This window comes from Brienomyrus brachyistius, unplaced genomic scaffold, assembly GCF_023856365.1.
Source record: "Brienomyrus brachyistius isolate T26 unplaced genomic scaffold, BBRACH_0.4 scaffold105, whole genome shotgun sequence".
In the NCBI taxonomy this organism is placed as follows: domain Eukaryota; kingdom Metazoa; phylum Chordata; class Actinopteri; order Osteoglossiformes; family Mormyridae; genus Brienomyrus; species Brienomyrus brachyistius.
In genome coordinates this window covers 379,793-440,740 of record NW_026042380.1, presented here as the reverse complement: position 1 = coordinate 440,740, position 60,948 = coordinate 379,793, and the positions used below count along the sequence as shown (strand labels likewise).

General features: G+C 47.0%; 2 protein-coding genes across 2 annotated transcripts; both read left to right on the top strand.

The window, feature by feature from the left end:
- The first annotated feature begins 263 nt into the window (after positions 1-263).
- On the top strand, positions 264-7,212 carry LOC125727638 (ubiquitin-conjugating enzyme E2 B). The gene is made up of 6 exons (XM_049004490.1): positions 264-443; positions 2,994-3,074; positions 3,753-3,778; positions 4,188-4,277; positions 4,743-4,831; positions 6,125-7,212. The coding sequence occupies exons 1-6, from the start codon at positions 400-402 to the stop codon at positions 6,251-6,253; spliced, it is 459 nt and encodes a 152-aa protein (XP_048860447.1). The 5' UTR covers positions 264-399; the 3' UTR covers positions 6,254-7,212.
- An 18,512-nt stretch (positions 7,213-25,724) lies between these two features.
- On the top strand, positions 25,725-34,501 carry LOC125727622 (RDS/peripherin-like protein xRDS35). The gene is made up of 5 exons (XM_049004468.1): positions 25,725-25,874; positions 28,241-28,671; positions 30,251-30,497; positions 31,460-31,624; positions 34,457-34,501. The coding sequence occupies exons 1-5, from the start codon at positions 25,725-25,727 to the stop codon at positions 34,499-34,501; spliced, it is 1,038 nt and encodes a 345-aa protein (XP_048860425.1).
- The last annotated feature ends 26,447 nt before the right edge of the window (positions 34,502-60,948 follow it).

The window sequence follows — 60,948 nt, the reverse complement described above, 5'->3', positions numbered from 1 at the left end:
ACAGTAGCAAGCGCAGCACCTTATTTTTGCTAAGATGGAACCATCTCTGCACTTCCGAGGGGAGTTCCGACATTTCGATCCCTGCCATGACACGTGCAATGCGTATCGACGAGCATAATTTTGTGAAATATCACGTATAAATGAAACCTGAGCCGGAGGAGTGAACGGGGTGGTGAGGGGGAGAGTGAGTTCCGACGGGTTTCCGTAAGTATCCGTCTTGCGATGGTCTCTTCCGATCGAATGCCACCCCTCCCCTCCCCAGCACCCCGCGCGTGAAGTGTATGACGTCACTGTGGTTGTTTGGGTGAAGGAGGTAAACGGGCGACCGTGTGGATTTTCGCAAAATACCGACTCGGGGGCGGTTTTATGGTGAAGCGTGACATTTCGGCGTCCTGAACGATGTCCACGCCGGCCAGAAGACGACTCATGAGGGACTTTAAAAGGTAGCAGTCGCGAGTGTTTTTACACTATTGTGTTCCCCCCCTCGCCCCAGCCGCTGTATTATTAGGCCTAAAGCTACTAAACTAGCTAACAAATAAGCGCTATTAAAGTTCCGGTGCTTCGCGACGTGATGAAAACCCTTTCTCTATATTTAGTTAATAAACTAACAAGTTACTTAACACATTTTAGACAGCGGTAAAAATAGAAAATACTGTCGTTCTTATTAACCGCCGTGTACCCTAGCTAGTGTATGTAGCATCTTTAAAATCTTTGTGTGTGTTTTTTGCAGGGTAGTTTCAGTCCTAATTTAAGCAGGTAGCTATGCGGTGTTTCCTGTGGATGGGGAGTAATTAATATCCGCCGAATTAAGTCTAACGACGAGGACGTGTCGGATTAAACGATCGCTTCGTCCCCGTCAGGGTGGTTAATATTATTTTTAGGTAGGTGAGCTGATTGGGTGCCAAAAAACATACATGTCATATATCTCCGTGCAGTACAAACCACAAACCTATGATGTCAGCTCTGTCTTTAGGGAAGTGTCGGCTTATAATAACGTATACTGCAAAGTAATACGTAAAAGACCTGTCGTGCTTGCTTGTTTTTAATTCTCCAAGTTGTATGCTATTGCAAAGTCGTTTATCCGACAGTAATTTTCTGTGAACTGTTTAATGCGGTGGATACTTTACTTTGTTTGGAAGATGTTGCGTGTATTAGTATAATGTCATAGAATATTTTCGCCTGTAAGTCAATATTTCCATGAATTAGCGCAACACGTAAATCTAAACGCAGCCCCTCGTTGTACTTGCATGCGAGAGGAATTCCACTCTTATTCTTTGTCGTTTGCATCTTTTGCTTTATTCGTTTAGCTGCAATATGCATATATTTTTATAACGAAACGTTTGTCAGTTAAAGATCAATGTGTTTACTGGCCGGTGTATCTACTCCTGTTAAATACATTATCTACTGTGGAACATGCCCTTCTGTCTCAGCAGAAACCTAGCTTATGACTTTCTTGGAAAAAAATGTTCTCGCTCTGTTTTCTGGTCTTATTTCACCTTCTGTAGTGTAGTCTAAGCCAGTGTTTACCAAACCAGTATTCAGGGCATGCTGGACGGATCCACATTTTTGCTTTATCCCAGTCCCTGGCACACCTGCAAGGTATTTAGCGCTTCTGATTGCTTGGGTCAGGTGTTCTGGGAACTGGGATAAAATGAAAATGTGGATCTGTCCAGTGTGCCCCGAGGACTGGTCTGGGAAACACTGGTCTGAAGTATTAGAATTAATATTAATATTGATTTTACCTTGATTTCCAGCCTCTGGGAAACTGTAGGACTTTCACAGAGTGTAAACTAAACACAGCATCAACAGGGAGTGTGATTTTCAAATGCTTTGTTTTATAAGCAAGGTCAATATCACCTTCCTTGTTTCATGTTCTAGATGAGCCCGGCCAAGACGAGATTCTTGGTGGTTGTTGTTTGTTGGGAGGTTTTCGTGGGGTGGGGGGAAGCTCGAGGTGAATTGGAGAATCCAGCCTGAGACAGATGGATAGGGGCTGTGTACTGTTGGCTAGCGGTGAACATTGGGTTGAGCCAGTCTCCGATCAGTTGCTTGCCATTTCCCTTCCCATCATAACACTCAGGGCCTCTTTTTGATCCCACTCCATTAGTTCTGTGCCACAGGTCCCTGCCTGTGTCCCCAGCCATTTAGGATTTGTCATGAGTCAGTAAACTTCAATACAGTTACAGACATGAGGAACTGACGAAGCTAAGAATACCACTGTCAGTTTCGAATGAGTGACCTTCTTTAAGATGCTTACATAGTGTTCCTGGTCTATCCTCAGGGAACCTGTCAGTCATCAGCTGACCCATCATATACATTATTATTTTATTTTTTGTAAGTCTCATATATCAATCAGGTAGATCAGAATGTACAGGGTTTGTATGGTCATGAAATTCCTGGAAAAAATCATGGAATAAAAAAAAATAATGTTTTCCGGGCTTGGGAAAAGTTGCAGAAAATAAAAAATATCAGGGTGTTCTCAAAAATCCCACGACTTTTTCAGAATTACATATATAGAATAGAATAGAATAGAATTGAATTCTTTATTGTCTGTTCCCCAAGGTTAACAGAAATTCTCCTTTTGACAGGCTCAGTGTCACACGCGCACACATGCATACATACAGACTGTTTGAAAGGTAGAAAAGTATGTGTGGTGTTTTTTTTTTTTTAATGAACATTTGCAGTATAATCCTGTATCTCTCGAGCTGGGACAGAAAACGAGAGAGATTATGCGTCTGTCATTTTCATTACCTCTAGACATGGTATTTTTCCCCCTCTATACGTCTCGACATGGCGCTTTTCCGACGGAGCATTGGCATTAAAATACGCATTTAAAAATCAGCGGTCGCGTGCATCTTCAGTTATTCTAATGGGCTTTACATGATGTGTCATTTATGCATTTTGCAGTACGATCCCAGTAATAGCTTAATGAAGTCTAGTTAAGGATTAAACCTGGGAAACGCTAAGAATGCATTTGTTATGTTTGTTTGCAGGCTGCAAGAAGACCCTCCCACTGGAGTGAGTGGCGCTCCGTCAGAAAATAACATCATGCTGTGGAATGCGGTTATTTTTGGGTGAGTGCTTAACCCGCCTTTGCCATTGCTCCGATATCATGATAGGGATGAGCTTTGAGCGCGGCACGTGATATCCACAAGCCCAGGTTTGCCATTAATTTGGAAAGAGGGATGCACTTCCATCTCTATCAGTCACAGTAATGTTACTGTCAAGTGGCAGCCTGAAAATGCAAACAAAATGCATGTGAGCCGCGCTGCATTGACACGCCCGTAAAATTGCTAAACAAACACAGATGGAAACCATGCCTTAATTGAGCAGCCCTCTCTGGACAGTAAAAGGGTGTCTCTCAGGGTCTGTAAATATCGTGGGGGTGTCGCATAGAGTCTTGATGACGGTTGAAGTCACCGTGGCTTCTGCGGGGCCAGTATCGAGACGGCGCATCGTCGGACGAGTCGCTCCAGGTTCCAGGGAGCGTTGTAGTCTGGTAGCACACAGCTGGGGTCCTGAATCGCCGTATCCATTACCCCCGTGCTGGAAAGCGTACACGTCCACGCTCGGGTAGTTTTACAAGCCATGCCGAAGTTGACCTAATAATTCAGCATCTTCCTTATTCAGCATTACTAAATTCTGTATGAATTTGATGGTACTACATCAATACGTAGTGTATTACGGGAGCGGGAGGTCCCTAGCTAAAGATGACGTACAGCTAACAGTGTATTCCTGTGTTTGTCTTGCAGGCCGATGGGGACTCCATTTGAAGATGGTGAGTGCGGTAACTCGGCCGAATGAATGGCCGCATTGATAGCGATAGCCCTAAGGAAACTGTCACACGGATTCAGTCGATTCTTCACTTCTAATCTCTCTCCCGTTGCGATTGATGCCCGAGTGCAAGAAGCCATGAAAACATTGGGGTTTGCTTCATTAATTAGCAATCAGGCCTCCATACTGTACCGAACGTACGTCCATAAAATCACGGCCCATAATGATGTCATAATTTTTTTTTACGCTGCAGAGTCGGCTGTAATACTTGTGCAGGTTTCGCACGTGTTATTAGCAAAGGGGATGAGTTTCGGTCTCAGTGAAGGACTGATTGTCTTTATATGGAAATGTTTGCTGTTTTTTTTTTTTTTTTACCATTATTTATAACCTTTTAATTGTGTTTCTCTCTACAGGAACATTTAAGCTTGTGATAGAGTTTTCAGAAGAGTATCCAAACAAGCCTCCCACAGTTCGATTCATCTCTAAAATGTTCCATCCAAATGGTAAGTAATTCTCATTAGTGTGATAGTGTTTTAACACCCCCTTTAAACATTCCCATTAATGGTAGTGTTTTTTTTTTTCTTATTTTGCCAGAAATAATTACGTGACTGATTTCAGATTGTATATCTCCAGTGGTGCACAGTTTCAGTAGTGTATGGAATATTGATTATTTTTTTTTTTAATAAAACATGTAGCATTTAGAATGATTACCTAACATATTAGTCTAAAAAGTCAGTCATCAGCTTTTTGGTAAAACTGTTTCAACTCCTCGCCTAGTAAAATAAAATACATGTTATGTTAGTTATAATACATGTTTCTTCCAATATTTTTAGTTTTTCGAAAATTTTTAAGCAACCACTGCCTTTGGGGGTCAATGTGACCCCAGGGTAGGCGTGAGAGTTAAATGCATTTGTGTCGAATAAGTCGGTTCAGAATGAACAGATAATGTACAATCCTTTGATCTGAAGTTTATGCAGATGGGAGTATATGTCTAGACATCCTCCAGAATCGATGGAGCCCCACGTACGATGTATCGTCTATCCTGACGTCCATCCAGGTCAGTCGCACTTCTGTCTCGATCCCAGGTCTCTCGGTCTGTGTGTAAGAGAGTCCATGTCCTCCCACTGGCGTCCCACGGAGCCTGATAGATGTCGGCTACGTAGAAGCATGCATAGATAGGATCCAGACGGGATATTTTTAAGTTGATCACTGACGACCAGAATTCACTTTATTGGCCAGTTTGTCTTGTATTGGTGCATGCATTCATAAACAGCAGAAATAATAATAAGAAATATGTACAGACGCTTCTCTACTTACGAACTTTCAACTTACGAACATTCAGACATACGAACGAAGAGGACTGTAAGTCCAAATTGGGTTCATTGGGCTCCCGTTTCCTGTCCGCAACATCAATTCTTTTTTCCTGCGCGCCAATTCCCCCTAGTACGACCTCTGGCCGCTACTCCCACCGCGCAGCAGCGTAGCGTGCGAACACCCAGCATCCTAGTTCTTTGCACTTGCGTATGCCCTTAAAATGAAGTTGAATTATGACTTACAAACATTTAAAGTTACGAACGGCCGTTCGGAACGTATCTTGTTTGTAAGCAGAGTAGCGCCTGTATAACTAAAATAGATTTATGTGTGATCGGTGGTGCAGATCAGTGCAGATTGCAGTCAGTAAATGGGTAATTTACAAAATGTGCGATGTGTCCAAGCCAGTGCAGACTGGATATTTTTCAAATCTCAAAATGTCATTGTTGGGCTCCTCTGTTTTTGAATATGATGGTTAGTCTTCGGATGCCGTTTAAATGCCGTCTCTGTGGCCTCACAGGCCATGTCACTAACCTCGCTAGTAAGGCCAAGGTGCAGACGATTAAATCCTCCCCTTGTGTGAGACAGTGGGTAGTATGTGCCTCAGCGGGTTACGACCCTGTGCTTGCAATCAGCAGGTCGCCAGTTCGCGTCCCGGCCTCGCCAGAATACTCACATGTTTTGTTAGGTCCTAGAGCAAGGCCCCCTAGAAATATTCCAGGGATGCCGGGTAAATGGCCTGACCCTGGGCCCACCCCCCTCCAAGCTTCACACTCACTCCTGTGCGTGTCTGTACGTCTCAAAGCAGAGCATTCTGGCGTTTGTAAAAATAAACGTGCAACCGAAGCTTCATTTTATCGTTGCATTTCCCTCTCGCGACATCGAGGGCTCTCATCCTAATCTGAGTGCGTGACAAAAGCTCGGACGCTGCACCAGCCCACAAGTACAGTTTTGTGCGGGGAAATTTCCGTGTCACCATGCGCTCTCTCTCTCTCCCTCTCCCTCCCTCTCTCTCTCTCTCTCTCTCTCTCTCTCTCAGTCCCTGTTGGATGAACCGAACCCTAACAGTCCAGCCAACAGCCAGGCTGCCCAGCTTTACCAGGAAAATAAGCGGGAGTACGAGAAGAGAGTGTCGGCCATCGTGGAGCAGAGCTGGAGTGACCCTTAACGCCCGAATAAGCAGAATTTAAAAAAAAAAAAACAACAAACCCATGTGCTTCTCATCACTGTTATCGAATCCAGTCTTTTATTTACCTCATCAAGAAAGGAAATCAATAACTGAAGAACTATTAAGTGCCACAAGTTTAAAAAAAAAATGTAGGGACTTTTTCTTGCTTGCCAACTTGTTTGAAGAAACCAACCTCTTGAGGTTCGTGTTAATTTTTTTTTATTGCATGATGTGAAATAAGTTATTGCTAACAGAATTTGTAATATATCTTTTTTTTTTTTTTTGTTGGTGGAGTTATGCTGTTAAAGTTCAGTTTCTAAGGAGCCTTTTTATGTTTAATTTTAATTTAATTTTTTTTTTCCTGGTTTTAACAATTTTTTTCAGTTCGGAGTACTTGTCCAGTTTATAGAATGGCAGAGGTATGCTTATTACTGAAAGAATGGCTATTTGCAGTTTTTAATTCCAAAAATATCAGTGCTGTATAGCTTGTGCAAATATGACATCATCTGCCACTGGTGATGGTAAGCCCCTGCAGCACTGGAATATCACTGGCAGCATTCCACTGCAGAGGGAGGGTGTGATTGGCCAGGGTATGCTGGATGGCTGGCTCCGTCAGCGCCCCCTGCAGGTCTGTCATGCACACACACGGTCTCAGCAGTTGAGCTTACAGCTCCTCCAGCTAGCATCTTTATAGGGGGTGGGGGGGCAATCTGATGGGCAGACTGTTCGGTGGGTGGGGGATTGCGTGCGTCATATGACGCAGACCCCTGGGAGCCTTGCAGGAAGCAGAGTATCCCTCAGGACAATGACAGTGAGGTTGTATTAGGTATTTAAAATTGGGGGATGAAATGAAAATGTAAAGCAGGTATCCACAATATCAAGCAGCATGCCTGGCATCCTATGTTGATTGTACTTTTGGAATAATTTTTTCCGTAATTAAAACTGGTGTATATAAATGACATTAACTCACACTGGTTTTTATGTATCTGTCCAGTGAGTGGAAATCGATACGAGCTTCTGCATGGACGCGTGAGGTTGCAGATGCGCAATTCAAATCGGGTATTCCACAATCTGCATCAAACACGGAGCCGAAGAGCAGATTTGTCCTCCCCTCATATTAACAAATGCTGCCATTCTTCCTGCGTCTGCTCTGAGCGATGCGTCACCTGTGAGCTTCCTACAAACGCTGTCATTTATATTAAGATAAATATGACAATTATGTGTATCCACAATAAGATTACTGAGGTTCTTCTGACTAAGCAATAAATGCCCTTCTTCACTAAGGTGGCAGGTAGACTTGTGAACACAAGACCGATTTGTTACATCCTAGTAATTCTTCACTAGTACTGAAGAGGACGGCGTGATGTTCTGTGTTTCTTATTCCGCATTCAGCGCTGCGTTGTAAAAGTGAGGGATGTTTGCAAACTGCTTCCTTGCCATTTTTTATGAAGACAATAACAAATTTGGCCAGACAATGAGCAGGAGAATAGTTGTGGTAGAGCGCACTTATGTCTGAAGTAGCCCGTTAACGTTACTATAGAGCAGAAGGCCACCTTTACGATCGAGAACGCAGGATCGACAATGCGGCTTATTAAACGTCAGCGATGCTAACGCAGGCCTGAGTGTCCTCATGGCAGGCGTGCGCAGAGGGTCTATGTCATAGTCTATGTAAGAATTAATTCACTCTTTGTATTTTTATATGCATGACCACTTATACCATGGTCACTACACATTTGGCCTGCAATTCATACCCAAAGACATTATTTTCACGTTTACAACCCAATTAGTAGAACTACTTTCTTCCGCCAAGTATTTCCAGTTAGCTTCTGTTAATTGTAAATTGTGTTCTATGTCTGGAATTTTAAGTAACTTTAGTTATAATTAGGATAATTAAATTTTTTATATGGTATTGATTTACTACTGTGATTTGCCTGGCTGGCACTAACGTGGTTATCAGATATTCTGACCAATCCGATTTGAGAGTTTTAACAGCACTGTGGCTTAAGTTCCTATTGCTGAGGGCCTGTTCAAACAGCTGTGGACTGTTAGATCTTGGGGGCACGGGGACCTTCTCCCGGCTGTCGAAGTGTCCAGTCTCTAATCCAGGTGGCTGAGAACACTAGCAAGACATTTTGTCTGGTCGAGACGAGTCAATTCCCGACCCCACTTAAAAAAATGGGCTCGCTTAGCGTCGCGTGTCTAGTAAAGCCACCGCTTTGACTGGCACCGGGGACCGCGAATCAGCTCCAGCCCATCGGCAGTCACTCATAATCACATCCGACTGCGTCCAAGTGGCCTGGCTAGTGGAGTGCCGTCCCGACCCTGTAATTTCAGTCGTTTGACAAAGTGCCGCCAAGAAGCTGAGCGCCATTCCGCGACTCTGTTCCGCCCGCCGCTGCCTCTAGTGCTGCTAGTATGTTGCACACATATGCTGAACTACCCTACTCTTCACCTCCCTCTGGCATGTATCTGATGCTGTAGTGCTGTTTTAATAGCTCCTCCAGGATGGCTTTCTATTAGCAAGTCTTTCGCAGGTTTTCCCACTCGCCGCGCCTCCACAGATGGTCTCGTAGGTCGTCTTGCGGCAGACGCAGGACGTGTCAGATTCCCATAACCTGAACCACGTGGGTATGAAATCGACTTGCCGTGATATCGAGGCCGTGGAAGGGTGTCTGCTTCCCGAAATGCGAAGTGGTTCTGATGGAGGGACCAGCAGAATCTATCACCACTCAAGCCACGCTTTTGTATGGAACCCCCAAGATTGGTAAGGGCCCCTTGTTGGCCACAAACAGTCACTAAATAAGTGTAGTTAGCTATTATCTTCTGACTTTTCTTGCTGGCTATTTATCTTGTTTTTTGAAATGTTGGGTGGGGGGGGGGTACTTTTTGGGTGGGGCCCTGAGATGGAGGACATCATACCTACTGAACCAGTAGGTCAGGGATCTCCAGTAACCCTCAGAATACAGTGGCAGTCTGTAAGGACAGCATATCTTCCTGGCAACGTAACTTGAGTTGATTTGCTCTTTACTCACATCATAACCCTAAATGTGGGTGTCCCATTTCATGTGCGTCATCTTAGAGGTGGAAAGTTCAGGTTCAGAAAGTACAAATCCAGGCCGAGATTTCATTTTAACCGACCAGTTCAATATTAAAAACTCATATTCACCGAGTGCTCAACTGGTTGGTTGAAACAAAATCTTGGCCTGGATTTTTACTTTCTGGACGTCTGCGTAATCTTTACTAATCCAATGAAGTTTCTGCTGGAGAACAAGGTAAGAGTGGTAAGAGACAAAAAAAGACAAGTAGCACCAATCAAGACCAGATTGATTCAATAATAAATTCATACCAGAGAGTCTAACCTTTATTTCTAGGAATTTGAGTTACATTAACTGTTAGATGAACTGTATCTCCGCCTTGATCCAGTCCGTCCCTGAAATCGACTTCTAAGCTCAGCTGAAGACACGGCATAATTAAACCCTGTTGTCTCATATCAAAGACCACAACAAGATGTGAATGAGCCGAGGCCGCTTAGGAATGAATCACAGTTACACTCCTGTTAAAACCAGCACAGGGCCGAACTGCTGCTGTTTTGGACATTTTTGCGTTGCCATAGCGTTTGATAGTCAGCCTAATACCGACACAAGTCAGAATTAGTGAAGCCTAGCTGGTTCTGATTGGTTTAATTACATCAGTAGAGATAAATACAGCCAACTGGCCAGCTTACGGAACAGCATGTGGATTTTTTAAATAGGGTGGGTGTTAAGGACTATGTGTACATGACATGGTCTGCATAGGCGTTCGTGGGAGATAAGTTTTAAATAGTTCCATCACTGCTCTTTGTGCTGCAGCTATTTAAGGCTGCTGTATTCTATTGATCCAAAAAAGTTTGCACCAGGAAGGAAAAAATGATAAGCTTACTTTAGTAGCTTAAAGAAGCAACCCACCAAATTATGTAACTGGACTTAAGGCTAATATACATAAGCGGCCTTCATTGTTTGGGTGAAATGTTGATTTCATAAGCCAGTTCAAATTTTAGCCTCTGTGCGTTAAACTCCATCCATTTTCCAAACCGCTTATCCTACTGGGTCGCAGGGGGTCCGGAGCCTATCCCAGAAGCAATGGGCACAACCCAGGATGGGGGGCCAGCCCATCGCAGGGCACACTCACATACCATTCACTCACACATGCACTCCTACGGGCAATTTAGCAACTCCAATTAGCTTCAGCATGTTTTTGGACTGTGGGGGGAAACCGGAGTACCCGGAGGAAACCCCACGACGACATGGGGAGAACATGCAAACTCCGCACACATGTGACCCAGGCGGAGAACCCAGGTCCCAGAGGTGTGAGGCAACCGTGCTAACCACTGCACCACCACGCCGCCCCCGTGTTAAACTCCAATAAATAATAAAATGCAGCAATAAAAAAAAAATAAAGACAATATTTCCAATCATAAGGTTTGTGGGAAAGAGATCTTGGGCTGTCAATCATTTCCTGGTTGAGTTTGTTTTTGCTGAGTTGAGCCTGAGGTCGTGGTATGGAAATGAAGGCTAATGAAGTAAGATTATCAGGTCAGCTCAGGCCAATGATCATGAAATTCATACAAACTGTGAAGGTTTTCAGTATTCAGACCAATAACTGTCACAGGGTCTTGTTAAAAGCCTCTCCTGACTTTGATCTAGACAGACTATACTTATTAAACCAACAGCTCTTCAGTCTGCAGACTCTAAAACTTGGTTTTGTTTGAGCATGAAACCATATTTGTCCGTATTTCATATCTTCTCCCATAATTCAGAATAGTGGTGCCTCGGTTTGAATCTTCAAGTTGTTCTCTGTGATTCCACAAGGGTGAGGCCTGCATCCCAATTAACCTTAAAGGAGAGTTGCATTTCATAATATCGTCCTGCAGAGGGTGCTGTTGCCCTGCAGGTTTCCCTTTGACGCTAATGGAAATTCCAGCAGGACTCTGGCTGACTTGCCCAGACTGGTGTGCTATTGATGCACTTGAGGACTCCTGGCTTCTGTCCTACTCACAGATCATCATGATGACTGAATCAACATCATTATTTTCCTGCCCATGGATAACCCCGGATCGAAGGCTCGGGATCGGGATATGGCAGCGAGCGAGAGGAAAGCGTGAGGGTCCCAGGTATAGAGAAAGCTAAAGATAGAACGGAAATTTCCCGATTGCATCAGCTGACGTGATGAAACTTAATGTCCGACCAGCAGATCAAGTCAAGGATTTTCTCCCACCCACTATATGTTTCTGTACATCTGCTCGATTCAACTAGCTTTACTAACGTTGCGCACACACAAACTGCTATGAATGATACTAAGCCAATCACTGGAGTTAAATGTAAAACGTGGAATGCAAAAACACACATTTTTACTATATTGGCGAACAGATATTAGGTAAGGTCCACTGCGATGGGCTGGCCCCCGGTCCTGGGTTGTTCCATGCCTCGTGCCCATAGCTTCCAGGGTAGGCTCCGGACCCCCGGCGACCCAGAAGGATAAGCGGTTTGGAAAAGGCATGGATGGATATTACGTAAGGATTATGCATTACACATTCTTAGATGCATGGCTGTTGATGCCAAGAACAACCATACATGCAGCGGTTGTAGAAAATTAACCAACACCAATAAGATTCAAGAATTCAGCAGCGCTGTGACATACGGCTTATTAATGAGTGTGAGTCTGTTATTGGTGTCTGTCAGCGTTCCTTTCGCATAGATATTGGTGCAAGACAATGGCACACTGTCACCTGCTTTGTAACTCAGCTCCTCATAACATTGTGTCAGATCCCGTTGACTGGGAATCGTAGCAAACGACATGTTTCTCTTTATATGGGCTACATGCACAAGGGCTCAACACGATAAACATCTAGGTAAAGAAATTTGAAGCGTCGTGCTACTTCCTACATAGAAATGACCTGGAATATTGGACAGTTCTAGAACAAGCGTGTTGAGATTGATACCAAAAAATCTGACAGCTGTGGTATGTAAATGTGGTTCTGGTCATTGTTCAATTGCGAAATTCAAATCTGCCGTTCGTTTTTGTTTGTGAAATCACTATGCTTCCCAGATATGCCTTGTCCTCTTTTTTTTCCTTGCTCCCTCATTTTAAGTGAATTTACAAGGCATGGATTTTCAAATATAAACCAAAAATAAGGTCTGAAAATAGAGAACTAACATACAAACAGTTCTGGTCCACTAAACAAAATGGCAGCTCGATTTTTCAGTTCGTGTTTTTTATTTATTTTATTTTGGGCAGGGATTAAGCTCAAGGAGAGGGATTATTTATAAAAGTTTGAATTAAAAAAATACTATCAACATAAGATCAGTTAGAGATGAATGTGGACAATTAAGTCACTTCCAAAGGCAGTTTTTGCGCCATATTCCCAGAGCGTTGAAGGACACGTCATTTCTCAATGTCTTCACTGAGTTTTACAGGGCGTAATGGTGTAACGGTCCCTTCGTCTGGTTGGAGGTTGCCCTCACGCTTTATTGACATTGCCCATCAATGGCGGCAGATCTCTTACATAAACGCGTATCGATTTGCTGGGAAGTTTGAAGAATGGGGACGAGAGGCCGACCATAGCTGCGACAGAATTTGTGTTTCGGTTTCGTTCCTGAACTTGTAGCCACGTCCTTCTTATGGTGTGTACATGTCAGCGACATGGACGCAAAGCTGACCTGTTCTGATCATAACAGACGGGGCTTTGAGCTTAATTAGGCTACAATCCGTGTACGTACGTGCTAGTGTGTATTCCGTGGCTCCTCATTGGAATTCAATGCGATCTGCAGTCACCATCTCCACTATGAATAATTGTAGATGCCGCTTTGACATAACAGGGACATCCGGATCAATAGGATACTAGAGTTCCTCTATAGCGGGCGTCAGCGAAAAAAAAATGAATGGGCGCATTGAAAATCCAAGCTGAGTTATTTGCAAAAATATATATAATTTGGTCATAACGCACAAACATTGGGAATCACTGATAGGAGATTTGCGTTCCCGCATGAGCAAAATTAATTTAATAATGAATAAAAAAAACAACCAAAAATCAACTTCGTTAAAGATGGAACTATTGTGAATCTCGGGTTTCGTATCTTTGGATGGGAGTTTTGAACAATTTGAGAAAATAAATTTTGACAAACAAAAATGTATTTGAATGCGGAATATAGCCTACGCAGACCATTTGTATTCCCCGAATTGTGTATATCTGTTGTGTATTTTAGCCTGTTACTTGTATATATTTAGGTTGGTATGGGAGTTTCTATTATAAATCTCGTTAAATTTCATTGTTGTTTGAATTAAGGGAGTCATTCCAACATAATATGCAGGATGCTTCCAAAACATGTTCTTTTTTCCATAGCGGAACCGTTAACAAAAGCAATAGCCTCTTTCATGCAACTAACAATAAACCATCGCTAAACTACATTCGGCATGAAAATATACTCAATAACAGGATGGCCGCAGCACATTTAATAATACCTTTATCTGGTGCAACCTTACATTCGGTTGGAGTGATTCTGCTGCGGGCAACCGGGCGCACGCATTGGAATTATTGACGTTTGGGGCACACACTGTCCCTGCTAGAGAAGGATAATTATCCCTATCAGAGAGACCCAGGAAGGGGGGGCAGCGAGGCAATAAAGAAAGTTGAGTAGTTTCCAGCTCCGTCTTTCCTTTGGGTCCGGCGAGAGAGGCAGCGCATCTGGAACCGACACTAAATCCGGGCGCGACACTGCAGGTTGTTCAGCTTACCGACCTAATTAGAATATATTTTGATTTCAGCTGTTACCTGGAATTTTACTGCATTTGCCTGTATGTCCTTAACTTCTACGTGGTATGTCAATTCTGAAACGATTTCTCATATCATCCATTGGCGTAAATGATTCGGACACAGCTGCTGAAAATGGGTATAATGTGTTTTATGTCATTGTTGAAAGGCTGGTGCGTTTCATTCAGTGATATTGTTGTGGCACATTGTGTGTGCGTGCTGATAAATGAGAAACAATTCAGTGCCAAGCTGATATCCGAAACTTCTAACATCCAAAAGGCCTATTCAAGGGTATATTCAGTATTCTGAAATATAGGCTATCTCAGTTGTGTTTGCCATAAATTAACAATACCGTAAATCAACTTAAATACTTTTTTAAATGCGGCATTTGAAAGGGTTTAATTATAATAAATGTAAGTTTTAAAGACAGAGCTGTCTTTATTTTCGTAATGTTGACTGGATGATGCCAGACAGGTTTGCTCAGATTCCCCTGAGCAACAATGACTCCCACGGGGCACGGCAAGACCGTCTTCCGGAGACCCCCGCGACGCCAGGTGCCCGTCAGCAAGGACTGCAGCCCGGTGCCGGTAGCGGAACCCCGGCGTGCGGTCGGCTGTGACGCGTCTCCGCAGGAAGATGTGGCCCGGGGGTCTCCGCAGCCGCCTCCGCCCGGAAGCGGCGCCTGGGAGAAGCCCACTGATGCGGTCGTGGACGAGCTGCCTCCGGGGAAGCAGCAGCTGATGGAGAAGTTCTTCAGCCCAGTGCAGAGTGCCGGAGGAGGCATGGGCAAGAGGGGTTCAGAAGGAAAGCCAGCAGAGAAGGATGCTCATCAGCGCCACCGTCAGCAAAGGGAGCACCAGCAGCCACACCATTACCACCAGCAGGGGGCGCAGTGGATAAAGAATAAGCAAAATCATAGGTAGGTTCACCGAGCAGAAATTGTATAGGGTTCAGAAGCTGCAACCTGTCTACGTCTTTACCCATCTACCTGTCAGATGTGCAGAACGGGTGATTCAGAAGACGGAGAATGCTGCAGTCACTTCAAGAATAAGCCATTTATATGTGTTTAGAAACTCTGGTATATCTTCTGGTAGGACAGTATATTCTTATTGTACTCAATTTCCAGTAAAATACTTTGACTTTGGGTACAGTTCCCAGGAGGTACTGTGCTTTTCCAAGACGATCAATGTTCGCATACCTTTTTATAGAGTACAATAAATTATTTTTAATCCTCATTAACATCAATCAATAGTCCATATGTATTTTTCACTAGTGTCCGTATTCCACTGCATTTTTGCCAGGATAAATGTAGGCGTGAGTTATGGCTATAAGAAATGTTCCTGGAGAGGTGAAGCATAAATTGCTTGATAACAATGCAATATTAAACCTATTCTGAGTGCAGTTTACCCTAGAAAATCTGGCTGCAGTTACCAAATGATCATCGAGTTATTTTATTCATACTGCCAGCCATTGGGGGGGAGGGGGGGGGGGGGGGGCAGTAATTTTGATGACTTGCCAGTGCTTATTAGCTGTTGCCAGATTCAGCCTTGGAGCCATTCAGACTGGGAGGGGAATCTCTCGACATGTACTGCCAGTACTGCGGAGGTAATATCGGTTACCAATTTACAGAGTGATTTTCACCTTGCATGTAAAATTTCAGTGGTTTATCTGGAAAGACTACACACACGCTGCAGCCTTACCCGCTTCCCATATCTGTAGAGAGAATGCGGAATCCATTGCCAGGGTGTAAGTTTGATTCCTTTGTACGTTTCAGGGTGGCAGGTAGCATTGTCTGCGAACGTGGCCTGGGCCTTTGGTGCGAGGCCGGGGCCAAAATCTCCGCGTGTAGCGCTTGCCTGACCCCTGTGATGCCCCAGTTTCTGGTCTTCTTCTAAATTGATCTTACAGCGCGGGCTCTGCACAGCCTGGCATCCCAGCCAGGATGTGCTCTGTGCTACTCGGGATTAGCTCCAGGCCCAAATGTAACTGCACAGGATAAGCAGCGATAGCAAATGGATTTATAGGAGATCACGGAAGGTGTTACTGGGCCGGCAGTATAGATGCGGTGAATTTAATTAATTCCGTCCATCCATTTTGTAAACTGTCCAGTACAGGGTCATGGGGTGGGTGGGGGGGGGCCCTGGAACCTGTCCTAGTGCATTATACTCCTTATTATTAAGGCTGAATTGTGTGTTTCCCCCCCCCCGAAAGCCATCAAAGTAGATGTACCTCATAGATGGAAGGAAGACCTGAGAAACGAAATATCCCGAGCATTAAAACAAAGTAATTGGCCTGGGCTGAATTAATGAATTCAGTCTTATAATGATAATATAGAGACTAATGCGAGGGAAGTGATTGATTCTTTTTTAGCTAATCTAGCATTCAGGGCAGATGCCTGCCAATCACGGCGTCTGAAAGCCAAAGCAGTGTCGTGTATTCACTGTGACTTGACTTAAGACAATGAAGCGATGTAGCCAATTTGATGAGTCTTTGTAGATTATCAGGGTCTCGTATGTTTGAGGCTGCAGAGAGCAATAAGGGATGCACTACGGGAGAATATGAATGGCCTGGTGTTATGCTAATATCATTTCTGCAGTTATAGCACGACAGTGGACAACAACCGCCATCCTCATCATCACCATGGCTACCACAGCACAGTCCATCGTCATGGACGCGTGCATCATCCTCATTGTGACCATCGTCATTGCCATTGTCACCAGCGACAACGTAGCGCCAATGCAACCCCTCATGCATCGGACCCGGATTCCTCTACTTCCTCTAGTTCTTCGTCCTCTTCCTCCTCCTCCTCCTCTTCTTCATCTTCCACTTGGTCTTCTGAGTCCAGCCTGGACCATGAGACCTTCCTGGCACACAGGAAACAGAATCCATACCGGCCACGGCATTCGCGGTCCTGCACCGACATTTCCAGCGGCAGGAGGCCCTTCGAGGATGAAGAAGAGGAGGACACCAAGCCCTTACTTGAGGATGACAGTCATCTATACAAGTCTCTCAGCCTTGAACGTAACCCGGTCTCCCGCAATACCATTGATGGACAGAGGGGGGCAGAAAATCCCAAGAGAGCTGGTTCTTCCAACCTGCTCCCCACCAGGGGTATTCTGAAGAACCGACGAGGACCAGGAAGTGGGGCGGCAAGCGCAGGCAACTACCGCAAAGCTAAATCCATGGAAGCCCTCTCCCAGAAAGGCGAGAGGTCGGGAACAGAGACAAGGTCTTGGAGTGGAGGACTAGGCAAGCCTAAGACGCGCCCAAGTGCCGTGGAGAGGAGGAAAGAGGAGGCCAGACAGAACTTGGTCAAAGAGAAGCTTGAGTTCTCCTCCTTCCTGAACGAGATAACCAGACGGGTCCTAAGCCCGTCCCGGCTCAGCTGCCTGGGCGTGGTGGGCAGCAGCCAGCCGAACAGACCAGGCCAGAACTCTCGGAGGTACCCTGAAGAGGAGAGCAAGAGGCTTGAGGGAAAGATGAATAAAGGGAAGTCGGGATGGCTGCGGGGGTGTCCCGATAGTCTGGGCTCTGAGGCCTCCAGCATCCAATCCCGCTGCACCAGGCGCACCCAGATCACCAGGCATCAGGACCCGAACCTCCCTCATCCCCACCACCGCTCACCTGCTGCTGGCTCCTCCCCCAACCCCCGCCACAGCCCAGGAGGCCACACCCCTGAATACCACAGTGACACCAGCACCAGCCCCGAAAACAGCCTCCACCTGGGACAAGGGCAGAGTAGTGGATGTAGTATGCAGTTCCAGGTTGGCTCTAAGGCCCAGCTAACAGACGGGACCAGCACCAGCCCAGAGCTGAGCCCCCACCTGCCAAGGCACTGCCCCCGACAGCCTCCCTCCCACCATCAGCAACACAATCCCCCCCCGCAAGCACGCCACCCCCAATGGGCTCAGTATAACCCTTCTCGCCAGCTCCCCCACTCTACACCAGGACTCCCGGTCTCCCCTCACCTGGAAGCTCCAACAGCAGCCCAAGGGGTGGAGACATGCTCCAGTCAGTCCAGTTCCTCCCAGAACACCACCAGCTCCAGTTCAGAGGAAAAACATTTATGTGATAGCAACAGTACCCAGGGGCTCAAGGTCAGAGGGGAGGGACTTCTGGGGGGGGGGGGAGCATTTAGATGTGCTTAATTATGTACAGCAAGGTCCATATCTATACCCCTGGTTGGGCCATTCACTAAATGATACAAGTAATTTGTATTATGCATGCCATCTTCAACTATAAAATGTATGATTGAATTTCTTGATGTGAATGCCTGCCTGAAAATCCACGACGACCCTCCCTGGTCTCGTTTTCAGGAAGAAACGTCTGAGGCTAACAGAATTCGGTGAGTCTCCTTCAACATCCTTCAGGTTCTCCTTGAACATTTGCAGCCGTTGGTGTACTGCGACAGCACTTCCAAAGCTAGGCATTATACCGCATATAGAGATATGTATAAGGTATTATATAAAATGTTCATTTCTATTAAATGCCCCCATACCTCCTCCTGTATTGCATCCCCCCCCCCCCCCCCCCCGGATTTCATTCTGTTCTCCAGGCTCTTGCAGGATCAGAACAAAGATCTGCAGCAAAGCCTGCTGCGGACGTCTCTGCGCATGGAGAGCATGGGGGCGGAGCTTAAGAATAACCACCAACAGCTGGAGGCGGAGCTTCAGAGGACTCGCATGGAACTCACCAGCATGCAGGACAAGTTCAGGAGGTTAGGGCATGTGGGCGGCAGCGCCCCATCCATTCAAACGCGGCGTCCAACACGCTGGAACAACTGGACACTGATATCTGACAAAACTAGATTATCTCGGCTCATAAGGATGAGCCCTGTGATCAAGATCTTCCTCCCTTCGTCTGTCACACTCACTTGTTATATTCTTGTTTCTCTCTTTATCTTCCCTAGACTACAGGATAATTACTCCTCGACTCAACAGACTAATAACCTACTGGAGCACAAGCTCTGTTCAGTGGTGAGTCCTAGGTCTTCGGAGCCAAGGGTCTGCTTAAGTCGTTTAACCTTCCATTGCTCCATAATGGCATCATTACAGAAGACATTTCACACACGGTAGAAAGGCAAATAGCACATATAAGCAGAATGTGAGTGGCAGCGATAGTTACAGAGATGGTGCCCAGCCAACATATTTTTCATCATCGGGGCCAAGAATGAACGCCTCAGAGGGTTCAGAACTTCCACAACAGCAGTTTATATCGGAGGTGGAGACAGCTGCTCCCATTCCCACAATGCATCGGTGCTGAAATCAGTTTTGCTTGCTGCCGCCGGTCTTCTTTGGCAAACCACCAGGTTCAGGACATGGACAGGGAGCGCAAACGTTTGAAGCAGCGCATCTCAGAGCTGATGGAGAAGCTGTGCATTGCAAAGAGCACCATCCAGACCTTGGAGAATATTAACGTGAGAACTTCCCCCTTCAGTATACATGTACGCTGCATAAATACAGATGTTTGGTGTAGTTCTGTATCTGTGGTGAATGTGAAGCATTTCGCTAGGTAACAGTGGGCCTTAGGAATTATGATCCGTGCATTACTGTGAATTTGGGATCACGAATAGCGCATCATTCTCTCCGTATTTCAGTTATTTGACATAATGTTCATTCTTTGCCCCATTTTTTGTTGTCAAATCCACCTGAACGGCAAATTTACAAAACCTAGTCAGTCCAACGGGGTGTATTTTCGAGAAGATTTCTGTGGTCCTGCAGTGAGTTTTGGGAAATTTAATGAAAGTTTTTCCTTGCATTACATGAGGACTGAGTTAGTTTCGGTCCCACGGAAACACATGAAGAGGAAGCCTGATTTTAGGTCACTGGCTGTCTCAGCTGAAAAACCGTAAAAGCGATGAGTTTTGGAAATTAGCCAATGAAACCGGCAAAAAAAAAAAAAAGAATTAAAAAACATTTAGCTGAAAGGAACGGCAAGGATAAAATACAAAAGGGCAAAGTACAGGAAGTATGACTGTGGTGTGTTTGAATTGCTCTCATGTAATAAATCACACAGCATTTAGGTCCTTATAACTTACCTGTTTAGCTAATTTTATCTGTATCGTTGTGGAAGCGGCGACAGACGTTATCGAGTTAAAGGTTTCAATACCTCAAAGCTGTCAATGTGACTTAGGTTCAATTGGCTGTTCATTGCTGCAGGCCTGGCTTTGTTCTGTAAACTGAAAAAAAAGATTAGCTTGAATTCATAACCACATATTAAAACAGGATATATGCAGAATGTAAGCTTTTTAATTTTGGGGGGATTTTTTTGTGTGTCTTACATAGAATAATGTTACCGATGCTGGAAAATATCTCCAGTACGACTGAAAAATCTCCGTGAACATTCGTCGTGATCTTGTTTTACAGCAGCTGCATTTCCTTCTCATCAGGTTCCGTCTGTGCTGCAGGAAGCCCTGAAGAAACACCTTCAGGCAGAGGAGGCCGTCGCTCAGTTCCTCCTCCATGTGACCCCACCTCCCGCTCAGTTCATGGACAGTGAGCATTTTAACAGGCCTTCTCTGACCGGCGATGTCCAGTCGCTGGGGGCGCTGCCTGAGGAGGAAGACTCTGATTGGTCAGAAGCTACAGAGGTGTGGCTATGTGGACCAAAGGGGTCGAACAAGGGTCACTATGGCCTTACAGTCTGGAAGAAAGACCAGTGGGCGGAGCCAAAGGCGGAGGGGGGTATGGAGAGTGAGACAGGGTGCAAGGAGGCTGTCAGTCAGCCCCCTCCCTGCTCCTTCCAGATACCCCGCCTCCAGTTGACTGTACATCCTGAAACACCACCGGCATCCATCACTGAAATCAACCTCACTCAATCCAAGGCCTTCCCAGAGAGGTCAGCTGGGGGCAGCACCGAGCCCCCAGGTGCCGGCAAGCCGAGCTCCTCCATCCCCATCCCGTCGGCCGGCCTTGAGGAAATCCACTCCACCAGCACTCAACTCTGAGGCCCCCAGTAAAACCAGGAGCAGAACTCAGCTTCGTAGCAGCACCCAAACCCAGTTCTGAAGAAGCGACACACAATAACAGTTAATGTAATATTGGGCATCATTTTTTATAACACTGAGGTGGACAGTTCAGGTCCGGAAAGTAAAAATCCAGATAAACCAACCAGTTCAGTATTTAGAGTCACATTCACAGAGGACTCAACTGGGTGGCTGAAACAAAATCTCGGTCTGGATTTGTACTTCCTGTAACTATCCACCTCTGCCCATTTGAGGTTAATAAGGTCGGGATGAAGGACTACTGGACAAGGACTCTCCAGGACTTGTTTGGGGGCTTGATATAGGTCTGATACCATCAGTGGTTTACTCCTCCTCCAGGGAGTCTGATCTCTTTGGTATCTGTACCTGCTTAAGATGTCTTTACTTGCCCTCACTTGCACATATACCCCCATTTCTGAGTCACAAAAATTGCCTGATTTTCTCAGTTACAAACCAGAGCGATATTACAACCATTTGCATAACTGCTTAGTCAGGACAGGGTGACTCTGGAGCGTGTTCCAGGAAGCACAGGACACCCGGCAGGGGGTATCCTGGACAGGATGACCAGTGACACATCCTTCTATCCACATTCAAGCTGCTTATCCTGCCCAGGGTCATAGAGCATCTTGGAAGCTATCCCAGGAAGGAAAGGACATGAAGCAAGGAAACACCATAGTCCAGGGCTTCCCAGCCCAAACAGTTCACATTTTTGCTCCCTTCCAGCTCCCCAACCCAGTCCTCAGGGACCGCCAGTCAGTGCACATTTTTGCTCCCTCCCAGCTCCCAGCCAAGCAGTCCACATTTCATTATTATTATTATTATTATTATTATTATTATTATTATTATTATGCAAAAACGTGAAATGTCTGGCAGGGGGGAGCAAAAATGGGCCTGTCTGTGAGTCCCTGAGGACCAGGTTACGAAACACTGCACTAGTCAAAATAGAAAATGCAAAACACTCACAGCGATCTATATATGCAGTAGTAACGACAGCACAACTATAAAGCACTGTATAACACAGTCTCGGTATCCTGATCCAACACCGCTGCCCCTCGGAGCATCCAGAAGGTGTTGCGGTTTTCATCCGCCGACAGGAACACTGAAAGTTGGTCTCCTGAGCTTCTAAGCTACTTTACACCACAGACAGTTGGTTTCTCTCCGAAAGGCGGAGTGAAATAAAACTGTGACTTTGCGCTTCAGCGCTCCCCCCCCCCCCCCCCCCCCCGCCAGCGGACCAGAACTGTTCGCCGTCCTAAACCCAACCCCCCAAAAAAAACCTTCTAAGATCTCCAGCCATTACATCCACTATAACTCGTAAAGGTCACTGGGCTGAAATATAAAGAAGGAGATGCCAAGGAACGGAAAAATAATTTACACGTTGCATTTTTTTTCCCTTCTCATTGTGTCGTTTCACAATCTGACACCGAAGAGACCCTCCATGTGCCCCGACCCCCAGTTACCCACAATGCAGCAGGTCTTGCCTTTTAAAGCCGCGAAACAGTACTTGCTACGTGGCAGAAACGTTTAGCTTCGCTATTAAATATGTCCAGTTGTTCGTTAATGGAATTTAAACGAGCAAAGCCCTTTGGCAAACACCCTGCTCTGTTTGTTTTGGGCATTTCTACACCCTAAATCCTCCTGTGTGTCCTCATCCCTGAAAACCAGCAGGGAGAAATGGGACAGTGGCTGTAACAGGCAGGCTGGGGTAAGGTAGGGTCCTACCGCTGACCTTTGGCTGGAGCGGACAGCGAAGCCTCGTGCTATTGGCCAGGTAGATATTGCGTTTTGTTACGTGACTCCACCCTGCGACTTCTGCGACCCCGGACACCGCCAGCATGCATCATAAATCACACTCCCCTCAAAGCACGTATAGATTCCTTCTTTAATTACCCAGTGAACACTTTAGCTGGGTGCGTGTGACGGGTCCCTGTGTTACACTGCAGGCCTGCCTGATAGATTGACTTTTCGTCCTCGTGCTAATAAACTGGTGAAATGATTGAATTTGTCTCACATCCAGTGGCGCCCAGCAAACTTTAACGCCCAATCCCAGTCATGCTTCTCACACCTGGGGGGGGCCAGAAGTGAAGTTCGTTGGGGTGGGGGGGGGCACCAGGGGCGTAGTTCCCAATTCTGGGCCTCAGGTCTTACTTTGGGCGTCCTGCTATTTTATTATTTTATGTATTTGAGGACTAAAGTGCTGGGCGACCTGAATCTGTCAGGGTATCCATGCCCCTACTGCCCTTCCCCAGTAGATGGCGCCCAAGGCAGCCACCTATGCTGCTTATTGGCTTGACCAGCTACGGCTTGTATTAGACCAGTGTTTCCCAATCCGATCCCCGGGGACCCAGAGACGGTCCACGTTTTTGCTCCGTCCCAGCTCTCCTGGGGAGAAGAAACATGGACTGTCTGGCAGGGAGCTCTGCGAGAGCAAAAACGTGGACCGTGTCCTATTGGACAGTTTTCAGATTTGCTACCTGGGAAATTCTGCCTTGTGGAATAGCCCCCCCCCCCCCCCCCCCCCCCGGATTTCACATAAGCATTGAGTTCTTGCTGCGTGCTGATTGGTCAGTCTCCTATAATCATGCACGTGTCACTAATGTTAACGTGAAACAGCCGGATGAGTCGTTCAATCAAGGAAACAAATCGGTCAAAGCAGAAGAAGAGCTGAACCATTTAGCCAATCACAGGAGCCTTTGAGTTTTGTAAATCCTGAAGTAGCTCGCAGTGTCCTTTCTGACATGGATTATCTTGTCATGCTAGCTTGTATCTCAAGTATAACCCTGGAGTCACTATAGACTCACTGCAGAGAGCCAGTAAACATCACTATACAGCTGATACATCGCAATGAAGGCGGAGCAGTAAACCACCCCCACCAAACTCTCTTCTGTGAGCTTTATTTGGCTTGACTCAGTTAAAGTAATTTCCAAACTGGACTCATTAAAAGATTTATGACCGCACCAATTTTTTTTTGCATCGGCACAGTAGGCTAATGTGCACATTCTAAATTTACTAAAATACGGAAGAAAAAAAAAACTTGATACTGCACTTGTCTGATTGAAGATTCCAACAGATTTAGAAATTTAAACTTGCAGGACAAATGGCTGCAATTAAAGCCCATGTCTAAACAGAAAATCAATTAGAGATGCAAGCTTATCCCTAAGGCAGTAATCATTTAGTTCTACTTTTCTGCTGTGTGTCCGGATTGTAACGTTTCATTTGCGGCACCGAAGTGCTCTGCGCATAAGCATTTGTGTCACTTAGTCCATCCGCTGCCTGGAGATGTGAAAGTGTTGGTTATACAGATGCAGTGTTCATGGTCCTAATCTCGCCAAACATCCATCAATGAAGAGACAATACCCATGAAACTGCTTTTCACTCGCTCTCAAGTTTATGGTCTTCAACAGTCCATAGTCGTGGTTTTAGGATTAAGGGTAATAGCGCATCTCAAGGGCTGTCAGAGCAGGAGCGAAACCCTTTCAGAGCACAGATGCCAGTTGATCCATGGGTTCAGGCGAACGAATCGAGCGATTCATTGCTTCTTCATTGTTATGACATCAACTCCCGCTGGCAGATAGTTCCTCGAGGATAGTGCTCTGCCCATTCACTGGGCTAAAAACAAGCCCATTCTTCCTTGTTAATCAGCCGTCCTATCAATTTATGTCCCTCTCAATCCTTGACCCTTCATATGCGAAATAACATGAAACCTTACTTGTCATTTTGTAAAAGCACGAGAGCAAATACATTGGGATGTGTTATTTTCGCCTATCCCAGCATGCTCTCCTTAGAGACACACTCACATATGGAGGTGAGAGCGAAGTTTGAGGTCTGAGTGCAAAACCAGCCGTCTGTCCGGCACCATGGAGAGCTCAAGGGCCCATCGGAGATGTGGCTACTTTGCCGAGCATGGAAGGCCTAACCCACTAAGCCACACACCATCCCTTAGATGTCATAATCAATCAGACCATTCCAGCAGATCCCTTCCACTCCAGAAGCACCAAAGCAGTGTTCCACACTTGGCATGTCTGGCTGACTTGTGTCCTGGATTCCCATTGGATGGTATAGGTTTGATAGGACAGTGAGACTACAGGGAACACAACCGAGGTCTTCACCTGCCTCGAGGGAGTCAACTGTGTCTCTCCTTGGACACAAGAGTCTAAAGTTTAGTAGGACAGAGGGGAAGATCTAAGCTCCTCGGTCTTCTGATAAGTGACCACTCAGATTTCCACAATAACACTGAAATGAGACACACTCCGCAGCACCTACTGAAGTGGGAAAAGTTTCACTAAGCTTTGGAGATAAAAATGTGCTTCACGGTTTTAGCATGAATAACACACAGAATTATAAATATTAATCTGGGTTTCTTTTACATTACAGTTCTCTTCCCCCCGCAGCCAAACTGAAATCCACGCACATTGGCAGAGCTTTGAATGCCATATTTATGGACCCACAGCTATCCACCTGTCCTCAATCTCTTTTTATCCCTCCCCACCTCTCTCATCCCTCTCTCGCTCTCTTGCCCTCTCTCCATCCCCTTCTACGTAGCTCTCAATCTGCCCGTTCTCCCCCTCCTTTACCCTTCATATCTCCGTTGTGCCACCATCAGGTCTTCCTATCTCACTCGTCCTCTGAGCCAATCCACGGGGGTCCCAGTCCACTTAGCCCCCCCCCGGCCCTGGCGCTTTTGGCGCCGGTCCACTGTCGCCATGGTGCTGATGAAGATGAAGTTCTCCTTTCAGAAGAGGGTGAAGCTGGCCCAGGCGCTGTGGTTGCTCTCCTGGGTCGCCTCCATCGGGGGAGCCGTCACCTTCACCTTGGGAGTCTTCCTCAAGACGGAGCTGCACAGGAGAAGTGAGGTACGCAAGTGTTCCTCCTTATTTCGCCTCCGCCGCCATCTTCACTGAGGTCTAACAAGTGTCGTGAGGGTCTTCCGCGAATAGCTGGATCTTCCATTTTTATCCATCTTGCCTTGACTGTTCAATATACACTACATGGATAGAAATCTTGGAACACCAGCCTGTTGGCTAACCCATAGTTGCTATATCATCCTACACTCTAGTGGGAAGACTTTTTGTAGTTGGGAATCGATTTTGGGCGATCAGGTTCATTTCTGGGAGCTGGCATGACCGACCACTTTGCAGCTGAATTGCTCCCAGACCTTCAGATCTTTACACTCACTTCACTTGTGGTTGAGCAGGGCAGCTCTAGCAGGACAGAAATGTGGAGAACCGACTTGTCCGAAAGGTGTCCAGCGGTGTTCAATGGTGTCCAAGGCTGACTAACCTCATCTGTATGACTGCTGCCATTGGTGCTGCAGATTGCATGGCTGTGTGTTTAATCATACACCTGTATTTATTGCACACCTGTATAATGGGTGTGGCACTGTGTGTGTCCACATTCTTTTGGCAATATAGCGTACATATACTTCCTGTGAAAAGTTGTCGTAGGTCTTGTCAGATGTTGAGTCAATATGGTACAAGACTAATCTACTAATCTCTTATAGACATAGACTTTTGGACATATTTTTTGGAATTATGCTTTAAATGTTAACACACACTGATTTTATAGACCGCTGTTGTGCCTAATGAGGTTATTGGTGCTACGATCATACGCTGGCTTCTGTGGTGAGTTTTTAATTAGGCACCATCTTCTTAATAGCAGCTCTGGAGGCTACAGACACCAGCAACAGCAGTGACACAAAGTAGCAAATCAATATTATTAATACTAACTTAAGCCGTTACTCGTAATCTATTCCTTGTAAACTTTAAGTGTCATTTTCATCTGGCTGATGTGGCGGCTGCTAATGAGATTATGTAGAAAGATCTGTTCGGTAATAGTTCTCCTGTTGTTCATTTTCTAGTTTGTAAATGTTTATGGGTTTCGGTAAAACATAAATGGTTCTACTGTGACTCTTTCTGTTTAAACTGTGGTGCAGTTGTACACATTGGTACAATAGCTTGACTAGGCGACTTTTGTTTGTCAATGTATGGCACAATAGCACCATAACTATGTATAACTTTATATAGGTCCCTCAAGGACCTGACACCCTGAGTGGATTTTCCAATCCAGTGGCCTTCTCAAGCTGGGATGGATTTAGATTAAATGAAGATTAAATGATTCGCGTCAAAGCCTTATGCAGTAATTGGCTCACTGGTCGAGGCACTGTAGATGTGAAGCGTAACATAACGGAAGACATTTGAGAAAAGCTAAAAAAAAAATAATTCAAATGCTACACAACACTGTGCAGGATTAAAAGTACATTTGGACTGAAATACATTTGTCTTTGTCAATGGAAAGGAGGAAAAGATGCTTTGGCATTCATTTTATTATGTGCTATTTGTGTAATTTTCAAGCACATTAAACATTCACCGGATAATATAAAACACATCTGAACAGGTTTTAGAACTTTTTTGGGACATGAGTTTTAATGGTGGGCCTGGGTTTAGTCCAATACAGTGCACACACACACAGACACACACACACACACACACACCAACACACAACTTTGTAATTATATCTTTGTGGGGACTCTGTTAATTTCTATAGGAAAAACCCTAATCCCAACAATAACGACCTTAACCCCCACTCAGCCCCAACCTTAACCACAAGTAACCATACAAAATATGAGACTTTCGGCATTTTTAGTTTTTTATTTGCATTCACAGTCTCTGACAAAATGGGCCCCACCACATCAAAATAAAATGTTTTTATTACGTTGTGGGGGACATTTGGGCAGTTCAGAGGTCTTTCGATTTTGCAAGGAATCCAAAATACTCAAAGGAAATCTGAATAACATGGTCACAACATGGTAGCTCTAACAGAATTTCAAGATTTGAAGCCGTGACCCTGGATGTACGAGGCAACGGTACCTCCAAATAAACCAGAGTGACAACAAAGAATGACTACAATTACCCAAAACGGTTCACCAAAACGGCCAGTAGCTATATACCTATAAACAGAGTTTCTCCATCTGTCATGCTCTTCACTGTGTGTTATGTGACTTTTCAATGAGAGCTTGTTTCCCTAAAAAAAAAGTCAGGCTGCAAATTATTACCAGGGCCGCTCAACCAATTAGGCGACACTGCCAGCTGCCTAGGGCACCACCTTCTGACGGGAGGCCAACTTAGCAAGCCCATTCCATTTTGATAGGGGGGGCATCACAACAGCCTCAGCACTGCAATATAAACCGTGGAATGAATGACAATCATGACTCTGTCCGCAGGTCATGGACAACGCGGAGATCCACGCGGTACCCAACACCCTGATGATAGTAGGCCTCACCTCCCTGGGCGTCAATTTCTTCGCGGGCCGGATGTGCCAGGACGCGTTGGACGCCAGCCGGTTCCCGCGCTGGAAGGGTCTCCTGCAGCCCTACCTGGCTGTAGCCGTCTTCCTGGCTCTTGTCATGCTGGTGGCGATCGTCATGAGTTACGCCATGAAGGGCAGCCTGGAAGCCTCGCTGGAGGTCGGCCTCAGGAACGGCATCCGCTTCTACAAGGACACGGATACGCCAGGCCGATGCTACCGGAAGCAGACCATCGATCAGCTGCAGATGGCGTTCCAGTGCTGCGGCAACACCGACTTCCGGGACTGGTTCGAGGTCCAGTGGATTAGCAACCGCTACCTGGACTTCAACTCCAGGGAGGTTAAAGAGTGAGTGATGCACCGGGGATGCTCCTGGTCCCAGTTAACTCGAGTGAATTCAGTCTGATTGCATTACCAACTAGTCAGTGGGCGTGTCTAATCATCCGGTAAAATACATCGTGCGAACCGAAATGCACTTGGTCGCACAGTGAATGGGCAAAATCCAAGGGAATTTGCCTAATGTAATAGTCAACTGTGCAATATCATTATCCCTAGTTTTGACTCAAATTTGGCAGAAGGTGCCTTGGGTGCCTCATCTAAATATTTGCTGACTTCCATTGGCTCTGGTGCCCAACTGTAAGACCCCACTGTTATATCCCCTCCCCCCCAGTGCTCCCAGTATACAACTGATAGACAAGAGTGAGACTTTGTCCATCCCCATGGGGGGATTCTCCTTTCACCTACCCCATCTTGCTCTCCATGAGACAAACAGACACATAAACAGTTGAGGGGGATCACAGTGCAGGGTGACCCGGCAGGTCGAGCAGCCCCGGGGATTTGAACCCGCGACTATCCGATCACAGGCACCTAAGACCTAAGCAGCTGCACCACCCGATGGCTCTCTTAAATTCAAACCTCGATCTCAGTGTTCAGCTGCACTGCCAACTCAAAGTACTAAGCAGGAAGTTTTAATTCACGTATAAATCGGGCGAGAGGAAAAAGGTGTGATCTCAAACGGCAAAGGTTCCGTGTTTTTTACATAAATGCGTCTGAAAACAGATTGACGGTCACATGCGACACGTTTGCAGAGCTTCACTTTCTGAGTTTCTATGCCTTGGAGAGACTCAGGAAGGGAGATATCGGTGTCTGTCACATCCATCAGACTCGCACTCCCGTTGGAAGAATATCCGAACTGTTTCAAACGCCGTTTCTCACATTCACAGGTACACCCTGCACCGTGTAGCTAATTTTTTCATCAAACTTCTGTGGGTGTAAATCAGCATAACTTCCTGTTTTGAGGGGGTAGGAGTGGGGGGCACAATTTCCAATTTTTGAAGCCCACGGGGGTGTGATGGATTTCACTCAACCTCAGTTGTTAATTGCTTTAATGGAGTAATTATTTGGATAGTTAATCAGCTCACCTATAGTTTCGCTTTTAATTCAGGTGCTAATTAAACAGCGTCCTGAAGACAGCAGGAGTCTGCCAGAGTTGTGCACCCCTGCTGTAAGGAACATTTTCAACAAACACATGAAAATATGTCAGAGAATGTTCCGCGACCTTCCGGAGTAGAGGCCGGCCTTCTGCAATGTGTGCGCTCCGTCCCGGCTGAGCGGAATAAAAATCAGTAGATGTTGAGATACGTGCCGTGATTCGGAAGACCGCAGAAAGGAAAAGTATGGATGGAGAGCAGGGAGGAGGAGAGCGGACTGACGTGGCGGCAGTGTTATGACATCACTCTTAGCAGGCCTGTAGTCAGAAATGAATTTCGGGAGGGGGGGGGGGAGCTGAGGCAGATTTCGTGGGGGTTTAAATTTGTAATTTTACATACTTGGCTAAGTGCAAGAAAATTTGGTGGGGTGGGGGGGTTGACTTTCAGTCACTCTGGATTTATTTTCTGTTCCACTCTACCCCCCCCCCCCACCAAAGTTGCATCAAGAGCAATGTGGACGGGCACTACTTGGTAGACAGCGTTCCTTTCAGCTGCTGCAACCCCAGCTCCCCCCGACCCTGCATCCAGCACCGGCTTACCAACGACTCGGCCCACTACAGCTACGAGTACGAGGCGGAGGAGCTGAACATCTATGTGCGCGGCTGCCGCGAGGCGCTGGTCAGCTACTACATGGGGCTCATGAACAGCATTGGGGCCGGCGTGCTCTCCATCTTCCTCGTCCAGGTACGGCCCTCGTTTCCATGGCAGCATTGCGGGACGGGATGATATCCACTGAAGGCCCTCGAGGGCCCATTTTGGTCGGTTGTTGTCAGTTTCAGCACCGGGGGGGCCGAAAAGTAATCACCCAAAGATGCTAAGAACGAATGATTAACAAATATTATCTACGACTTTATTTGCCCCCCCCCGCTCTCAAAAAGCATCATTTGTGCCCTCCTCCCCCCCCCTTGAGAACTCTGGGCCAGACCATTAGAGTTGTTCTGCCACTGACACTCATTGGTGCATAGGCAAATTTTTTAAATTATTTCTTTATTATTCTCTTTGTACATAACCTCATATCTCAGTGGACCCCGATCCAGTCTTCGGGTCCGCAGCATCCAGTCCTTGTTTTCATTCTGTCCCTCCACCTACACTCCTCATTTGGCCCATTAACCAGTTACTAAGCCCCTGATTACCCTGCTCAGACATGCTGGTGGTTGACTGGCACAAAAATGTGGGTCCGCTACATGGGGCTTGAGGACTGGGTAGAGAACGACTGTCCTATCCGGGCCGGATTGGCCTGCTCTCTCGCTACATTTACATTTTAATTATTTAGCAGATGCGATTATGCAAAGCGCCGCACATTTTTGAGATTGAGCGTCCCTAGTCCCTGGAGCGATTGGGGTTGAGGTTACGAACCTTGCTCAAGGGCTGAATGGTGAAATCTCTGTGCTGGGTCTGGGATTTGAACCAACCACTTTCCGATCACAGGCATAGTGATATTGCTAATGGTCTAAATAGAGTTGGAACGGCTGTAAAGAGTGTAACCCAAAAGGCCCAGGACTGGGGTTACTTCTGTGTATAATTTAGGTATCATTCGACTGAAATGTGCTGTTAATTCAATGCTCAGTCCCGTCCTTGGTACGTGATTTTCAGTCGACTTCCTTTGTCCATCTTGCCTCTTCCCCACCCTCTCTCATCCCACTCAGATGTCTGTGCTGGTGAGCCTACGCTACCTCCAGACCGCCATGGAGGCCGTGGCGGGACAGGAGAACATGGAGATGGAGACAGAGGGCTACCTGCTGGAGAAGAGCGTGAAGGCGACGGCGAAAGAGTTCAGGGACAAAGCGCTGACATTACTACAGCTGAATCAGGTGCAGGCAGTGGAGGAGCAGGCAGTGGAAGGCCAGGCGGGGGAGGGCCAAGCAGCGGAGGCCACACCGGCAAAGCCCGTCAGCTAAGGGGGGCGAAGCAGTGCTTCACTTTCACTGCACCTGCCAGCTAAGGGGGGCGAAGCAGTGCTTGACTTTCACCTCACCTGCCAGCTAAGGGGCACAAAGCAGTGCTTCACCTTCACTGCACCTGCCAGCTAAGGGGGGCGAAGCAGTGCTTCACCTTCACTGCACCTGCCAGCTAAGGGGGGCGAAGCAGTGCTTGACTTTCACCTCACCTGCCAGCTAAGGGGCACAAAGCAGTGCTTCACCTTCACCTCACCTTTACCGATGACCATTGCACTGTTTTGTGTTTATTTTTTGGTTTCTGTCCTCACTCAGCAGCCCCACACACCCCTTGCCAACGTTTCCGCATTTCACGCTCACACAGTTACACTCACACACTCCTAAAACATCCCAAGCCAGAGATAGAAGTCGAAAGCAAATTTGCTTCCACCAACCAAGAGAAAATTGCTGCCCGCGGCCCATAAAAACACTATAAAAGCTAAATTGTTTTCTCATTAGCTGAGTCGCTCAAATTTAACTGGGGGTCCGTTCAGGGGTCACGTGACGGTTCCTTCAGCTCTCAGTCTCCCTCCGTCTCCTGGCTGCCGCTCGAAACACTCGCAACCTGACCACTGGCCTGTAGGTGGCGTAGTGTTTGAGGAACCAGGTTTAAAAATGATCACAGACACATTCACTTCCCGCAAAATGCCCTGCTGCCTCCCCAACCCCCCCCACCCAACCTTCCTGCAGGTCATACCAGTCCCCTCTGAGCAAAGGTGTCAGAGAAACAAAGGTACGGAGAGAACCAGTACGTGAAATTGGCTATGGATTATTAATGGAGCTAGGCCGCAGTAATCATCATAGGAAAGTGGGAGAAAAACACTAAAGGGGAATGCTACATTCAACATTACAGAAAGGTATTTTCCTTAGAATAAGATACATCCATCCATTTTCTAACCACTGAGAACACGATCATTCACCATAAAATAAAATGCTATTTTTTTCTCTCTCTTTGTTTAGCATTAGTTTTCCCCTCGTAACCCTGACCAGGATGATCACTCAGAAGTTTTGGATTTATTGTTCCCTAATAAATATATGCACCTTTAAAAGGCATTTATAAATGCCTTGTGCAGTAATTCTTTGCGGCGCACGTTGCAAGATGCACTGAAACACTTGCAGACTGCAGACGACTCACTGTACATATATTAATGGCCGACGAATACAGGACTGATGTAAGCAGAAGTAACGCATTTGGCGACTCCAGCATGACGCTGCTGCTTTTTAAAAAGCAGACAGAAAAACAAGTGGAACGGTAGCCGCGGATGAGCCTATTAAAGTTCCACATTTTTATCAGCCTCTTTGCCTGTTTTGTCCTTCATTTATCCTTCCATTTTTTTTTTTTTTGTAGTTTATTCCCACTTGCATCACCGGTAAACCTAAAGGCTGTCGGGTGATTGGCTGCTGAACCCTTAACCTGAATGGACAGAACTGCAGGTCGCTTTAATAAAATAAAACACGACCGCATAACAAGAAGAATAATAATGAAAATCGAAAACCATTCGTTTGTGTTCCTCGCCCCTCTGTCAGCATTCCATGCTTGTCGTCTCCCTCCCTCTTTTGTTCCATGCTGTGTGGGTCCCCCTCCCACCCTCTATATCCCCTGTGTCAATGACAGGTACAGGATTATGGAGATTGATGACTGATGTCAGTAATGCAGTAAAAGCCCCTGGACTATGTCCTCTGCCATGACACCTTTCAAAACCTCTGCTAATCCCGATAGCTAATACCTAAACTGCTGTCCCAGCAAACACAGCAGTATTTCAAAGCAAATGTGAGGGGGTGTGGGGGGGGGGATTGTGCATGCGGGGGCCACGCATTTTATCATTAAATGCATGGAAGGAGATAAGCAATGAAAAATGAGATAAGGGACCAGGCGATAACATGCGACCACATTCCCAGCATGGGGCTAAAACCTACACAGTAGCCATGGTAACCTATACAGTCGGCGGAGTTTTTTTTTTTTTCCACGCGACGCTGTGATTTAACCGGCTCCTCGGCACGCGCCTGCCAGCCCAAGCGCCGTCTCTGTTTCGATTAACGTTCCGCCGGGCGCAGACAGGCACCCGCGTCTCCCCTTCGTCCCACATTCTTTCACGCGCACTTCCAGCCCAGGGTGATTAATCTGCATCATTATTATCTCCTGCAAAGCACCATCATGTAGGTTAAGGAGGGATAACTCCAGGCACGAATAGGCACCTAAAGACTGCGACTCATAATGCCACCTGTCTCGATTCCCCAGCTGTAGCTATTATCCGAGTAGAGGGGACGAAAAATTTAATGAGGTTTTCCACACACCAATCACCTCTCGATTCCGCAGCTGCCTTCACAGCCACTAGGTCCAACACCCCAGCTGCCTATTACTGATGTACATGGAAACACACAGCTACGCAAGTAAAAAGGTCCCACACTTCCTGTGATGTCCAGACACTGTTCCCTCTCAACGTGGCCTAACAGCCTATAGCTCTCGACAGCTCAAGATTAGGTGTCAGAATGAATCTGTTTCGCTCGACTTCATCGTTTTTACCGCGCCGTATGTGAGAGAGTTGCCTTGCAAACTTGCAGCCGACCCCCTGGACGCACAGAACCGAAGGCAGGGGGCGCCCTGGCTAAGGTACCAAGCCCTTCGCAGGGCAGGCATACACACAGACACACTTGCAAGGGGCGATTGTGCGAGATTAATGCGCCTGACTACATGTGTTTGGACTGCAGGAGGACACCATGTCAGGCGGCAGAAATCCAGATGCACTGAGCTGAGGGCAGGAATGAAACCAGGACTCCGAGTCTGCTGAGCTCATCACGGAGCCGCCATGCCCCACCTACCATAAAGAAAATCCGATATAATGAGAAGGGCACTTCTCACCTGACACACTGATAAACGACAGCGTTCGCTCGCTCGGGCGAGATGTCTGGCGATGCAGTTTAACCCATTAGCGGGGCCGCTTGAGGGCGCAACGGCAGGTCCCATCTTCACATTTCAGCACGAGATGTGCATTCCTTGACAACTCCATGAGCGTTAACGATAATCACATGTGGCAGGGAGTCACGGCAGGGCCTGCAATCGAGCCGGTGAAGTTGTTGCAGTCAAGCCGTTCTGTCTGGCTCTCTTATGAACATGTTTGGGCTCTCCAGGACCCTGGTACAAGAGTCGCTCTTTTGCCAGGGGCCCCCGAATGTCCACCGGGGACGCAATGTGGCAGGCAGAGGAGAAAAACATATGACAGAACTAGAGACAAATCAATTGGGAAAGAAAAATAAACACATCCATTCAATATTTTATTTCAGCGTCTCCCATTTTGTTGGGAATTGGTTTCAAGACCTTAGTAATACAATCAATAAATGTTTCAAAATATTTATTCTGTTTTGCCAGCATCTGCTTCCTAAATTAATCCTGGGGAGAATTCCCTGCTATTACTCACTACCTCCACTAGGTGCCAGTATGGAGCTGCACCAACAGACAGCCGATTGTTATTTGTTTCCTCTGCAAGCGGATCGTTCTCGCACACCAAGGGCAATTTGGATCGAAGGAAAAACAGGAGCGGCGGGCGCAAGCGGTCTCATGCGACCCAGTCTTGTTTATAACAATGAGAGGTTCTGTGTTATGGTATCGTCCGCTTGCAATAACGTACGTTCCCGAGGACGCCGGGTCACGTCGTCTGAACCCAGAATTCTGAGCCCAAAGCAAGGGTGACGAGCAGCGTTTTGGGTCTCTGGGATCACGTGACCCATTTTGGGACTGAGCCAAACTCCCAGAGTCAGGTCACGCTCTAAAAGCACAAGGTCAGGAAATCAGTGCCTGCACTGAGCACAAAGAGCCAGTGCAGATGCGGACCTGCAACCCAGATTGTTGATCTAGAAGAAAACCAATAAATCTGAATTATGGTCTGAATTATACCGCATTGCTATTTTTGCTCCATTACAATGAACGATTCGAAAACGAGGGGCAAGTCACATGACCGTCATTGTACCATTAATCCTTCGGTGGATCATTTGCTTATGAAATTGAAATACATTGAGCATGACAGATGAAAATGGATGGCACAATAAATCAGCCATTCTGTCAATTATAATCCACACACTTGGAAATTACCCAATATCTGACTCAACCCCAAAGGGATGAGTATGTGGACCCGCCTCACTCACACACACACACACGCACGCACGCACATACATGCACACCGTCAAGCACCCGTTCAGGCAAACATATATCTCACTAGCATATTATTGACGTTCCGTCGTTTTTAATTCTAACTCGTTAATAATTGAACGAGCCGCGTAGCATAGCGGCACACGTGTCAGTAAGCGTGTCAAGGTGAGTTACACGGCAGCCTCTCGTATTTCCCTCCCCATCCTCTATATTTGATTCAGGGCTCTTCCGGGACACAGCCTCCATTATTGAGTAGCTGAGCATATCTGCTGTAAACAAATATCCAATTATTGGTGCGTCTGCCACACAGGTAGGAATGGTACTGGAGGCCGTAAGGCACCTTCCCACTCCGCCCGACCATTACCCGTCCATAATCTGGGGTCAGTCAGCAGTTAAAAAGTTGGATTACTGACAGAAAGATAGATTGGCTTTGTGTAGGACAAATTAAAACCTTGGCTCAAACTAATGTTAATGTTTTAGTTCGATTCTGTTTTTTATTAACGAGCAAATTTATTGGGAAGGGTTTGTGGTCCAGACATCCACTGGAAGCTTGTTACCTGTTCCCCAGCGCTAATTCCCCTCAGCTAGCATGAAATTTGCTCCTTTGATTAGAATTTTACGAGGGCACAGGTTACAATAATGTGCACGTCACGGGACTCCATCAACTTCCGTCGCAGGATCGCCGATTTCATAAGCCGAACGTGAGAAACTCCATCCCCGCCGCAGCTTCTCGGGAGCCATGTCGCGACAACGAACTTACCCTTCCTCCACCCAATGGGAAAGAGGGCTAGAAAAAAAAAAGATTGATATAATTAGCTAACACCATAAATGATTCAGCGAGGCCTAATTTGATTGAATAGTCGTTAGCCGCGTGGATAAATTAGTAGTTAAGAATTAAAAAGGGGAGAGGATGATGAAGACTGTTCGGGAGCAGCGATGGAGTCTGTCATTCATTACCTTAGGAGAAGAAGGAGGTTGGAGGAAAATGTTTTTTTGTTCATTGTAGGGTTTGCCTTCAAGTATGGTGGTTTTCTATGTTCTAAGACCTGTAAAACCCAGTAGCATTAAGTTTATACTTAAATCTTCATTTATTTTTGGCGTACGTCTGAAGTGACGTGCAAGTGGAACAGATAGTCCATGATAAGCATACAGCTGTCAAAAAGCCAAGTGAGGTATAATGCTGCTAGGATAAAGACGAGATCATTTAGGGCTACATAATTTATGGCTACCTAAAATAAGGTGCTGGGCTCTTTAAGACCGGGAAGTGCAAAAGTCGTTAGATTGCTTCCAAAAATACGTCATTTGTAACGCCGACGTCAAGCTGAAAGTTGAAGAAAAAAGCGATTTCGGAGGGAGACACAGTATTGCGCAGATGTTTGACATTCAGCCGTTAATTCATTAAGGGGATTTAATTTAAGGCTTTCAATGCCGGCCTTGAACAGCAAGCCACGGAGGACGACGACCTCGTGTTTTGTTTTCAGCTCCGTTTATTAGAAATAAACAAGGTGGTTGACAATGATCAGCTTCATTACAATGCAGGTTTTTTTTAAGTCACCCCTGTGCTTAAATTTCACTTTGTTTTGTTCTTGAACAGAAATTTAACAGGCACACGCGAGCAAATTATCTATCCAACCATCTTGAAACTCTGACTATAGCATCACAGTGAGACTAGAACATATCCAAGAAAAACAGAAGGCAGGAGACGCCCTGAATGGGATGTTTAGTCAATCCCGACACACACTATGGACACACAAGCACACATTATGGGCAATTTAGACACACTAATCTAATCACAGGTGAGAGATTGTTAGGGGGGAAAAAAACATCAGAATTGCTAGGGGACACTGATCCAGTGGGCGGCAATCGCAGCCACAACCTGGGAGGGTTGTGAGCCACCTCAATTAGCAGACTAGAGCTCTGTAAAAGCTGCTAGGTGTTCAGCTTTCTGTTCACCATTAGAGTTCCTCAGGTGTAAATCTCGTTTCCTCATTACGAAACATGCCTAAATCCAAGGTAAATTCTCCACGCGAGTGTTATGCAACTAATTAGGTAATTAAAACTTAAAGACGTGTCAGGCCAGCAGAAGGAACCTAATGATAGTATTTTGAAGGGGGGGGTGATCCTTTCCAGACAAACAGTCTATGATGAAAATATTAGCCCTGTGCTATTCAGTATTACCTGCCCGAGTCTCTTTTCACTCAAGTGTGAAATTGCCGCCATCGCGACTGTGGACACCTAAGACAAATGTCCTGCCGTTTTTATGGCTGCCATTTTGTGTTTAGTCGTTCTTATACAGCCATGCTGGGGCAGAAATAAAGCCATCAATTACCCGAAGCAGGCTTATTTATTTATATATTATTTATTCTTATTTATTCTGGGGCCCCGTAGTTCGGCGCGCGCGTTTGCCACCTCCCCCGTCGCTATGCCGACAGCATCTCTGCCTTATCGCGCGCCTGAGGCTGGGAATGAAACAATAACCGTAACTGGGCGTACTAGTGGTCTGAAGGCAGGCTGACAGATGAGCGGCTCCCCGCTCCAGCCGCCGCCGGACGTGGGCTTCCGGACTGCACAGTGCGTGCAGGCGTTCCGCTCCGATCCGAGCGCCGGGGTTTACCGTTCGCCCGCAGAAACCGGTATTAACCTCTCCTATATAAACATGATAGAGATGGATACATGACTGAGCTTGCCCGCTTCGAGGAATGAATTAATAAAAAGGATATGAACATAAAAAAAATATCGCGACCATTTCCTGCAGCTGATTAAGTTTGCTTAAACATAACCGACAACCGTCTAATTACGGTTGTGGCAATGCAGAACATTTCCTGGAAGCCCGACAAAAGGCTACGCTCACTCGGAGAGCTACACATCCACCTGACCGGCGCGCAGGAAGGAACTGCGTATCCCCCAGGGGCAAACCGAACCAGCACGGGGAGCCCATGTCACATTTATTCACAATGAATCCTCAGCTGGATTCCGACCCGCCACCCCGGAGGTGCGGGGTGACAGCGGTACCCGCCGAGCCGCTGCATGCCTCACATACAGGTCTAATAAACGACTTTAATGCAAACACAAGTACTAGATCATTTGGGAGTTGTGACCCACCTTGTTTTTTATCTTGACAGCTGGAGGCAGATTCGCTTTCTTTTTTTAAGAATAAGGGTTGAGTCAGCGCTGTGTAATCTAGTGCATGCGGAAGTCTGATTATCACAGACGATGTTTATGCCAAGATATACCTGATCCCTCTCTGGAGTCCCTTACATCTTGCACTTATTTCTCCACAGCTATCCCTCTATCACCCTGTCCACCCGCACCAGGGGCCCTAGGCTGACATATGGGTAGGGGTCACTTAAGAGGGCCGTTTGAGCTATTTTTTGGAGCCAAAAGAGACAGCAGAAGGAATTAAAATGATGGAACATGAATAATATGCTAATCAAAGCGCGGGGCGGATTGATCCGCTGAATTTACAGTATATTGAAAATTGTTATATAAATAGGTTGGAGCAGGCATTTGATCTATGTGTTTTGTTATAAAAACAATGTCAGGATCACCAGGGGGCGCCCTAGAGCACGGGGTTCACTCAGGGCTGTTCGCTGCCCCCCCCAAATTCCACCCCAACCCGTACCTCATGTCCTCCTCCTCCACACCTAGGTCATTCCCGGTCCTCGCCCTGAACACTCACAGTCACCTCAGTCACCATCTGCAGTAACGGATTCATTATGCGCCTATATCGACTGCCCTCCATATTATGATGCATGACTCATTTCCCTTGTTCCTTCTGATAATTTAGACCCCAGGCGAGAAATTACAGTAGAACAAAGCCTTTTGTTGTAAACCGGTAAATAGTGAGGCAGTCCTTATACCCTCGCGGATAAATGTAACATGTATTATTATTTTTTTTTACAGAAACAAATCAGGTCCATCTTTAACAGATAAGTAACAAATCAGCAATTACGGAAAAATATTGGGAAATGAAGGATGGTTTTTTTATCTTTTCTGTTAATTCATGGGACAATACAGTAACTGGTTTGTGCTACAGAAATCAATATCGCCAAAAGGATCCGATTATGTGTGTGTGTGTGTGTGTGTGTGTGTATTTGCGTTTGTTAGCATCACTGCACCATGATTTGGTTGTACGCAAACGTCTGAGTTTTCCTGGTGAAGGTGAGTGTGATGTGCTGTTGTATGGCACTTGTGTGTGTATGTGTGTGTGTGTGTGTGTGTGTGTCGCAGATGAGCGACAGCCCCTTGTTCGCCCAAAACAGGAGTCAGTACAGCACAGTCACGTTTTATCACATCAGATAGATCTCCATGTCCTTCAGCTTCCATTAAGGTGGAGGCGGGGCCAGTGGTGGGGGTGGGGCGGTAGCCGGCGAATAACGTGGCGGTCAGCATCCGGCGAGCAGAGGAGCAAGGACGGGCAGGAAAGAAGCGCCGCTGCACGGTACGAGACCTCGGGCCCGTGAATGCCCCCTCCTCTGTGCCTCCGGCCTGGAGGGCCTCCAACGCTAGGCACCAGCTGTCATACGCTCAAACACACACCTGCTTACACAACATCAGACTCATCGATGTTCTTTACCGAGAGGCAGCGCCCCCTAGAGCGGCAGCGATTCGCGGAATGGCCACAGAGGATCAGTCCTAACAGGTGGAAGACGACAGACGTGAGGGAGCTCTTCTGTAGCCAAAAGAATGGACCCTGAAGCCATTACTGAATCATTTTAGTATATATCAAAGCGATGAAAAAATAAGACCATAGTCATTATGATGTCTCCTAAAGAAATATGCGACAGAAATTGCTTGTTCTTTGGACTACAAGCTAGTAGCAGGATTCAACCCGCATGCCGAAATGAATGCATATCACAGTGCGTTTGACAGTGAAGTTCGTGTAAAACGTTTATTCAGCCACACAGACACATATATGAGGCCAGTCAATGAGGAGGCAGCACGAGGTGACAGGAACATATGACAGGTCCAAAAAGGTGGGGGGGCTAAGAGACAGAGGTCCTGGGGGGATGAAGCGAAAGGAAAAGATTGAGCTGGAAAAGGGAAAACGGCAGGTGGGCTGGAAGTAGACCTCACGTCCAAGATGTCCGCCAGCGTCCAAGAGGATAATGACTCCCTGGCCAACACTCTCCTCCTCTCTCTCTCTCTCTCTCTCTCCCTCTCTCTCTCTCTCTCTCTCTCATTATGAAGCGTGCCTCTCTGCTATCTGATTCTCAGCGCCATCCACAGCTTATTAAAAGCGGAAAGTCTCTTTTAGATCAGCTCGCGCCACCCCGCCCTGTCCGTTAAACGTCTATCTCTCTGCGCGGGAGAGCAATGGAAAGATACAGGGGGACAGACAAGTGGAGTCGGGCGTGGCCCGTAATGGAGGTGGGGCCACGGGGGGAAGGCCGGAAACCAGCACGCTCAGACCGACTGATCCAGTTGGCGTTCAGATCGACCGTGATAACCCCAGCAGTTCCATCCGCTGTTCAGATCATCCCTCCCAGAAGCTGGTGGTTTCAACTCCCTCCCAGTGGTCTTGCCATCCACCCGATTTTTCCTTACTGCCGCATGTATTCATATGAAGACAGAAAGTGCTGCGTTAAAGAAGGGCTCCACCTTTTATTTAAATAACGCTCTTTACAGTAGGAATGTTATTTTAAGATGATCTTCTTAAAATACCCGTTAAATACTGCTGATTTGCAGAGAGCCTACGTCCCACTCTCTGTAGACTTCTAATATAAATCAGGACAGGAATATTTCCTAAGAGAATCCAATTTTTTTTTTTCCCTCACAAAGTGCTGGTTCTCCATCCAAGAGTAATACAATTTCTTCAGAGCACATAGGACATCATTTGGTAATGAGGAAAAAAACACATTTAATGTATGTTGAGCTGAAATTCCCTAAATAGAGTAGAATATTCAGAGACCATTTAATCAATGTAACCTTGTTCTTTATCCTCTGGTCTATTTTTCTGTGCCGCGCGGTTTGCGAACCACGTCGGGGCTTTTAAGCGAGCGGTTGGCTTGGTGTGGCTTCGTGATTATCGTGACAGTGATGGGTAGAACGGCGCTGGGCTGCCATGGCGACAGGGAGGCACAAAGATAAAGGGGAAGCGCATAGGGCTACGCGCCTTAAGAATTTGCGCGTCGTAGAGGGCCACTGTGACATCACAATCACCTGTTGCCCGGGGCGACCTAAAAAAGTAACTGGTCAGTATCGAGCCACCTGTTAAAGCTGCCTCACTCGGGCTTGGGGCTTTGGGAGGTTTTGGGAGGTTTGGAGAGAGTCACTCAGTCAACATCACTCAAAGGGCTTACTCAGTATGAATTGCAGGGCATGCTGGGATCAGTCCTTAAGTAATTGTCAATCATTTTATTTACTACGTAAAGCCATTGTGTCTCTGTTAGTACAACTCGTGTAAGTCAGTGTAATTTTCTTTGTAATGTCACGTTGAGTTCTTAATATGTCTCTCTAGCACGGTAGCAGACAGCTCTATTTGTGCTACACTTCATAACTGACACTCATCTCTTGTGTAGCCTTTGCGGTATATTCTTCTTGTCAGTACTGTGAGTTGTGTACTGAAGAATGTTGCTACCCTCAACCGTATCTGATATGTTTATTCACTGGATTGTGTGGCACGGCTCTTCGCTAAATAAACAGCGGAGCTATTTGCTGTCGAATATGCGGAATACAGCTATGTACATAAACATACGCAGTCACACGCGCATGCAAGGAGCGTCGCAGTCGGGCTCTGATGGTACTGCAGTCAGGTATCAGGTTGGTGACGGTACGAGGGTACGAGGCTGTATTGCTAGGGTGTGGAATGTAAGTATAACAGCAGCGTAGTGTCTGTAAGATGCAGGAGGGCATGAAAGTCTGAGAGGTCAGTTCAATCACCTCTTGCCCGTTATTAATGTTACTCGAAGAGCCTAGCTCTTATGAGTTCTTCGGAGTTTTACGTACACAAAAATGTTCTGGGGGGCAGAGCGAAAAATGATTGGTTGTCTCTCTGAACCAATCAGATTGTAGAGGAGGTGGGACCAAGACGTCTGATTGGTTGGTCCCACCTCCTCTAGTTGTTTGGACCCACCTCCTCTACAATCTGATTGGTTTTCTCTCTCAACCAATCATCTTTCGTTCTGCCCTTAGAACCCACAAGCATTATGATACTTCAAGCTCTACGCCCAATATGCAGAAAGCTTTTGTTGAACTCACAAAGCCCGAACGAAATGCCCATTCCATCCTCCCATACCCACACCAAATGGAACCCTTCGCCGTCTCATCTGGAGCAGATCTTGCAGTTTGCCGAACTAAAGACCCAGGTGTCCAGCTCAGGGAATTGGCCATGTTTCTCGACGGTGGTATCTGGAGTCTGGTGGCTCAGCCAGCCGAAATATAAGCATGACCTAGTCAGGCCATGAAGCATTACAGGTGTGGCACCAGCTAGGGACCTGGATGCATAATGGTGTGGTTGGGTAACCCCAACTGCTAAGAACCTCAGACTGTTGCAAAAAAAGGTCCAAAGAGCTCTGAAGATCACTGGCACAGATCTTCCCCACCTGCGATCCATCTACCTCTGCTGCTGCCAGAAAAGGGCCAAATCCATCATCAGGATTGCCAGCCACCCAGCTCCTGCCCTCCTCACCCTCTGGAAAGCACTACCAGTGCATCGCCACCCGCTTCAGGGACAGCTGCTTTTCCCAAGCCGCCAGCCCACAACACTGTATCACACACTGTTAATATTCCGCTTCTGTGCTTTATCGGTACCTCACTACTTTTGTTATTTGCACATCTTTATCAGCTATTTTTTGCTTATTTATTGTTCACTTATCCTTATATTGCACTTGTCCTGCACAGTCTTGTTTATTATACTGCTTTCTATCCTGTATCTCACTGCTGTCCGTTTTGTATTTCATAGTGGTCTGTCCTGTATCTCATAGTGGTCTGTCCTGTATCTCACAGCCATCTGTCCTGTGTCTCACTGCTGTCTGTCCTGTATCTTTGTTGTCTGTCCTGTATCTTTGTTGTCTGTCCTGTATCTCACAGCCATCTGGCCTGTACTGCACTGCTGTCTGTCCTGTACTGCACTGCCTTCTGTGCTGTACCACACTGCTGTCTGTCCTGTGTCTCATTGTTGTCTGTCCTGTACCACACTGCTGTCTGTCCTGTACCTCACTGTTGTCTGTCCTGTGTCTCACTGCTGTCTGTCCTGTATCACACTGCCTTCTGTGCTGTACCACACTGCTGTCTGTCCTGTATCTCACTGTTGTCTGTCCTGTGTCTCACTGCTGTCTGTCCTGTATCACACTGTTGTCTGTCCTGTATCTCACTGTTGTATGTCCTGTACCGCACTGCTTTCTGTTCTGTATCACACTGCCGTCTGTGCTGTACCACACTGTTGTCTGTCCTGTATCTCACTGTTGTCTGTCCTGTACCGCACTGCTTTCTGTTCTGTATCACACTGCCTTCTGTGCTGTACCACACTGTTGTCTGTCCTGTATCTCACTGTTGTCTGTCCTGTACCGCACTGCTTTCTGTTCTGTATCACACTGCCTTCTGTGCTGTACCACACTGTTGTCTGTCCTGTATCTCACTGTTGTCTGTCCTATATCGCACTGTTGTCTGTCCTGTACCACACTGCTTTCTGGTCTGTATCACACTGCCTTCTGTGCTGTACCACACTGTTGCCTGTTCTGTATCTTGCTGCTGTCTGTGCTGTATCTTATTGTTGTCTGTCCTGTATCTCACAGCTATATGTCCTGTACCACACTGTTGCCTGTCCTGTACCTCACTGTTGCCTGTCCTGTATCTCACTGTTGTCTGTCCTGTACCTCACTGTTGTCTGTCCTGTATCTCACTGTTGTCTGTCCTGTATCACACTGCCTTCTGTGCTGTACCACACTGCTGCCTGTCCTTTGTCTAGTTGCTGTCTGTCCTGTACCGCACTGCTGTCTGTCCTGTACCGCACTGCTGTCTGTCCTGTACCGCACTGCTGTCTGTCCTGTATCACACTGCCTTCTGTGCTGTACCACACGGCTGTCTGTCCTGTACCACACTGCCTTCTGTGCTGTACCACACTGCCTTCTGTGCTGTACCACACTGCTGCCTGTCCTGTATCTCACCGTTGTCTGTCCTGTATCTCACCGTTGTATGTCCTGTACCGCACTGCTTTCTTTCCTGTATCACACTGCCTTCTGTGCTGTACCACACTGTTGCCTGTCCTGTACCTCACTGTTGTATGTCCTGTATCTCACTGCTGTCTGTCCTGTACCACACTGCTGCCTGTCCTGTACCTCACTGTTGTCTGTCCTGTATCTCACTGCTGTCTGTCCTGTACCTCACTGCTTTCTGCTCTGTATCACACTGCCTTCTGTGCTGTACCACACTGTTGCCTGTTCTGTTTCTTGCTGCTGTCTGTGCTGTATCTTATTGTTGTCTGTCCTGTATCTCACAGCTATATGTCCTGTACCACACTGTTGCCTGTCCTGTACCACACTGTTGTCTGTCCTGTATCTCACTGTTGTCTGTCCTGTACCGCACTGTTGCCTGTCCTGTATCGCACTGCTGTCTGTCTTGTACCGCACTGCTTTCTGTCCTGTACCGCACTGCTGTCTGTCCTGTACCGCACTGCTCTCTGTCCTGTACCGCACTGCTTTCTGTCCTGTATCGCACTGCCTTCTGTCCTGTATCACACTGTTGCCTGTCCTGTATCTTGCTGCTGTCTGTCCTGTTTATCTCCATGCACTTGTCCATTCTCCTGCAACTCTCCTCAAACTTGCAGAGAAACAGCCAGTTCAGCTTCAAATACAGAAGGTTACCCTGCTAAACTAAATGACCAACTTCCACCTCAAGTGGCCCAATTTAGAAACCAATCACTTCCCACGATGCCACACGGCGCTCCGCCGCGTGGAGGTCAAGAAGTCAAATACACGTATTAATTTAACTCTGGGGGCGCGCTGATCATGCCCAAAATTAATAGCAGCAATCCCACAGGGGTAATACAATCTACTTACAAGCAGATTATAATTCCTCACACTGACAACTCACAAGACGTCTCAGCTTGACGCTGGAAACATGACACCTGAGGTGCATATTCACCTGCAACAATAACGCCTGCCTCAGTTCCGATCTCCTCACCTATTGACTCACTATCTCAACCAGGGGGCTGGGGTTTGTAGGGGAAGTTAGGCGATGCCGGCCTTATGTGAAACCCTCAGCACAAAAAAGCTCCCCCTGATTAGTGAGCTCACACATCTACGGAGTGTGCGGAAGTGTCAGATCGACGCTGAGAGCGCTGGCAGGAGAAGAGGAATGACACGAAGGGGTCTCACCGGCGGTGGCGGCCATTCCCCGCTCCCTGTCACTCTCCCCGTCTCTCCGTCCCCTATTTTGCCATCCACCCCCCCTCCATCAGCTTCCACACCCTCCCCCTCCCTCTCTGCCTCATTAGAATGCATCCACCCGTGCAGAACATCGTCTCTCGCCCCGCCAGGAGCCAATTAAAAGCGAGCCTGCCGAGGTCTTTGCCCTCTCTCCGCTGCTCCCGATTGGCTCCCGGGTTCCCGTGTGACCCCTCCCCACTCCTGAAAACCGTCGGTGTGCGACAACAACAACAATAACAACAACGACAATGCCCGGAATACCGGAAGGAAATCCTGAGAGAGACAATGAAGCACATACCTATGTGTTCATGCGTACCGGTCTACTGCGTCGCTGTAGACATCCTGCATGCTTTGGATTAATGTATTAAACCCCTTCAGAGGGCTACATCTAAGGGATGCTATTACCCAATTAAGGGGAATTAGCTGGGGACCATGTACAGACATCTGCATATATAAATACACATGTATGTATAAATACATTCTTAAGACATTATTAAAATTGGCTTAGGTTACTCTAAAGATAATTATACTAAGCCGAGATAATGGGCCTCACCTCTAAGGTTTAATTTCCATTATCAATTTTAGCAATAATATTTTACAAATCACAGAATGGAGTCATATAAAATTAATGGTGAGAATGCATTACATTGAGGCAGGGAGTCACAGAAAGCCTGAAGATATTTTGGATTTCATCACACCCAAATTTTAAATTACCTCTCTGAATTATTAACCAATATTACTGAGTTCAACTTGTTTTTTTTTTCTGGAGAAATGGAGTTGGCGGGGGGGGGGCTGTCCCCCTGAGAGATTAATTGTCTTGAAAAATGACATCTGCTGGATGATGATTTGTTGATTTTATTTATTTATTTTTTTTAAATACAGCCTGTTCTGTACAATAAATTATGTAACGGTAATATACCGAAGAGTCATAATTATGAAAATATAATCAGTGGCATGATGTTGTTTTAAATTTCAGAGGTTAAATATATGGCAGTTTTTATGATCATGTTTAGTGTGACATTAGGGTGACATTAACTGGGAGACACGTGGGCTGCCCAGTATTGGGCCAGCTGAGTGACAGATTTTACTCCCGAATAAGTTGTACTATTGTGTTCAGAGGTTGATGCTCTGCTTCCAGTCTTATTGCATGTATTAGACAAATGTTACTAATGAAACTGTTTAAGAAAGGAAAATAATGAATGTGAATAAGCTGCTGCCCCCCCGACCTGTGCTCTAATCATCCCCTCAGATGTCCCCTTCCAGTGGCAGGGCTGTGTAATTTATGGCCGTGCCGAGCTCACGGTCACAGTGACAGTCGGCCCTGTGTTTGTTTTACATGTCAGTCAGACCCTGCATCAGGCGGCAGGGAGAGCAGGGGAGAGAGAGAGAGGGAGAGAGATAGAGACAGAGGGGGAGGGAGGGGGGAGAGAGAGAGGTGAAGAGATAGAAACAGAAGAACAAGATAAAGAGAGAGAGATCAGTCCTGCACAGGAATGATCCGCTTTTAACGAACCTTCATTAAGACCCTGTGTTTTTTTTGTTTTTTTTTAATTAAACTCCCAGAAAAATTCAGATGCTAATTTTATATGGTCCAGCTCTAAACCACAAGAGAGAATAGATCGAATTAATAACGAAATATGTATTAAAACTGAATGGAAAATTGGTACATTTTCACAGAGGTAAAACAGTTTATTCTGATTTGGTGGTCATTTTCCAAACCGCTTAACATTAAACGCTTAGCTCTAAAAACATGTCAGACTCTGTAAATGTTCACGGGCTTTGTGTCTGAGTGAGACGACCGCAATTTAGCGATTTAAAAGCGCAGTGCGAATGGCCACGAGGGTCAATGTCAGCCTGTCTGGCAGGGTCTCCCGAAACGTTCAGAGTTAATTAACAGACTCCCAAACACACAGCCGCGGGCACGTCGGCAAACAGTGCCGCTGGTCGTCCCGGTGACCGGCTCGTGGGCGTGACACGGTAACAGCGACAGCGTTTTCACTGGAAGGGTCATATTGTTTTTTTCCCGTGGACCAATTTGGGGTGAGTGTCACTGCATTAGCGTTGGTCTGGAGGGGATTTGGAGGTGCGAAGTAGCAGGTGGTAACTACTGATTTGCAAGTGACCCTGCGCATATTCTCAAAAATTATTCTCCGCTCATCTTCGCGGCCCCATTTGAAAATAAAACATTAAAGTGGAAGAAGATCCTGCGCCTCTTTCAGCAGCTGTCAGAAGTAATTCCTCAACTAAATGTAACTTCGGCCAGAGCCGAACACCTAACCTTTAGATCCTGAGTGCGTTAGAAATCTGCATTTAATTTTAAATCCACCCCAGAGAATTTAATGTTGTCCTTACAAATTATTTGCACTGTAACCTCTAAAAATCCTTAAAACAACAGGAACCAAACAGCCCGGCAAACTCTTTCAGCGACTGATAGTGACCTAGGGGGGGGTAATTTTTTGGCGAATTTTGACCTTTGACTGAAACTGTTTGTCGATATTCCGGAAAGCCTTTCCCTAAGTAGAGAGATGGGCCCCGTGTAGGTTTTCTAGAATGGCTGTCAGATCAGCAGGCCTTATGGAAGCAGTGAGGGAATGAGAACTTCTTACGGAACTTTTGCGGGTTTAAGGTTCTGGCAGTGGCTCTGTTTGTGTTCTCCTCTCGAGCAGAGCAGTTAATCTGAACCGGTTTATAGAAGGAACAGCTATGGAAATGGCTCAGAAAGTGAACCTGCAGGTTATGTAAGTTTATGTCTGTCGAGATGCCTAGCAAGCACTAAGTTTATCATCATGGAGGATGGGACACGTGGATTTGAGCACCACGAAGGTTGTAGACCCTCAACTAGCACTGAGAGGGGTGAGAGAGGTGTGTTCCAGGATCTTCTGCCCGAGGTGGAGCTCCAGAGAATCTCCAGGACCTTAGCTGCCCCTCCTGCTGTTTCTTACAAGATCATGGGCCTCAAGGGACCTGCTGCCCCCCCCCCCCCCCCAATTTGGGCAACGTTCCTACAGAGTCACCCACCCGCTGTGCCATGGCCAAAATGCTGAGAGCGTTGAGCAGACCACAGTGGCAGAAACGTCTGAACATCGCCAGCAGTCAAGAATTCAACGGGACCAAATTGGATGTCTCCTGCCTTCCCCCGAGACGAGTCCTGCCATCCCTTGGGTTCTTCTCAGCATCTCCGTGCCTTTGCCCCGACCTGTCACTGCGTACCGCATAACATCCTCTGCCTTGATCGACGTGACTTTTAGCCAGAACCCGTGGGCTATAACAGCATCGCTGACCCAGCATAAACCTAAACCTCTACTATAACTTCGACAGAGAGGAGAGCAATTCTCAGTGGCCGAGAAACGGGGATATCGATGCAGATATTTGCCTGGGTCTCCATATTAGAGAATGCGGATGTTTTAAATCGGGGCCCATCTTCCCTTGCATATAGAACACCCCCCACCCGTCAGGTTTATCGTTCATGCTACAGGCCACTGGAGTTCTCTAGAAAACCATAAGTTTGTAGATTAAAGATCCGGAAAGGCGGGAGGGGGTGGCTGTTCCTGCAAGTGGTAGAACCGTGCGGTGAAATATTGCGCTGTGCTATAAAATTAACGAACGGCACATGTAGCTGTAACCGGTTTCGCCGCATGAGTCACGTCGAGCCTGGCGCAGGAATAATGCATGAGGACCGAAGCCGCAGCGATGGGGACCCCCGCCCCCCCACGGTGGAACGTTCCGGAACAAGGGAAAAGGGCAGCAGCAGTTAAGGACAACCTGTAATGGATGGGGGGCTGGGTTCTAAAACAAGCACTGCTTCCTCTCCCTGTGCAGCTGCACCTTTCGGATGACTTAAGACAAAGGCGGTGGGGGGCATCTCCATCACTGATGGTGAGAAAGGACATTTTATGGGGGGGGCGTGAGGTGTGCAGTCCGCAGCGTGAACGAGAGGACTGCCTCGCGGCCATTAAGCCTTAGCAAGGCCCCCCGAAGCGCTGTGTCACTTCCTGGCGCCGAGAGCGTTCCGGTACAGCGTAACGCAGCGGGACACTGCGTTGACTTGGCCGAGGAGGACATTTCCGTACAACCAGCCATAGTCGTGAGGCTAAGGCTTCGGAGCGTGTCATAACACCGAGTTTCACACACACACACACACACACGTGTGGACGAGGAACACACTAGGAGGCCCTGGCTTGACTTTGTCACCTTCTCATTCTGCACTGTATAAAAAAAAACGACAAAAAAACTCAAGTTTTTCAGACGGATATAGGAGCCAGTTATTTTCTTCATTATTTTTCGCAAATTCGTGATTACGGCCCAAATCTCTCATTATGCACCAGAGGGATGAAAACAATATATTGGCCTGAAATGTAGAACAAAAAAACGACAAAACACAATATGGTGATAGCTCACTGTTCATTTTCGATTGGCAAACAGTGTTTCTCATCCACCCCGTCCTCCGCCACAATTGAATTTTCAGACCGACGTTACACGGAGTTGAACTTCCAGAACATCAACCCAGCACACAAAGAAAGCAGTCAGCACCCAGGCAAGAAGCCTCCGGAATATATTGTTCTTACTGTCATCTTATAAATGTGAGTCCTTCATTCCACAGTACACGTAATACCCAAAGAGCTAATTAATAAAATCGTGGATGCGTGGGGCAAAATAGCGGTTTGTTTGACTTTTCGTTCCTTCCAGTTCCCCCCCGAATCCTCCTAATCTTTGATAATTGAGAAGCCCATCTGTTAAAAATGTTAGCTTGTTTCATTGCGGCTTCATCGACTGCAGTGTTTACCTTGACATCAGAGACAAAGTCTCCGCTAAGACTTAGAAAGCAGCATAAACGTTTCGCCGGTAATTAGAGACGATGCCACCAATCTGTGCGGCTACTGACCAGACTCCGATCCGTCTGCACTCCTATGATTCTGTCGCATCCGTCGCTAATTAACGCTTAACGGGGATTTGTTTCATGCGATGTCAAAACCAGCGATCACCATTCCTAAGGTACGGAATTAATGAAGTACCTTTATTTTTTTTCTACACACTATGACGAGTACTAAAATAAAAACAGGCAAAAAAAAACACAACGAGGTGATGGGTATTCGTGGCTACACGCGCACAGATTTATTTACAATGGTACAAATAAGCAGTGACGGAGTATTTCTCTATTTCTGTGATGATACATCTTCTATGTGACTGTTTCGATGAGTCTTTGAGAGAAGGGGCATCAAAGCAGGAAAAAGAGTGATGGAGAGAAATAGCTCAGAATAAGGGGACACAATGCTTGCTGGGATATCTGCCCCCCCCTCCGACCACCGCCACACCCTCAACATAGAGTGTACCCCGTCATCCTGCTTTTTTTTTTTTTTTTTTTTTTACTTTTTTTTCCCTCTGTGAAGTTCAGAGTCACGCGCGTGTGTCACATGCAGTCTCGTCGGGCACAAGATCAGGAGCCTAAAAGCCATCCCATCTGAACTGTGGGCCACACCACACCAAAACAGATCTGTCTGTGGATTTTAAAAGAGAAAAAAAAAAACAAAAATGCATTTCTTTGGCGGATTTAGGGCTTTTCGGGTTTTTACAGGCAAAATGCTGCATTCTGAAGAACAAAATGCTGCCTAAATTTGTATCTGTGTGTGGCATGAACTCCTGGGACCTGTGCTGGTTTCATCCTCGGCAGACGTGATCCTCCTGTTCTTATTCGGGGGGGGGGGGGGTAGATTTCCTGACTGAACTTTACTGGAAACCTACACACGTACCGAGGGCATCCATGCATGCATACATACATACAGACACGTGCACACGCCATACTCGCCACACCAACCGTGCGGCCAACCTGTCACATGCCCTCGCCTCAGCCCACCCCTCGCTGACTCTGTGGTGGACGACAGGAGTAAAACGATAAACAGAGGAATGGGCGCAAAAAAAAGGCACTCAGCGGCAGAGGAGAAAAGGGGAAGACGATAATCACGGCGACAAAATGGGGGGATTTGCTGTCTTTTCTAATGCCTGTCTTAAAAAAAAAAGAGAGAGAAAAAGTGTTCCTCGTTTCTCAGGCAATCTAAGCGCCACCCAAGTCAGTCAGAGGGTTTTTAATGATTCCACTGTGTGACTTTGCTCAAAGGCATCAATGTAAACAGCTACTGGAGCATTGTATAACACTGCAAAGATTCAATAGGAACAGCATCAATAATTGATGGGCAATATAATAGGCTTAATCGGTGATACTGGCGGCAGCCCGTACTTTTGATTGCCTTCTCTCCTACATAAATTTCGACTTAGTACACTTGGCTTTGACGAACTTGTATTTTTCTAATTATTTATCATACATAAAGTGAAATACTTCGAGAACGACACCCAGAACACAGGTGTTCCTCGACCTGCGATATGGTTCCGTTCCGAGGAAGTCATCGTAAGTGGAAAATACCGCGAGTCAAACGTGAGTGCGATATAACGATGCGATCAAACGAACCGGCGCTGAACGAGTAAATGATTACTGCAGCAAATTAAATGCCAGTAGCTGAAAAGTGAATAAATGAACGCAAGTTTATTTGAAACACAAAACATACGAAAATGCATAGCACTTCGTAAAATGCCGCATGAGACATTTATGTTTGTGATCGCTAAAGGAGACTGACAATGCCCAGGATCAGTAGAAAGCGAAGTACGGCACACTGTTAGCCTGGGAGCAGATCGAAATGCAGAGTTAACGATTGAATGTGCACCGTTATCTCGCCAACGTAAAGTCGGAATGATGTAAGTCGGAGCGTCGTAAAAATGAGGAGCATCTGTAATTGACCCCCCCCCCCCCACCACAACAGATTCCTGGAATTTGCATCCACATCGCTTATACTCAGGGACGGATTACGGACCGGGCCAGTGGGGCCGCTGCCCAGGGGCCCGTGGGGCCCCTAGCCCAAAACAATTTGCAACGCTTATCAACAATGTATTTTCGTTTGTCTATTTTAGAGGGCCTACATTCTTTGATCCTCTGCCTACAAGGGCCCCTGACCCTATAGGGAGGGCGTTTGGCTGCCAAGGGCCCTTGAATTGTGGTGGTGGTGGTGCTGGTGGTGGTGGTGCTGGTGGTGGTGGTGGGGGGGGGGGCCCTCGCGAACGTTTTGCCCAGGGGCCCACACAACCCATAATCCGTCCCTGCTTAAACTCCCAGGGTTAGGGTTAGGGTTAGCGCCACCCTCAGCTGGATGGAAAGAGCAGCCACTTCTTCGACGGCTCTGCACATAATTGCCGATCTTCTAAGCTCCAGCAGATGATAACATTCAGAAGTGGAGCCGTGCAAGATAAAGGCTTCAGTCTGGAGATAAATCTCCTCTGAAAAATTCCATGAATTATCTGATGCCAAGTTATTACTGCTATTTGAAGAAAAATGTAATTAAATTACTCTTGGATTGAAACCTTAGTTTTTGCCTTAATTTACTTATTTCCAGCCCTGTATGAACTTAGGCGCCTGAGTCCCTCCGCCGATGGCTTCCATTAAGTATCAGTGGTCACCACATAGAAACGCTGATGCTGACTAGAGGAGCAACCAGCTAGCGGCAGGCACCTTACTTTAGCTCTGCGGTTAGCCTGCTGTTATGGGCTGTAGTCGTGGACAGAGTAGGCTAACGTCGCTACTTTTGCTGTCAGGCCAGGGGAAAGGTGCCTCTTCGTTTTGGGGGAATTGGCCTCCATCTGGCGCGTGACCGGCGGTTCTGGGGGGGCGAGGTCGTTTATCACGGGCGAAGTCGTAACATCAACAGTATTTTACGGCACTGAGCGGACACCGTGGGCGATGCAGGCGAGGCTGCGGCGTAGACGTATCTGCGCTCCCCGACGTGCAGAAATCTGGCAGGGATGTGGGTGGGGGGGGGGGCAGGGGTGGGGGGGGGCGCATTAGCGGCAAACGCTCAAGCACAAATTCCGTCGCTTCTTCTGTCTGGAAGCGTGGAAGCGTCCTTCAGCCGTGCCCTAGAAGGACGGCCCAAATGTCGTAACAGGGGGGCATTCTGCCGACATAATTAACACCTCGTGGAGGACGAGAATGTAAAAATGAAATCCAAAAAATCAAAATAATAATAATATAAAACAGCCGGTGATTAAACTGTGGGCCCACCAGCCGGGTTCGGTTACTTCATTAGGTGCTGATTCATGCGACGAGAGCTGGGACGTCGCATTTCCCAGCGCATGTAAACAGCGAGGCACATCGGCCCGCCACATCCGGGAGGGATTTAAAGGCCGAGGTCATTGCTGTTCCCCCCGGAGGAAAGAGAATAAAACTCTGTTTGGGTGATAGGTTTTAACATGCAAAAAAATAAGCCACAAAAATATGCTTAATGATTGGAAGTTCTCAAGGGTAAACAACTCAGACAACAACAGAATGTCTGCTTTTTTTTTAAAAAAATGTAACTTTTTTTTAATTTAGCTTAAGAGGCAAGTCACAGCTCGTGAGCGCAACATATCATAGCATACAGATGCGAGGCCACGGACTGCCTGGAGAGAGAGAGAGGGAGAGAGAGAGAGAGAGTGGGCCGACTTCTACCCCTTTATGCCCCATGGGTGTGATTTCGGCTTTGCCTAACAGGACTCTGTAGCATCATCGATAAACAGGCCGTCCAAAGTGTTACGCTTTCGCCGCGGGGCCGTCTCGGGGGAACGTACCCGCTCAGGCGTGATGGAGGCTGCAGGTTAACATCCCCGTGACCATCTGTGATATTATAATGGAGCAGATCGAGAGAGAAAGAGAGAGAGAGAGAGAGAGAGAGAGAGGGTTAGCGATTGGGTCTTTTATCACCTTAAGAGTTTGTGTGTCCATCTTTGGAATGCACCTTCATGAGGAGAAGAAAGAGAAGGAAAACTCATCTCATTTACGTAATATAAAGAAGCGGAAGGTTGCTGGTTCAAATCCCAGGGTTGACGGAATGATTTCACCATTATGCCCTTGAATAAGGCCCGTAACCCCCCCAACTGGGACTGTTTGACCCTGCTTTCTCAAAAAAAAAAAAACCCAGAAAACTTCTATATAAAAGCATCTTGTGAAAATAAATGAAATGTAAATGCCCTGGTTGCAGATGCAGCACGATGACACAAGGCCATGCAAGCCCCCGAAATTGTGTTCCGGTCTTGATTTTTCCATATGCTGGGATATATTCAGATTGGGATTAATTAGCTGGTGAGGCATAAAAGTATCTTGGTATGGTGGGGTGGTGTTGCTGGTCAGGACCGCCTGTCCTCTGCTCCCCCCCCCCACAGTTTTTTCTCTCACCACTCTATCACTCTGCATCTCTCCCTCCCCAATAGCATCTCACACGCACTTAGTGCCTCAGCAAGCTGTTTCCTGGAAGCGTCGCCACGCCTCTCGTGCCACTTCCTGCGGACTCCGGTCCCCTGGCGGCCCCCACTCTGACGGCGCCTAGCGGGTGTGAAACAAGCGCTAGAGCCTGCAGGCGCTTTTGGGGTGGGGGTGGGGATGGGGGGGCTTTAGCTTGGACATCCCCCCTCCCCTGAGACCAGGGCATTCGCTCTTAGAGCCAGATTCCCCCATCAGCTGATGATACTGTTTAAAAAACTCTATCCGGCCCGACTTACACTGCTGCACTTCTAATATAAGCCAGGAAAGAGTTCTCTCTCTCTCTCTCTCTCTCTCTCACACACACACACACACACGCAGCCTCCTTGCGATAAAGCAGCCTGAAACACAGACTCATGCACTACACTTCGCCGCATCTGATGCTCATGTTATAAGAACAAACCCCAGAGGGGTGCGGAGTGTTGTACCGCCGAGCGGCTGCCTGCCGTAGCTGTCTGTCTGTTTTTCTGAGAGAGGAACTGAAGGGAAGGAGGATCCACACAAGCAGGAATAACAGGGTCTGCAAATCAGGGGATAAGGGAACACACACATGGGGGAATGACAGAATCCACACATCAGGGAATGACAGAATCCACACATGGGGGAATGACAGAATCCACACATCAGGGAATGACAGAATCCACACATGGGGGAATGACAGAATCGGCAAATCAGGGAATGACAGAATCGGCAAATCAGGGAATTACAGAATCGGCAAATCAGGGAATGACAGAATCGGCAAATCAGGGAATGACAGAATCGGCAAATCAGGGAATTACAGAATCGGCAAATCAGGGAATGACAGAATCCACACATCAGGGAATAAGAGAATCCGCAAATAAGGGAATGACAGAATCGGCAAATCAGGGAATGACGGAATCCACACATCAGGGAATGACAGAATCCACACATCAGGGAATGACAGAATCCACACATCAGGGAATAAGAGAATCCACAAATCAGGGAATGACAGAATCCGCAAATCAGGGAATGACGGAATCCACATATCAGGGAATGACAGAATCCACAAATCAGGGAATACGAGAAGCCCATATGGGCCCATAGACCAGGAAACAATGAGGCCCCTACCTCAGATAATAATAGACTCCACACACCAGAGATTAACAAAACGCACATACACACCCAGAACCCAGATTAGCAGAGAATAAGAGCACCCGCACAGCGAGGACCGCAGTGATCCCTCATGCAGGAGAGCAGAGTAAATGGACCAGCCCACTGTGACCTCTTTCAGAGCTGCACTGGGGCTGCTTTCAGGGTTCTCTTACTCTGTGTTTCTGTTTTATGTCGACTCGTTAACCCGGGACCTACACCTGTGCATTTATACATTTTTATCTTCCCGTCTTCCTGCACAGTACTGCAGCAAACGCGCCTTGATGGTAAAAAAATAAAAAAACGCCCCCCCCCACCCCGCCAATTCTCAGTTCTCCAGCTGCATAAAATTTTTGTGTTTATTTTATTTATTTATTTATTTTTGGCTTTTCTTTTTCATTTTTGGCTGCCAGCCAAATGGAGGTCTGAAATTTCAAGGTGAGTGTTTTTTTTTTTTGCGGTCTGGTTTCCATGTAAGGTTCCCTGGTTCCTGGCACAGGTGGAAATATTGACGCCTTTCGAAATTTGCTTTTTTTTTGTGGGACTGGGGGGGAGGGGGGAGGGATAGATGGCTCACAGGTTGCCACGCCAACCTAAAATAGCGCTTAAAGGGGGGGAAAAACACTCACAAAAGGTCAGCTGGACAGCACGGCTCCTGGCCAACGGTTCTGGCAGCTCCGACGGCCTGTTAATCACAAGCGCTTTGGCAAACTAATTACCGTCGGTTTATTTTTGGACCATAACAGCAGCACTGACACCGAATACTTAATGTCAAATTCCATAACAAATTATGAATCAAATAACACTTTAATCGCCGATTAAATATATGCAACAGGATGATCTACCTCATCCTTCTTCTGTGTTTTATTATTGGTGACGGTTTTGCTTTTCTTGGCCAGGATCTTGGATGAGAACCTGGCATTAGCTCCGCCCATCCACGTTCATCAGGAAAGTGCGCAAGAGTGGTTTGAGAGGCTGGGACTATAACAGGAAGTGATGCGTGACAGCATCCAATCTATTATCTTAACAAGGACACTTCATACGATTTACAGGCATATAAACACTGGTAAATGCATAAAAGCATCTCATCTTCCTTTCTGTTATAAAACAAAAGGAAAATCCATTTCGCTACACTTTATTTCCTACTTATTTCAGCTCACGGCCTTTGATTAGAGTTTTATTAGCAGTAAACGTTTTGTTGGCAAAACACTGACACGCTCCTATTTACCACAGTTAGTCAGTGTGCTGGCCAGTTCTACAACAATGTCGAAAACGTAGGAACCGAGCACAGCACAAGACTGAAACAGCCCAAGTGGCACATTGACACTCGTAGGAATATTAAATGCACAAAAATGTTCTGAGGAGAGAAGGAAAAATAATTGGTTCAGAGAGAGGAGGTGGATCCAAGCAACTACAGGAGGCACGACCAACCAATCAGATGTCTTGGCCCCATCTCTTCAACTTGCTTGGACCCGCCTCCTCTACAATTTCATTGGTCATCTCTCAGAACCAATCGTTTTTCCTTCTGCCCTCAGAACGTCTTTGTGTAAGTTAAAACCCCCACGAGCCACATTGACCGTAAGGGATCCTTCATTGTGCTCGCTAAGTAACCAGCTCTGCTGGACACGGAAAGCGCCATTGTGACATCATTCATTCTAATTCTGCACAAATTCCATGACTGATTGAGCCACTGACACCCTTTTCCGACATCTCAACATATACAGATTCAATGCTTAATCCATCAAATGGTTTGGCTTGCATAAGTCAAATCAGCGACAATTTCCAGTCTATTCATTATCCACTATCCTCTGTCCAGAGTAGGTATCCAATGGCGTGCAAATATAAAGAGCGGCAAATTTGCATGGACGTTCTAGGGAACATTTTATAGAACGTCTGACGCAGGTCGATCCGGTGATGCCTCCGCGTCTCCTCTCTCCCTCTCTCCCTCTCGTCGGGGTTGTAGGTGCTATAAATCGCGTTGGGGAATTACTACTAACCGTTGAAGTGAATAATGTTGGCTTGTAAACACAGCCCAACTGTTTAATTGCTGAAAACTCGATCCTAGGGAGATAGGGAGGGAGGAGGGGACTCTCAGGAGGCGGGCTGACGGGGATGGAGAGAAAGAGGAAGATGATAGAAATAACAATCGCAAAGCAAGAGCTAGTGTCTTGCTAGGTGAACCAAGGTGAGCCGGCAGGCGGTTTGGCCAGCTGCACAGCATCGGGGGGAGGACAGGTCTTAAATAATGTACAGGTCTTCCTTTGAATCAACTTGTGAGATTAGAAGCCATCTGGCATACTGGCACAAACATAGCCTTTTCCCCTCCCGCTAGCTGATTGGACAAGCAGGACTGGCCACAATTTCCCTCTTTTTCAAATTTAAATATGGGGTGATTTTTTTTTTTTTTAGGGGTCTTCTGCTTTTGCCAATCCGGCTAAGCGTCGGAGCGAAATTCCCGTCCAAGAAAGCAGCGAGGGGCCGCTTGGCCTGGGGGCCGGACCGGCTCCGACCGGAGTGCGGGCGTTCAGGTGGAACAAAAGCCCCTCAGAAAGTTGCTCCTCAACACCCCCCCCCCAAGGACCTAGATGGAACATCACTCCGCTGCGCTCAGAATTCGTCTAAAGCCACGTTAATTCAGATGGACCCCCCCGGAGGCGGACTTGACCAGAATTTCAAGATGTAGGGTGAATGGACTGAGCCCACGACAACTCAGGGTGGGGGTGGGATGAGCTTGGGTGAAGGTCTGGGGGGGGGGGGGGTGGCAGGGGGATTGGTGCTGGCAGCTGAACGCCATCATCGCGTGTGCAGTGTGCACAGGGACCGGGGGCTGGGGGAGGATAGGAGGGAGTAACAACTGTTAACATCTGCTGCACGTGCTCCAGCAGACCACTCAGCCCAGTTTAGGACCTTGGCGCAGGGTGGGGAGGAGCGACTCCCCAGGAGTCGGTGTTTGTTGTGGGGACTGACGTTATCTAAAAGGGTTCTGATTCGGAGCGGGTGCAGAAGTGAATGTAGAGATGGAGGAATGAAGAGGCAGAGGGGGAGATTGAAAGAGACCTTAAGAGCAGTTCACGGATGTATGTGAGATGCCGACGCGGCGCGGAGAGAGACGGATGAGTGTAATTACAGAGCACAAGCGTGACTTGATAAATGCACAATCAGATATTTTTGGAGACTATTTTTTTTTTCAAAGCCGGAATGTTATTGATATACGTACAAACAACCAGGACACTGAGATAAATAAAAAGGGCGGCACAGCTTATAGAGCTTTCGAGGGGCGTAATCTTACGCTCGCCGAATGAGGGAGATGACTACGAGCGACCAGAAAAGGCTGCAAGCATGAGTCAGAAATCATCCTATTCCTCTTTGGAAAGCAGTCCAGGTTGCAGTGGTCCTGGGTGGAGCAGAGAGTAAGACGCGGCTTGGATGCGATGGCAGCCCACTGCAGGATGCGCTAAAAGCACCAAATAATGGTGCAAATGGTTAGTTACCTGAGTATTTGGACTGACTTTTTTTAATGGTGCAAATGGCTGCCGCCAGGTGCGAAGCTTGCTAATCGTTCAGCGGCTGGCCCACATTCCGCCGCGACTGATCGTCCTCTTCCCGCCGGATGAGCGAGAGCCCGCCGTGGCCCAGCATGCCACCCACCCAACCCCCCCCCACTCTCTCTGGGCTCGTTGGCATGCCTGTCCGCATGCCTGTACCTGCCAGCTGATTGGCTCACCTCCTGAGCTTCAAGCATGGGCCGCCTCGGGCTTCCAGGGGGTTTTCCCAGAAGCACTCGGAGCTCAGGAACAGGAATCGGCCTGATTCCGGCGGGCTGCCGATCCTCGGAATCAGACGAGGCTCCAGTTTCTCCAGGGGTTAGAGAGCCCCCCCCCGGGGGGGGGGTGGCTATGGAGGTAACGAGGATCGTTCTCATGGTAGGAGCACAAAAAAAATGCTCTATCAGTGCAAGTGGGGTGGGGGGGCAGGGCCGCGGTGGGGGTGTGGAGTGCAGGCTCGGAATGCGCACCCTTACGAGAAAAATTGCCGGTTTACCGTTTTGCTGAGTGTGCGCTGTCCACACCTGGGAAGGTCGCTCTCGTAAGGGGGCGGGAAATCAATAGGGCTGGGACAGCTGGGAGACAGTATGTAGGAAGGCATGACAGGGGCCATGACACGGAGAATTACCCCCCCACCCCCCACTGTAATCTATTCACCGTAAATCCACAAATGCCTAAATGTTGCTGAGTCTTAAGCACTT

Coding starts and splice junctions, on each gene's coding strand:
- LOC125727638 (XM_049004490.1), top strand. CDS start 400: ATGTCCACGCCGGCCAGAAGACGACTCATGAGGGACTTTAAAAG. Junction 444..2,993: donor CTCATGAGGGACTTTAAAAG/GTAGCAGTCGCG, acceptor GTTTGTTTGCAG/GCTGCAAGAAGACCCTCCCA. Junction 3,779..4,187: donor GGGGACTCCATTTGAAGATG/GTGAGTGCGGTA, acceptor TTCTCTCTACAG/GAACATTTAAGCTTGTGATA.
- LOC125727622 (XM_049004468.1), top strand. CDS start 25,725: ATGGTGCTGATGAAGATGAAGTTCTCCTTTCAGAAGAGGGTGAAGCTG. Junction 28,672..30,250: donor AACTCCAGGGAGGTTAAAGA/GTGAGTGATGCA, acceptor CCCCCACCAAAG/TTGCATCAAGAGCAATGTGG. Junction 31,625..34,456: donor CATTACTACAGCTGAATCAG/GTGCAGGCAGTG, acceptor TTTGGACTGCAG/GAGGACACCATGTCAGGCGG.